The 72,089-nt window shown below is 38.7% G+C and overlaps 2 protein-coding genes across 2 annotated transcripts; both read left to right on the top strand.

The window, feature by feature from the left end:
- The first annotated feature begins 19,631 nt into the window (after positions 1–19,631).
- Positions 19,632–46,867, top strand: LOC125264385 (C-type mannose receptor 2-like). Its single transcript, XM_048183646.1, has 5 exons — positions 19,632–19,758; positions 19,931–19,969; positions 26,167–26,520; positions 44,872–45,210; positions 45,898–46,867. Exons 2-5 carry the CDS (start codon positions 19,933–19,935, stop codon positions 46,254–46,256), a joined length of 1,089 nt encoding a protein of 362 aa, XP_048039603.1. The 5' UTR covers positions 19,632–19,758; positions 19,931–19,932; the 3' UTR covers positions 46,257–46,867.
- A 14,583-nt stretch (positions 46,868–61,450) lies between these two features.
- LOC125264386 (protein translocase subunit SecA) lies at positions 61,451–66,059 on the top strand. Its single transcript, XM_048183647.1, has 2 exons — positions 61,451–61,792; positions 61,986–66,059. The coding sequence occupies exon 2, from the start codon at positions 62,041–62,043 to the stop codon at positions 65,464–65,466; it is 3,426 nt and encodes a 1,141-aa protein (XP_048039604.1). The 5' UTR covers positions 61,451–61,792; positions 61,986–62,040; the 3' UTR covers positions 65,467–66,059.
- The last annotated feature ends 6,030 nt before the right edge of the window (positions 66,060–72,089 follow it).

Consider the following 72,089-nt stretch of genomic DNA (forward strand, 5'->3'; position numbering starts at 1 on the left):
CCAGTGTAGAGATGATAAAATTGGTGATATATGATCATATTTTCTTGACCTGGTAAGAACTCTAGCAGCTGCTTTTTTTTTACTAATTGTAGCTTGTTTATTGAAGAAGCAGGACAACCAGCTAATAATGCATTACAGTAATCTAGTCGAGACGTCATGAAAGCATGAACTAACTGTTCTGCATCAGAAATAGATAACATATTCCGTATCTTAGCAATGTTTCTGAGGTGCAAAAAGGCTGTTTTTGTAACATATGAAATATGATTTTCAAAGGACAAGTTGCTGTCTAATATAACACCCAGGTCAACATGACAATGCCAGACCACATACTGCATCAATTACAGCATCATGGCTGCGTAGAAGAAGGATCCGGGTACTGAAATGGCCAGCCTTGCAGTCCAGATCTTTCACCCATAGAAAACATTTGGCACATCATAAAGAGGAAGATTCGACAAAGAAGACCTAAGACAGTTGAGCATCTAGAAGCCTGTATTAGACAAGAATGGGACAATATTCCTATTCCTAAACTTGAGCAACTTGTCTCCTCAGTCCCCAGACGTTTGCAGACTGTTATAAAAAGAAGAGGGGGTGCCACACAGTGGTAAACATGGCCTTGTCCCAAATTTTTTGAGATGTTGATCCCATGAAATTTAAAATCAACTTATTTTCCCCTTAAAATGATACATTTTCTCAGTTTAAACATTTGATATGTCATCTATGTTGTATTCTGAATAAAATATTGAAATTTGAAACTTCCACATCATTGCATTCTGTTTTTATTCACAATTTGTACAGTGTCCCAACTTTTTTGGAATTGGGTTTGTACATTTACAAGGGAGCATAACATTTCTTCGCAAACCTTCCATCAATTGATCTATTTGATCAATCCCTTCATCATTACACTGACTCCGTTGATTAAGTAAACAATGTTTGATAGCACTAGCTTCATGCGATAAATCTGACATATGCAACCAGTTAAAGGTTATGAAGGTAAACCACTAGAACAATGTTATACACACAAAAGACGCTTTAATAAACTATGTGTTTTATTAGACAGGTGAGCAACTGTTTGGATACATTCTTTGAAAGAAAACTAATCATGTTATATAGCTCAATACAGTCTTATTGTTTAAATTTAGTTTTCTTGATTTACAGCGAGTACCACGTATTTCCATGAATAATATCGATCTGCAGTGTGCAACAAGTGTCTAATAGCAGCCCTTGAGTGAACTCACAGAGTAGCACTATAACAACTTCCAACATTTAAATGTTTCTAATATGATAAACAGTGCTACGTTACCCCACATACACATGACCAGAAGAAGTGGAAGCGGCTGTGGCATAATAAAAGCTCTGCTGCTCTCGAGCCTTGTGTCACACTCGTCTCTCATTATAAATCGCTCCACAGCCTCGTTACTGCTAGCACATCACTCTGCCCTGCTCTGCATCATACTACAGTAACATTAATAATCTTATCCACGAACAAGATTTCTGCCCAAGTCCCATCCTGATTCTTTTCCACTGACTGTAGACGTGAAGACGACACCTCCCTGCCATGATTTTGCGAATTCAAGGCATCATCAAGCTACACCTTTGTTTTGAATAAGCAACCTCTAGTGGCGAAAATTTACATATTGTGGCTTTGACAGATCAAATATTCACATATCCCTGTGATCTCCCAGATGAAGGTTAGTTTTAAAGTAACCAACAGTTTAAAGTTTAACAGTTTGCAATAGGGCTGAAGGATTAATCACGTTTGCAATAATATTGTGATATGACAAAATGCGATTGCGCATGGGCTGTGATGACACACGAGAGTAAAGCAGTCTGCAGGAAGCATCAACTTGGCACACTACGTATATGTCTGGCCTACAGGAAAGCACAGTTTATGTTTAATCTATCTAATATTCTGTTGATCATGCTATACAATAGAGATGGGAGAGAAGATTCTCTGTCTAACCATTCTGGATTGATTCTGAGCTTAGTTTTTTAACCACAGATGCGTGATGGCACTGCATGCGCTTAAGAAACTTATTCTGCTTGGTTCCAATTGCTCACACGGGCTACAAGGACATTCAAGAGCTTCATTGCACAGGATGGGCTGTGAGAAACGCATGCTTTGCTTGAGCTTGCAGAGTGTTGTCTCGCCCACCGGTATTTTCCTTACAAATGCACTACGAACGCTGCCTCAGTTATGTGGTTACGTCAATTTCAAACGTTGACGCATGCCACTCCGTTTATATCAGTTTAAATGTATTTTCATCTCAAAATGCTTTTATGATGCAAAATTAATGTAAACACAGTAAGTTATGTCTTAAGAGATCAAAAAGCCAGGACAAATCCCATCTTCTGTTTCAAAAGAGATCTGAGATCTCATGTCGTCTCATTATTGTGAATGCAGCTTTTTAGATCTCCACCCTCTATGATGTCATCATTATAATCAACAACAGTAAAGCTGAGAAAGAGAAAAATCACTCACAGCTCTTGAAAGTAAAATGTTCAGATCTTAAATGCTGAAAGTACACTATGTTTATTGCCTATATTGTTTTTTCTTTATTATTTACTAGCTTTTTTTAAAGTTGTTTTTAGTTTTTTAATGTGTAATTATTTTAAAAACTACTTATAGTTACAGTCGAATCGTGAGGTGCCTAAAGAGCATAACAATGATTTATTGCTGATCTTTGTTGAATAATACAGAAGATAAAGAGCCTAAAAAATCATTGCATATTAAATTGCAATCGCAATATTGGTGTAACGTTCGGACAAGACAACGGAGTTGGAGATCCACATGCAGGCTTTATTAATAAGAGCGTAGTCGTACAAGCAGTAATACAGGCTGGTCAAGGCAGGCAGCAAACAATCAACAAACAAAGAAACAGTCCAGGGTCAAAAACACAGGCGGAACACGAACAAGGAACAAGGAACACGGAACACGGAACAAGGAACAAGGAACATGGAGACAAGTTTGAAAACATGGCTAAACAATACTCAGCAATGTGTGTGTGTGTGTGTGTGTGTGTGTGTGTGTGTGTGCGCAGCTTATAAAGGTTGTCGTAGATTTTTCCCTACACACCTGACTTAGTTAAACCTGGATGTCCCTGACACCATAAACTTAAACCTGGGTGTCCCTGACACCATAAACCAATAAATTTATACTTTACTAAGCGTACTTCAATACCTGTTCGAGTCGGCTGACGTCTCGGCCTGTTTTGGGGCACTATCACCTGATACTAAGCTCTTTAGTGCTCCTCACCTCCACTAAACACTATCACTATAGTATAGAAAAAGATCTCTAGTGCTTAGGTTTGCTGCAGCCTAAAAACCAGACAGACTCCAGTCTATGCCTCAGAATATGCTTTAATCATGGCCGGGAGAGTTCTCATCATTCCAGAGAATCTCTCTCCTAACAAAGGAATGCAACAGGCTTTATAGGATTTCAGGTTACTTCACAGTCAGCATGGCATGATCTATTACTCATTATCATCAGTCTTAATATGATTGGTTTAGATTTAAGAAAAACATCTCAGTTCCTCTGTCCCGCTTACTGCCGGAGTAAATTTAGATTAGAACAACTGAATCACAGGATCATCAAAAAATATCACTGGGTTAATAGTTCAGATTACTCAATAGGTTAAAACAACCTCTCAAAGACTATTTTTTATCCCCAAAAGGGATACTGTCTAGCCAGCACAGCAGAATGTTTCTGAATCACAACACTCAGTCCTAGTGACTAATTCTCTATTTCAATAGTTAGGTTATTATCATTAGACCTGTAGAAGAAAAGAAATGTTAGTTCATTATAGTTCATTATTAGTTAGTTCAAAAATTCCATCACAAGGTTAACTGATGGAAAACAGGTGTGAATGCAATGATGTTTTTTTTTGTTGTTGTTGTTTGTTAACGCTATTTATTTAACTACACTCCCCATAATGCATGTTGTTACATGTGTTTTTGATCTGGTGTTACCTTTCTGACACGTGAGTAAATGAAACAGTCACGTTAAAGGGTCATGAAACCCCCCTGTTTTACCCTGGTCGTTCACACCTCAAAGCTCAAAAAAGTCTGTTAAAATGGGCATGTAAAGCTCTGGAAAAGTGGGAGTGTAGAGGGGTAGAAGAGGGGTGAGAACAACCAATGAAGCACAGACATAAAACACACTCATTATACAGAATGATGAATATTAATATATGAGCACGGAGAAAATGACAACAAACTCCCAAGCACCAGGGAGAAATGCGAAAGAATATTTAATAGGGCTAATAATAGGCTGCTTTGATTATGTTTATGAGCACTACAGTCTCAAAATCAGTCTTTTGTCTATTAGAATAATCATGTCGTCACATTCAGATACACCAATGTATCAGTGTCCAGTTGGCACATATAATTCATTTGAAGAAGACTTGATGAAATATGTGTGCATATGTACTGGTTCATGTTTGGCACAGGAGAATGTGTGAAATATGCAGAGGGGTAAAATACAAACCCGATTTCAAAAAAAGTTGAGACACTGTACATATTGTGAATAAAAAAGGAATGCAATAATTTACAAGTCTCATAAACTTATATTTTATTCATAATAGAATATAGATAACATATCAAATGTTGAAAGTGAGACATTTTGAAATGTCATGCCAAATATTGGCTCATTTTGGATTTCATGAGAGTTAAGTCGAGTTCAGACTGCATGATTTTAGCCCCGATTTTGGCTCGCCGACAGGTTTTGAGAAATCGCCGACAAATGCCCGAAATCACAGGCAAATCGGTGCTCGTTCACGTGAGTGACAATCACGCAATGTGAATGAGCAAAGACGTGATCTGAGAGAATCGCCGACGAGTCGCTGACGCCCGTGAGATATTTGGCATGCTAAATATCTGGACCTGTCTGCGATTCAACATCCTGCAGTGTGAAAAGTGTTCTGACTGAAAACTACATCAGCAATGACTGACAGCCAATGAGAGAGCAAGATACAGAGCAGCGGGGAGTTCGGGGAGGAGTTATAGACCACAATATTAGCAAGCATGGCTTCGTACACATAAACATTACAATTCTATCAAACAGAACCAAAACACAAACATTTGCTTGACCATCCGCAACAGCAGCACATTGAAAAGTTATTTATTTACCTCCAACTCTCGTTGCAGAACACACAATCCAGTTTGAACACAGCAGCGACTGAATGCTGGCCAAGATAGTCATGCAGTGTGAAAAGAACAGTGACCCGACTACTTTGAAAAATCGTGCAGTCTGAACTCGGCTTTACACATTCCAAAAAAGTTGGGACAGGTAGCAATAAGAGGCCGGAAAAGTTAAATGTACATCTAAGAAACAGCTGGAGGACCAATTTGCAACTTATTAGGTCAATTGGCAACATGATTGGGTATAAAAAGAGCCTCTCAGAGTGGCAGTGTCTCTCAGAAGTCAAGATGGGCAGAGGATCACCGATTCCCCCAATGCTGCGGCGAAAAATAGTGGAGAAATATCAGAAAGGAGTTTCTCAGAGAAAAATTGCAAAGAGTTTGAAGTTATCATCATCTACAGTGCATAATATCATCCAAAGATTCAGAGAATCTGGAACAATCTCTGTGCGTAAGGGTCAAGGCCGGAAAACCATACTGGATGCCCGTGATCTTCGGGCCCTTAGACGGCACTGCATCACATACAGGAATGCTACTGTAATGGAAATCACAACATGGGCTCAGGAATACTTCCAGAAAACATTGTCAGTGAACACAATCCACCGTGCCATTCGCCGTTGCCGGCTAAAACTCTATAGGTCAAAAAAGAAGCCATATCTAAACATGATCCAGAAGCGCAGGCGTTGAATGGGACAACGTTCCTATTCCTAAACTTGAGCAACTTGTCTCCTCAGTCCCCAGACGTTTGCAGACTGTTACACACAGTGGTAAACATGGCCTTGTCCCAACTTTTTTGAGATGTGTTGATCCCATGAAATGTAAAATCAACTTATTTTTCCCTTAAAATGATACATTTTCTCAGTTTAAACATTTGATATGTCATCTATGTTGTATTCTGAATAAAATATAGAAATTTGAAACTTCCACATCATTGCATTCTGTTTTTATTCACAATTTGTACAGTGTCCCAACTTTTTTGGAATCGGGTTTGTAAAAGTTTGCTCTGTTAGATCAACTAATTAGATGAATATTTAGTCATGTATGGATTTAACACAGAACAGATATGAAATGACTTAAGAATTTTGGTCTTTACAAAGTTTATCAGAGTGTAAAGATCTCAAAGTGCTGTCACTGAACAGAGACTTACAGTCATTCATCTGTCCATCTTCTATCGTATAGCGTTATTGAGCCAGTTCTTCTGGTGCCATCTTGTTTCTTTCATATGTTTAGTTACCAACAAGAACTAACTTTTAAATATAACTCATTTATCCAGTAAACTCCATCTTATCTTAGCTTTTTCATCTATGATTGGGAGCACAATCCAGTTCTCCAGTTCTTGTGTAGAAAGTCCATAAGAGCTTTTTCCTTTTCTTTTGTACACTTTTGTATAAGATTGTATGTGTTATGTTTTTGTGATATGTATGTACGTTTATCTAAATTATCCATCAATAAAAAAAGTAATTTAAAAAGAGGTTCAGACCAAGTTCATTATCTGCAACTTAAAGGATGTTTGTTTTAACAAGATGAATCAAAAGAACTACTAGATTCCTTTTTTTGTTTGTAAGAAACCAAGAACTATTGGTGTAACACTGACATGTGTAACGCTGCGTGACAAGACACCAAATAACTGTTCATGCTTTATGTGTGCGCCATCTAGTGTCTGTTATGAGCACTGCACACACAACAAAACCATCCAAAACCTTTTTGTCACAAGTCATTTCACAAATGTAATTAATTAAAATCCAACAGACGAGCTGCTGTAGCTCAAATTGCTGGTTCTGATAGAAAGGTGTCAGAATACACAGTGATCACAGTTTGTTTCATATGGAGCTGCTGCAGACCAGTCAGGGTGTCCATGATGACCCCTGTCCACCGCCGAAAGAGCCAACAGTGACACGTGAGCATCAGAACTGGACCACAGATGATAAGCAGTTATTCCTGGCATTTAGGAAGGGGTTGATAAGATAGTCATGTGACACTTCTAATTCATGTATGTCTGCAGGAAACACACATGACAACTTGACAGTGAACAGAATTCACAGAAGCACATATACTTAGTTTTTCTTAATGTGCATTAAACATCATACTCCATTATACAAAGTATAAACATTATAGATTATTTATAAACATTCAAACTTTAGTCAGATGTACAAGTGTGTGCAGAATACAGAGCTGAAGATTCTAGTGTGTAATTGTGTCTGATGATGGTGACACAAATGATAAATTAATAGCAGTTCAAAGGTATATCTATAGACAACTGATTGTGTAGTTTGTCCAATAATAATAAATAAATAAGCTATATTAGTTATTGCTGGTTTACCAGAAATCATAAACAGAATAAAAACAACAGAAAAGGTTCAAAGATTCATATTGAAAGATATAATATTGCTTCACAACTTTGAATCCTTTCACTTTAATACAGGGTTAAAAGTTAAACCTCATGTCAGAGGCAGTCATGCTGTAAGAAACTGCAACAATAATACAAATTAAACTGTAAGAATAGCCTAAATGTTTGATGTAAGTGATTTAATAAAACTGACACTCATATGCAACATAGAAAATATATAAAGAACTAAATCACAACAGTGCAGTGTAATTCACCCACTATTGACCACAACTAACCGGCTAAACCGATCAATCGGTCGACTCTAAACAGCATCACTGATATGGTCAAAAACCTTCATCAGATGATCAGCAGTGATTTCCAGAACACAATCAACATCTGAGTCAAATTAATGACAGATTAACAGAGATTCAGCAGATGATTTCTGGGATAGTGAGGGAGATGCAGAGTGTTTGTTGGTCTTCAAGATTCAATAGAGGTCTTAAAAAGGAAACAGACCAATAGCTGTTTTGTTTGTATAGTGTAGCACTGTGAAATACACTCTAAGAAAAACACAATGTCATGGCAGAAATTTACCAGATTACCCATATCCACCTCAATAGCAGCAAAAGTGTTTTGCAATTCAATATGAACCCAATAAGTACATTGTACTTATTTTTTGATGTAAGTACATAGTAGTTAAGGACACTTAATATAAAGTGGGGCCAGTATTTTCTCCTTAGGAGCACTCCTTCAATAATCACTAAAAAGTTGTCATATTAGGCAACTTTATCACAATCTCAGAAAGTTCTCTTATATTAAATGAAGCTGTCTGCACAATGAATCTCTTATTTACATAATGTCTAAAATTAGTTTATTATTATGAGAGGATTTGTGAGCGTGCAAACTCATAGTCCACACTCCAAATGCCAGTGTTTTTGTTCAGTATTCAGTTCAGGCGGGTTTTGGTAATTTGTAGAATGAAGGAAAGGTAATTTAGATTTAGAATAACTAATGGGGTGATCGGCTTTTTGATACAAGCGAAATAATTTCAAACAAACGTACAAAAAAAAAAAAAAAAATTAAAACAAAAACTAAATTCTTCTCTTTTTTGCAGCCTTCACTGTGCTGCCGCCTGACTCTACTCCTTAGTGACTGTCTTCAGTAGTTGTACTGGATTTAAAAGTTTGCTGAAATGATGGGCATAATGTGATAAGTGCTTTGGAGTCACTGGTGCGGTGCAGGCTAGGTAACGTTAGCATACAATATATAAATATGCTAACTTTATAAGTGATTTTTGCATGTCTACAGTAAATGAACTAATCAGAAGATGGGCCATTTTCTATGTTCAGTGAGTCTCACCAGATTGCATTTATTCAAGCATTGCAGTAAAACTCACTAATCATTAATTCAAATCAAGTTATTCTAAACTGTAGTGTTTATTTTTGAATTATTTTAATATTTTATTAGGTTCAAGACCTGACCAGGAAGATGCCTAATATGAGCATATCAGCACACAGGTGGGTTAACTACTGAGGAAAAGAAAAATCACCACATGGTGACTTCTTGCATGTGTCTTACTGTGCATTTATCTTACACAGCTATCCCTTCACTGCAGACAAGCTGAAATGGGCTAAATCCTTGATTGACATCTTTACATCTCTGAATCATTTGGAGAGAATTCAAGTGATGTAAGTATTAAAATGTAATCTGGCATAATTTAGTTTACAGTTCAACTGAAATGTGTGAATATGACAAAAGGTTGTTACTTACAAACACATATTCTAAAATATTGGAGATTAAAAACTATTTGACACTCTCCCTTTCCCTCTTATATTTTTATATAGTGTTGGAACAACAATCTTCTCTGAAGTACTGAGCACATTTGTGTTTGTGGGCATGCATGCATCCAGGGAAAAATTCGGATGTCGTCAGTCAAGGTCTGAACAGGAACCAATCTTTGGAGAAGTTCATTTATTCCCAAAGTTGGACAAAAACATTGTGTTGGCTTTTTAAAGACTATTTTTGTTATCACTTTTACTCACATGCTGTGGAGAAGATGGACAGACATTGATGATCATAAATGTTTCTTGAGCAGCAAATCCTAGAATGATTTCTGAAGGATCATGTGACACTGAAGACTGGAGTAATGATGCTGAAAATTCAGCTTTGATCACAGGAATAAATGACATTTTAACATATATTCTCATAGAAAACAGTTATTTAAAATTGTAATTATGTTTTTGTAATAAAAACTACTTTTAAAAACATTAAAATGCTTAGTATTTTCCAAACTACCAATGTACATCAATCCAACAATGTTTGGAAATAAGTAAAACTATTTTGGAGGTAGGGATTTTTTAATTCATAACGATCGCTGAATTTGTTTACGGTGACGGGCGCTGTTGAGGATGTGGATGAAGATCACTGGATAAAGAATTAAATTTGGATCTGTTCCTCGCGTCATATGGATTATAAAGATGTGGATTAAAGCGGATTAAATTGACGTCTTTTGTGAATTTATGTTGTGTTCTTGGTGTATTTTCTAGTCCTGTGTCTGAGAAAATGTCCTTTGTGTCCCACAGCGAACAAAATAGGTATTACATTATAAATAATGGTTAGATGAAATGTTATTCATTTTAAGGTTTTAAAGTGTAGTTTTGTTTAACGTAATTCTTTTAAATGGGTTTGCAGTGAAAGTCACGAACAGACCAAGATGGTTTTACATTTAATCATTTTTAGTGCTGTCAATATTGTATGTTTCAGTGTAAATAAGAACCTGTCTCTAGAATAAGGGATCAAATTGTCATTATTAGTACTGTATTAGAGGCTGTTTAGCCATAATTATTGGCATATTCTGGTCAATAAACTTGAATATCACTGAATAAGTGCCATAATCAATGAGGATTTAGCATTCACTTTAGAATAGGTGGTCTAATTGCCTTTATTAGTACTGTATTAATGGCAGTTTAGCCATAATTATTGGCTTATTCTGGTCAATAAACTTGAATATCACCATAATTAATGAGGATTAGCTTTATCCTCAGAATAGGTGATCAAATGCCTTTATTAGTACTGTATTAATACAAGAAAATCATTAATTACTAGTTTATTTATGCTTAACTAATGCTTAATTGCTTAATTATTAATGCTTAACTAATCCATTATTCTGAACCTTTAAAATATAATTTTACCAAAAAGAATAAATCACCGGAGAGAAGCAGCTCGTGAACAGTTGTCTGTTTACTCACTCACATGCTCAGCGCTGAGAAAAACAACACCAACTTGTAATTCAGCCAATCAGGAAACACAAAGATGAACACTGAAGTAAATCAAGCTTATTGAAGAACACAGATTCCAGACTTTAACCCACTATCTCCCATTTATATTACATATATATATATATATATATATATATATATATATATATATATATATATATATATATATATATTACAGCCTATATCTGGTCTCAAGGCTGGAGAGATTTCACATTTTCTAATCATCAGTGAACGGACAGAAATGAGCCTACACTGTAAAAAAAAATCCCGTTGTTTCTACGGAAAAATACCGGCAGCTGTGGTTACCAGAACAATACTGTAAAAATGACATCAAACCGTAAACATACTTACGGAGTTACATGTGAATTTTACATTTTAAATCTGTTAAATTTACGGTAAAATAACGTATTTCATTAACTGATATAATGTTAATTTACTAACCTAATGAAGTACTAATATCTGTTTTGTACCTTTATAATACACTGACAGTCACCAAACACAGTGGTGATGAGAGTCACATGATGAATCAAAGTTCATCACAAGCAGCTTTTCCACAAGCTGAGAAGCACAATACTAATATATAGAAGGTGCACACAGTGTCATTCACACACACACTAAACACCATCATGGTAACATGCATGAAATTGTAAAAATGCAATAAACATTAATTTAACAACATTAGATGTAACATAAAACCCTAATGTACATAACTGATTAGAAAAAAATGAGAAAAACTAAGAAGAAACAGAGTTATTTCAACAAAAATATATCAAATGTGAAGTATCACGCAGGGAATTGTGGGAATGTCAATATACGGTTTTTCACTGTAAATTTTACAATGAATTGTTATTTTTCACTTCCAAAAACTGTGAATTTAACGGTATTTTACCGTAAAATTACATTAAATGTACCATTAGATCTATTACAGTTATTCACCGTATATAGTACGGAAACTTTCTGTAAACCAATCAACAGTTTTTCACCGCAGCATTTTTACAGTCTTTTACTGTTAAAATCACGGTCATTTTTTACAGTGTAACTCACATTAGAGACCAGCTGAAGACAATTTTCAAGTGCTTGCAATAACTGGATGAGTTTAATGTGTCAAAATCTTTATGGTAACACAGATATGGGGCGCTGTGTCCGCATGTGCTTTTGACGTTGTTGATTCCATATTAATATAGTTGTTAACCATATAAAAAAAACTGGACAAATATAAGTAGCCTACGTGTGAGCAAGTGATTAGGATCTTGATTCTGTTGAATACTACACGTGATTATAAAGAAAACACCTGATTTCTGAAGGCTTTCTGTTGTATTTATTAAAACAAAGTCACAGCTTTTAGACAACATTACTTTATATAAGTTACAAAAGTTCAGTAAACAGAACGATGTGATTACACAATCACTCACAATGTCGAATATCAACTGATAAAATAGACGTGTGTGTGTGTTTTGGTCTCAAAATGCTTTCACTGTCATTCAGGGTCCAAAAATGAGAAATGAGAAATGAGAAATAAAATGCTGTTTCTTTATAAGAAAATGCAGCATGTTTAAAGTGAACTGTGGGAATGATAGTTAGACTCTTATTGATTTAAGTGACATGAGCATCAGCTTAAAACATCATCTCACACATGTAATAAATACTCCCTCAATGAGAAATTGATCTAGGATGCTTTAAATGATGCACATGAATCTATATACTGTATAATAATGAACAATATCATAATAATGCAATACATTAATGTACAGAATGACATTAACCAGTGTGGCAATACATTCATTTTAATTCAGTTGATTTTCATTTTTACCTTTGGCCTCGTACCCAGTCACAAACTGTCCTGACAGAGTCCTGATAGTGTTTGATATTTGTATAGAATATTAACCAACAGTAGCATTGACACAGTCACAATTTTGTGGAGCAGGAACTTGTAGGAAGAGATTTCTTATACATCTCAGGCATATATATATATATATATATATATATATATATATATATATATATATTTTTTTTTTTTTTTTTTTTTTTTTATCTTTTTTAGTGCATTATAAATACTGCTGCATGGATGAGGAGATTTATGTTTCGTTTGAAAAACCTAATTCTAATTGAGTGAGTCTTTGATTTGTGTCTGACACTCGAGAGAATAAAACTATCTATTTGCCACAGATTTAATGATACTTCAGAAAACTTTCTAAGGCAGCTGGAAATCTATGTGATTATAAGATGATTGAGAGATGCAGATTAAACAACTGACCAGAATGGTATATTTTCAAGAACAATATATTTCATGAGCTCTGAGGGCTTCAGTATTCTGACTACATTCAGATGATTACCTGATATTGTATTTTCAGTTAATGTTGTTTTAATAATATTACAGTGTGTGTACATTACTAAAGTTAAGTAAACAGAATGATGTGGTTACTCAATTACTCAAAATGAAGAATATCAACTGATTAAATAGACTAAGTGTGTGTGCGTTTTGGTCTGAAAATCACTAAAGTTCCATTAAAAAATCCATTAACTGTTTAAAAAATGATCAAGAATTTTATTATTAAATTTTGTAATTTATTGTTATTAATATTTATATAATATAATTAATATAATATAATGATATTGTAATTATTGTTCTTTCTAGAAATGTACCACCGTCACAGTGACTCCAGTGACGACAGCAGAGCTTCTGATCACAGTATTGATCATCCTCCTTCATTCAGCAGTGAGTCAGTAAACAGCATTATGAGTTGTGAAACACATTAGTTTTGTTATTATATTTAGTTTAGTTATTTTACATATATTCCTTGAATTAGAATAAAAAACCTTTAATGAAGTGACGGCACTAAAAGTTTAGCTGAGAAATGCAGATATTTATTAAATTATTACAATTTATTTACCCTTTCAGTGTAAAATGTAAATCACTTGGAGTTAACCATTAGCTAGCAAAAGCACACATGAACTAATGTAACTAACATGTTTTGTAGTTATTCTGGAGAAACTTCACAAGATTAACAATGTGCATGGAAAAAATCAAAATAATTTTTGAGGCAATACCAGCAACATTTGCGAAATGGAGCTGAAAAGACAATACCACCAAAGCCTTCCCTAACCTTACCCGTATCCACCTCAATAGCAGCAAAAGTGTTTTGCAATTCAATATGAACCCAATAAGTACATTGTACTTATTTTTTGATGTAAGTACTTAGTAGTTAAGGCCACTTAATATAAAGTGGGACCGAATTTTTTTAATTATTGCATTTTTAAATGCAATAATTTTCATATTGCATTTTTTTCATATGTATTTATTTGATTGAAAATGTGGTAAATACTGGTAAAAATGTACCAATAATCACATTTAAAAATAAACCCTTTTTGGCATACCATAAAAATAACCTGTAGCCTCTAACTGAATTGCATAACAATTAGTCTATCCATCTCATTGTAAAAACATGTAGCCTACCAATATTTCAATAACAGAAGTGAAATCTTACTGTAGTCTTGAAATTTGGAGACCATCTTACATTTTAAAATCACGTAAGGGGAAGTTTTGTCCCGTCAGTGAGAACATGGCATTCATGTTCGGCTCTCAGACAGTTGGCTTGTCTTTGACTGTTAGGGTTTTTAAGAATGTCTTTTGGTGCTTGTGATCTTCTAACATTACACTCTGACACACTGTATTCCTCCTTGGCACACTCGTTTTACGGATGTTTTGGCGCCACCTATTGTTGCAGGTTTTTTATTGCCATATAAAAGTCTAAACCCAGAATATAAGACCAGCCTGTTTTTCAGATGTATTTCCAAGAAAAAAAAATCATTGTCTTATATTCGGAACGATACTGTAATTAACTCTAACACTGCTTCAGTGTTACTTTAACACCCTACTGGTGGTTTCCAAATGACAGGGGCATCACACAATACAGTTCCACAGTAAAATTAGACACCACTGCCAGATGAACACCAGGGATTTTACTGTATGATGGTTGGCATGACTGCAGATGGGTTTGGATAAAAGAGTCTGCTAAATGCATAAATGAAAACTTGTACGTGTACGGGCCATTTCCGAATGAGAAAGTTTCCAATTACCAACAATACCTTTCTCATTATTATTATTAGGCTAATATTCAGCTCCATTAGAAATGGCATAATATGTATATTCCTCTTTATTTCCTCTTGTATTTATTTGTTATGAAATTGAATAGATGATTCTTTGAATGAATCCTATTTATTGTAAAACTTTGAAACAATAATAATGAAAAAATATGTTTCAGTTACACAATTATACATTCCAGTTTATGATTTTTTTTATTTTTTGGAAAGAAAAAAAAAAAGATTTGATTGTTTGCTTTTCATTGATCTAAAAGACATCATTCTCAGGCCAGAGAAGTTCAAAAGTTACAAAACTGTAAGTTAATCTGTAAGACTGTGTGTGTGTGTGTGTGTGTGTGTGTGTGTGTGTGTGTGTGTGTGGATGGGTGAAATTCAGAGCACAAGTTTTAAGTATTGGACACCATACTTGGCTACACTTCATTACACTTTTCTTTTTTTTTCTTTTTTTCTGTTCTTGTTTCTCTTTCCATCAGTGATTCTGCTTATTAACATCAGGTGTCACCACTAATGGTCAATCATCACCTAATTATTCACTTAATTATCTCATTAACTTCAACACTGTTTCAGTGTTATTTTAACACCCTGTAGTGTGGACTAATGTTCCCTCTAAACTGCGCGCAGAAAGAATAATTGCCGCGCAGAGGACAGACTCCGACATGAAATCATGTGTGTGGGAATCCATTTGATTTTAGTTTAAATGAGAAATAACTGCAGTGCTCTGGTCAACCGCTATAGAGTTATTGTCGCTATAGAGTAAGAAGGTTGATAGGTTTCATAGAGAGAACGATGAGAGCGCAGGGCGCGGTAAGAATACTGTCATGTTCGCGTTCCATACAATACGAGAGGCAACGCGAAACGAAAAGAAATGTGAAATAAAACGTCATATTTTAATGAAAAGTGGCGGGAATAACGGATGATGGGCACAGAATGATAACAAAACTCTGAGACATTTACAATCACACACACAATCTCAAAATACATCAGTTATACACCTCAGTTTTAATAGATTATTGTGTGTGGTGGTGTGGGTTTCAGGGATGTTTAGATGACTATAAAAGAGTTAACATGTTCACTTTTCTTAAATATTTAGCTATCAGATCTGTTTAAATGCTTCAGTTTGTTTTAATTTTGTAATATATTAAAACAAATTGAAGCATTTAAACTGATATAATTCTGTATATCAGTTTAAATGCTTCAAGATTATATTATATTTTATTATATTATATTATAATGTAAGCCCAATAAAGAATCTATCTCACAAGAGGATTGTTTAAGGATCCTTGCCGCTAAATATTTTGAAACCTCCCTATATAGAAAATCTGGGAAATTCATAAGCAATAAACATTTAATTTCGATGGTTTAACACTGTCTGTTGCTAATAATTGACTGTACAAAAACACATTGTTGTGCCAAACCATCATTGTAACTGCTCATATTATATTATAAAGAATTGAACTGAATAGACAGAAATGATTTTTTAATAGAATTTCTTGGTAAAGACTGGTACAGTTAAAACAGCAATGTGAAAAGAAAAAAAATCTCAAGTAACCTGAAATGTGCTTAATTTAGTGACTGAACTGCTTGTTTTCAAAAATATGATTTATCTCTAAATTACATCAAGGGTCAAAGAAAATAGAAATGGCACATTAAAGTTAAAAGTTACAATTGCATGATGAGACCACTTTGTGTGTGTGTGTGTGTGTGTGTGTGTGTGTTTACATACACTGTACAGGTCTGATATAAAGAATATTTTTGCTCAGGTGGCCAAATTGTGCGCTCCATAGAGAAAAGCTTTGCTCAGTGAGAAAAAAATAGAGGGAATATTGGTGTGGACACACATGAACATTATTTTTAACACTGGGGATTTTGCTGGGCATCATTTGTTTATTACTCTACATTATTTTCTTCCTCGTTTACATGTGTGTCCACATATGTGTTTCTGTGTTCACCATGGAAATGTTAATTTGAATGTGCTAGATAATGGAGAGTCTGTGTGTATGTTGTATTTCCTTATCATGGAAAAATGCCCGATGTTAAATAACACTGCTCTGTGTCTCCTGGGATCCACTCTACAGAGTGTTAAAAACTAACGCTGAAGCAGTGTTACAGTTCATTAAATCATTAAGTGATGATTTAACATTAGTGAGGAACACAAACATCACGAATCAGCATATGAATCTTCACAATGGTGACAATCAACAAAAAGTTTAATGCTGCAATGCATGCTGGGTGCCACCATAGTACAAAAGTCCCAGCATGCATTGCAGCATGAATAAATTATGCAGCTGAATGGCTACTGTTTTGTTTTGTGATGTTCAGTTTGTCTTTTCTTTTTGTTTAATCGTCATCATTGTTCTTGATGTCTGTTTGTGTCTTAATAATGCTGTAATTTTAAACTTCTTTTGTGTGTGAATGATGAGTTAGAAGATCTTGTTGTAGTTTCCCAGTGCTGCTAATGTGGAGTTCACATCTATTAATACTACAACATACTTTTGATGAAGGATTAAACAATGGATGAGGTCAGTGAATCAGGTCTACATGATGATTATGTCATCATCGATACATAATCATCACCTGATCTGTTTTCCTCTCTGCTTTTTTCCATAACAAATGAGTTTTTTTCACTCTGTTACAGCAGCCAGAAAAAAACTAATGTGAAAAAGTCAAGGGTCAAGAGCCCAGCTAAAGGCCCCGATATATTTCAAATGAAATGGAAGAACGAACTGATGTGACATAATTTCTAAACAAATCAGGCCGAAACGAAGTTTGTTTGGAGTTCATTTTGGAAGTACAAAACAGCTTGGTAACCACCTTCGTACTACCATTGGTCCGTGGCCATTACGTAAGGAAGGTGTGCACTGAGGCTCCGAATGAATTTTTGCAGTTCATTTCTCCTCTCGAGTCTGTAGAAGTCAGACGTCTGCGAGTGAAAACATGAACACTATTTTATAGTGTTATAATATAAACGAAGCATGACTTTACTGGAGTGCTGAATTACAGAGCTCATGCAAACAAACATATCCACGTTAGAAAATCCTTGCTAGTTTCTCAATTTTGTCGTGTTTATTTTGTTACTGAGAGGAAAGCGCACAACATTTTTACATATTCATCTAACCGTCGCTCTCAGCAGTGTGGGCGGCGTCAGATATTCGATTACAGTATATCGCTGCTCACGTATTTCGAACTTTGTTTTACCTCTAAATGAAAAAGACCTTCGCTTGAAGTATATCAGGGCCTGAAGGCTGACCAGACACCTGAAGATTTTAAGTCCTCCCCAACGATCTGGGGTTTTGACCCAATTCAACAAAAAAAATCCTCAATTGTGTGTGTCATTATGATTATTTAACTCTTCCCGATCAATTGAGACCTATATAGACGAGAGATTGTGTGAAGAGGTTAGAAATTACCCTCATTTATACAACTCTAGCATGAAAGAATACAAAGATGTTTACATGGGTTGTAACTCGTGGTGTGAGATTGCTCAAAACTGCTTATGCGTCGATTGTCTGTGTATGCGTACGAGTCGAAAGAAGTATACTTTGCAAGGCTGTGCATTCAGCTGTGTGCATAGTATATCCAGGGCTTAAATGGATAAGTACATGATCAAATTGATAAATATTACATCATTTTAACTTGATTAAATATACTGAGTGACTGAAACAATCTTTTTTTTTTTTCCACTGGTTTGTTCACCTTGATCAACGTCAACAGTTTGAACTTTGTTGTCCTTTATTTTTAAGATCTGAGGTGAAAATAGCTTATCCATGTTGCTGTCTATAAAGGTCATGAAAAATGATACTCAAACTCTAAATAATTTTAATATTAAATAAAGCACATAATCTGCACCTGAGATTATCATTGTCATATTCTGTATGTTGTTTCAGCTGCAACGCCGCAGAAATAGAAACTGTTTGTAAAATAGCATCATCATGAATCACCGTTACAAAAACATGGAAAAGATACATTTTCTCACATGTCGGATCATGTTTGGTTAGGACACGTTGTAGGCTTATAGTACTGTTTCATAGTTTGCATTGATTCATATTGTTAAGTCTGTGCATTACGATTGCATTCTTTTAGTATGGTGGATTTTTGTCCACATTTTGTTTAGATATAATATGATTACTCAGGAATCTCGTTGTATGTCTAGAAGGAATCATGCCATATATCCTAGGATTTTGTGAAACGCTGCCACTGGTAGACCGTCCATTGAATTATGGATGAAATAAAACAAAATAAGAATTTTCTCAATAAGACTCATTCTAAAAAAAAAAAAAAAAAGTCAAGCGCAAGTGTGTGTGACAGTCCCGTACATGAAGATGAGAGAGATGAAACACGAGTTATGCAGTCCAGCAATATCATTAAAGCAGCTGTTTATTTGTGAATGTTAAAATATAAATTTGTCTTCAGGTGATCCTGCATCAGAACTGGAGATCTGGACCAGATGATGGAGACGAGTGTGCTGTGATGAAGAATGGACAATGGCATGATTTGTCATGTAGAGATACTCGTCATTTCATCTGCAACAACAGTGAGTTCAGCTGTTTAAAATTACAACCATTAATTTATAGACGCACCATATACCAAATATAACGACTCCAGAACATTTACTTCTGATTAGAAAAAAACATGCATTATTTGTGAATGTTAAAATATAAATTGTTATAATTTTTTGATTGAGGTCCATTTTAATATAGACTAATACTGACTGACACAGACGTCAACATGCAAATAAAGGGACAGAGGTGGACAAACACACAAATATAGAGGAAGTGAATATGATAAGGGTTTATGAGTAATAAACAAATGATGTGAAATGAGGTGATGAAAGAGGGATGAGAGCAGATATAATGATCACACTGTTTAAAGCTGCAGACAGAAACATCAGACTCAGGACAGAAACACACGACCTCTAAAGTAAGAACAACTCACATGTTCATTCTTCAAACACAACTAGACTTTGAGATGTTATATTGTCTGAATGATTGTGAATTTTGTTTTTCTGCAATTTTTTTTAAATTACATGATCATGTTTTACTCCAAGATGAATATGGGATTATCTGAGTTTTTCAATGTGTTTCTTCCTCAGAAATGGAGCAAACTCTATATTTCATTCTTCTTCTCATTGGTGAGTGTGTTTGTTGTTCCCTTTCAGTCGGTCACGTTCGACGTACGTCAGTAGTGACCGACGAATTGGGATATCGCTTAGAGAGCCCTATCAGCTTCGTGTAAACTAAAACAAGCCAATGGAATTGGCGTGCGATATTTGCATAATGCGCACCGCCCCCGACAGGTGTATATAAATAGGAAGCAGATGCAATCGCACTCTGTCTTTCGCTTCGGAGCCATTCAGTGGTGTCCTGTTTAAGAAGACTGTTTGTGTGAACTAAACTGCCTCGAAGAGGATTCACAGCAAGCCGTGTGTGCCGGTGTAACGGTGCTACAGCGAGGTCGCGAGCTCCCGAGGATCCGAGCTATAGCTCTCAACTGCTGTTTTCACAGCACACGCCTAGAGTGAAAGTGTGTGTGTTGCGATTTGGGCCGGTTCCTCGGTGTGTCCAGGGAGTGGTGTACCTGGCACATCGCGTCACTCCCTGTGTGCTTCGGCACGAGCGAGTTGACTGTTTTCCCCTTCTAAAAGAGCTTTACAGACGAACCCTGACAGTATGTCATTTCGTCTGTGCGTTAATGGGTGCGGTCGTTCCCTGGTCCCTGCTGATGGGCACAATCGTTGCATCTCGTGTTTGGGCATTCAGCACGCTGAAGCAGCTTTTGTGAATGGTTCATGTTCCCATTGCGGGAACATGACTATCGCGGTGCTGAGGTCGAGACTCTCCTTCCTGAAGTCTCAGGAAGCGGGGGCCCCCTCCCCTGTGCCCCGTTCGACCGTTTTTTCCGGCCCGGGCCGGAATGACGGTTCGGCGGTGTATAGGAAGGGTGACCTGAGGCTTACGGTCAGGGCTTCCCCGCCGAGCGGAAACGCTCCTCGGGCCCCTGCCGCCTCATCAGCACCGCAACCCATCGTGCCACCGTTGGTTTCCGCTGGGCCCTCTACGGACTGTCCAGCCGTTACCTTTGGTGTGCCGGCGGCGGATCGGATGTCGACTGCTGCATCGGAAGGTGAGCCTGAGTCCTCGGGGGAGGAAGATCCGGACGCGCTGCCGCCCGGGACGGTAGCGTTGCCCGAGTCGGATCCCGAGCTCACGGCTGTGCTCTCCCGGGCCGCCTTGTGCGTCGGGCTTGAGTGGAACCCTCCACCCTGTCCCGGCCCATCTCGGTTGGACGATTGGTACTTGGGGGGGGGTCGCGCTGGTCAAATCCAGCGTCCCGCCCCAATGCCTTTCTTCCCGGAAGTACACGATGAGGTGACCAGGTCTTGGCAAGCTCCGTATGGGGCTCGTACAGGGCCTGGTCCCTCGTCCGCCTTCACCTCCCTGGACGGCGGGGAAGCCAGGGGATACGCGAAGATCCCGCCAGTCGAGCGGTCTGTTGCGATGCAGTTGTGTCCAACGGCCGCTGGCTGGCGCGGTGAGCCGCGTCTCCCGTCCCAGGCCTGTGAATTCTCAGCCGGTCTGACTGAGAAAGCTTACAGTGCCTGTGGGCAGGCTGCCTCTGCCCTGCACGCGATGGCCCTTTTGCAGGTCTATCAGGCAAAAGCGCTGTCGCAGATGCCCCAGGAAGGTCCTGACCAACAGCTGCTTGGGGAGCTGCGCGCTGCCACTGACCTTGCCCTCCGGGCAACGAAGGTGACAGCGCGTTCTGTTGGCCAGGCGATGTCTACTCTGGTAGTCCAGCAACGCCACCTCTGGCTGACCTTGGCAGACATGAGGGAGACCGACAAACATCGGTTCCTGGATTCCCCCGTGTCTCCGGTCGGCCTTTTCGGCGACGCGGTGGAGAGCTGTGCCCAACAGTTCTCCGCTGCACAGAAGCAGGCTGAGGCTATCAGACATGTCATGCCACGGCGGTCCGCTGCTGCCTCCACCCAGCCGCCCGTGGCTCAGCCTCAGCCCGCTCGTCGCCGAGGGCGCCCGCCTGCGTCTTCCTCCGCCCCTGCTAAGTCGGCAAAGCAGCAGCCTACACCAGCCAAACAGCAGGGTGCTGGTCGCGGACGTGGTGCCCAGCCCGTCTCTGTCAACCCAGGTGGCAAGCGGTCGGGGAAAACTCGGCCCTGAGACGGGCGACCTGGAGCGGAAGGTTCCTGCCCTTTGGGAGAGTATTCCATCTGCTCTCCCACCCCCGGAGGAGGGCCGGGGGGATTTTGTGGCGGCTGTCCATCTACCGCCGCTGGCTCTCCGGAGTCCAGCGGTACCCACTTTGCCACAAAAAGAGCAGTTTCCTCAAACTCCAGGTCACAACTAGGTGTGTCTGCCAGTGTGTCAGGCCCCGCCTCGCCGCTGGCAGCTCCCTCCCCATTCGCCAGCCGGCGGCAGTGTGATGGCGCAGACCGCGTCCCGTGCGCCGTCTCCCATGCACACTGCTGCCTCGCAGAGTCCGACCCCACTCCGGGCCGCTCCCAAGCCGTCCGAGTCGGGTCCCTCTCTGCCTTGCTGCCCCACCCCCGGTGCGTCTGTGGTGCCTTTGGTCCCGCTGGCTCAGTGTCTGGAAGCGTGGATAGCGCTCCCCAGCCTGTCCAGTTGGCTCATTCGTACTATCAGACTCGGCTATGCGATTCAGTTCGCCCGGCGTCCCCCGGTCTTCAGGGCTGTCCACTTCACTCAGGTGTCGTTGGACAGTGCACCTGTTCTCCGGGCGGAGATTGCTGTCCTCCTGGCGAAGGATACAATCGAGCCGGTCCCTCCAGCCGATATGAAGTCGGGGTTCTACTGCCCCTACTTCATTGTACCGAAAAAGGGCGGTGGGCTACGGCCAATCCTGGACCGTCCCCAGGATTGGTTTGCAGCAATAGACCTGAAGGACGCGTACTTTCATGTCTCGATTCTGCCTCGACACAGATCCTTCCTCCGGTCTGCGTTCGAGGGTCGGGCATGTCAGTACAAAGTCCTACCCGACATGGTTTTAGCTCCCAGCCGGTTGGGTCTTCAGGTCAACTGGGACAAGAGCAAACTTGCCCCCGGGCAGAGGATCTCTTGTCTCGGTCTCGAGCTAGACTCGGTCGCACGGACTGCGCGTCTCACCGAGGCGCGCGTCCAGTCGGTGTTGAACTGCCTGAGCTCACTCAAGTGCAGGACAGCGGCTCCACTGAAAGATTTTCAGAGGCTCCTGGGGCATATGGCATCTGCAGCCGCGGTAACGCCGCTCGGATTGCTTCATATGAGACCGCTTCAACACTGGCTCCGCGGCCGGGTCCCGAGATGGGCGTGGCAGTGCGGCACGCTCCGTGTTCCCGTGACACCGAGCTGCCGTCGCACCCTTGTCCGGTGGTCGGACCCTTCGTTCCTGCGGGCCGGAGTACCCCTCGAACGAGTGTCCAGGCACGCTGTGGTCTCCACAGATGCCTCTGCCACGGGATAGGGGGCCACGTACAACGGGCATGCAGTGACAGGTCTTTGGACGGGGCCTCAGCTGCATTGGCATATCAATTGCCTCGAGTTGCTAGCGGTTCGTCTTGCGCTGGCCCGCTTCAAGAAGCTGTTGTCAGGCAAGCACGTTCTAGTCCGCTCACACAGCACTGCGGCCGTTGCGTACATCGACCGTCAAGGTGGTCTACGCTTCCGTCGCATGTCGCAACTCGCCCGCCATCTCTTGTTGTGGAGTCAGAAGGTTCTGAGGTCCCTTCGGGCCACTCGTGTCTCAGGTGTGCTCAACCGTGCAGCCGACGAGCTGTCACGGCAGCATCTACTTGCGGGCGAGTGGCGGCTCCACCCCCAGGCGGTCCAGCTGATTTGGCAGCGTTTCGGCGAGGCCCAGGTAGTCCTGTTTGCCTCCCCGGAAACTGCCCTCTGCCAGTGGTTTTATTCCCTGTCCGGCGGCACGCTCGGCACGGATGCCCTGGCACACAGCTGGCCCCCGGGTCTGCGCAAACATGCGTCTCCCCCAGTGAGCCTTCTCGCACAACTCATGTGCAAGGTCAGGGAGGACGGGGAGCAGGTTCTGTTAGTGGCTCCGTACTGGCCCACCCGGACCTGGTTCTCAGACCTCATTCTCCTCGCGACAGCATCTCCCTGGCCGATTCCTCTGAGGAAGGACCCCCTGACTCAGAGACGGGGCACCCTGTGGCACCCGCATCCCGATCTGTGGAACCTCCACGTGTGGTCCCTGGACGGGATGCGGAGGTTCTGAGTGATCTCCCGCAAGCGGTTGTAGACACCATCACTTCCGCTAGAGCTCCTTCCACTAGGAATCTCTATGCGTTGAAGTGGAACCTGTTCGTCGAATGGTGCGCCTCTCGCCGAGAGGACCCCCGATCATGTTCGGTCGGATCCGTGCTTTCCTTTCTGCAAGATGGGTTGGAGCGAAGGCTGTCTCCCTCCACCCTCAAGGTGTATGTTGCCGCTATCGCCGCACATCACCACGCAGTTGAGGGTAAGTCCCTGGGGAAACACGATCTGATCGTCAGATTCCTGAGGGGAGCGAGGAGATTAAATCCTCCTCGCCCTTCCTCCGTACCCTCTTGGGATTTGACCCTGGTTCTCACAGCTCTCCGGGGTCATCCCTTTGAGCCTTTGCAATCAGTCGACCTGAAACTATTGTCTCTTAAGACGGTTCTTCTGGTTGCATTGGCTTCCCTGAAGAGGGTAGGGGATCTGCATGCATTTTCGGTCGACGAAACGTGCCTAGAATTCGGGCCCGGTGTTTCTCACGTCATCCTGAGACCCCGGCCTGGATACGTGCCCAAGGTTCCTACCACTCCCTTCAGAGATCAGGTAGTGAACCTGCAAGCGCTGCCCTCGGAGGAGGCAGACCCAGCCCTAGCTTTGCTCTGTCTCGTCCGCGCTCTGCGCGTTTACGTGGATAGAACGCGAAGCTTCAGGACCTCAGATCAGCTCTTCATCTGTTACGGAGGCCAGCAGAAGGGAAAGGCTGTCTCCAAGCAGAGGATGGCCCACTGGATAGTGGACGCCATCGCCTTGGCGTATGAATCCCAGGGCGTGCCTTGCCCGCTCGGGTTGAGAGCCCACTCCACCAGAGGGGTGGCCTCTTCCTGGGCGCTGGCTCATGGCGCCTCGCTGACAGATATTTGTAGAGCTGCGGGCTGGGCGACACCTAACACGTTCGCTAGGTTTTATAGCCTACGTGTAGAGCCAGTATCTTCACGTGTACTCGCATCCACTAGTCGGTAGACGTGTTGTACCTGCTCTAAGTGTCGGCTTGCAATGCCATTCCCGCCACTGGCCGGATACGTGCATACTTCACTCCAGTCGAGTTCCCCGCTTGGCGAACCCTGTCAAGTTCCTCCGCCTCCCCCTTCGGCTCGGACATTGCGGAGTGTCTGATGCCAGGCCTACATCCGTCGCTGACGCTGTCTGTTGGCTGGGGCCCATATGTCGTGACCCCTCTACGTGAGCGGTCCCATATGTGTATTTTCCACGGTTTAAAACTCCCTACGGGCCGAGTCCGTGTCTTCCCTTAGCAGAGCCAGCTCTGCTGTCACCTGTCAGATGAGTCTCCCCCTACCAGGTGGAGCCATCCCAGGGACTCCATATGCGTACTGCCCCCCGGGCCAGTCCATGTGTGTATTCCCACGTAAACTCCTCCCCCATTGGGTAGGTAGTGGTCTCCGCAGCGTCCCTTACGGGTTCGCTTCCCCAGTGTAGTCTAGTTTACTTAGTGGGTATTAGTTAGACAGCAGTAGACTCTCTCGGTGTAAGCTCGCCCCCTTCACCGCCAGCCGGTGCTATGGGCGGCTGAGCTTGCGCTGGGCACTGGAAGGGGTTTCGTAACTGTGGCGCTTTAGTTGGGATCCCAATTCGTCGGTCACTACTGACGTACGTCGAACGTGACCGACTGAAAGGGAACGTCTCGGTTACATATGTAACCCTCGTTCCCTGAAGGAGGGAACGGAGACGTACGTCCCGTCGCCACAGTTTCTGTACCCTCGCTGTAGCGCGGACACCAGTTGTCTCCTCAGCGAAAAACAGAGTGCGATTGCATCTGCTTCCTATTTATATACACCTGTCGGGGGCGGTGCGCATTATGCAAATATCGCACGCCAATTCCATTGGCTTGTTTTAGTTTACACGAAGCTGATAGGGCTCTCTAAGCGATATCCCAATTCGTCGGTCACTACTGACGTACGTCTCCGTTCCCTCCTTCAGGGAACGAGGGTTACATATGTAACCGAGACGTTTTATTGATGGTTTATAGTTTCATCAGGTTTGACTCTGTTATGAAAAGCATTAAATCAAACCCTCTCTTTCACAGCTCTCTGCTCCGTATCTGAATGTGTTCAGCGTCAGTATTACTTTATAAATGAGGCGAAGAGCTGGACTGAAGCTCAGAGATACTGCAGAGAGAAATACACAGATCTGGCCACCGTTGACAACATGAACGACATGAACGAGGTGAAGAGAGTGAGTGCTAATCCTAATAACTATGTCTGGATTGGGCTGCAGAAGACGAGTGTTGATGAATGGCACTGGTCTTCAGGTGAACCTGCGCTCTATCAGAACTGGGCTCCTGGACAACCAGATAACGGACACGAGTGTGCTGTGATGAAGAATGGACAATGGCATGATGTGTCATGTACTTATACTCATCATTTCATCTGCAACAACAGTGAGTTCAACTTTTTAAAATTACAACCATTAATTTATAGACGCACCATATACCAAATATAACGACTCCAGAACATTTACTTCTGATTAGAAAAACACGCTTCAACTGATGCCTTAATGTATAATATCTTCATCACAAAGGGTCAGCACCACCAACATCATACCCAGTCAACAGTTTGTCTCTCAGTGATGTAAAAGTGTAACCTCACAGCGCTCTCACTGTGTGCTCATACTGTGGTCACAATGTGAGATCACCCCAGCTAGAAATGTTATTGCTCAAAGCACAGAACATTACAGTAATAATGAACACAAACAACTTACAGAGCTTTACTTGTTCCACCTGACTGCTGCAGATTTATTTTGGTGTGGATTGTGTTGAAATAGAAACGCTCCAGGTAGAGCCTCACGGGTTTCCATCTCATAATTATAGTTACTCATGGAGTGAACGCAGCAGGAGCTCATTGTTTTGGTTCAGGAGGAACTGTTAAAGGCGCTGCTGTTTGTTTTTGGCTCTCGGTGACTGAAGTCTGTCTAACTCTGTATAACCTTATGAAACGCTCTGATGACGAGTGATGCAGGTGCATATGCAATGATTTATCAGAATTAAAACAACACAGGCTAATTATGTTGCCTAAATAATTTAATTCATTTGTACAGTACTATCATGTCATACAATCGCGTCTTTTCTTTCTGTCGCATCCTGTCACCGTAAACTGACCTGTCAATCATCTTAAATCCTCCACATTTCATTTAGCTAATTTCCTACCGTATCAGAGAGAAATGCAGCACGATGATCTGCAGTCGCCGGTCTTTCATGTGGAGAACTCTCCTCATATTAATGCATAATGATGCATTTAAAAGTTAATGGCCAATCAGATCTTTATAAAAGTCCACATTGGTATTTGTAGATGAAAAATAACACAGATAACATTAAATATTTTCTATCAGGTTAAACTTTTTATTAGTCACTCAAACCTCTCATTGTTGGTCGCGCACATATCCGCCATGTTTTGTAGTTTAACACTTTTTACTCGTGTTTGTAGTTCAGAACTGAATCCTTGTCCAATGTGCAATGGATTGTGGGGAATATTAGCCTTTATAGTGTGCACGGATCCACACTTCGAAAATCTACCGGAAATAGTAGACCATCCAGGGACTTTTGGCATACTCTTTTCAACATACTATGCTTTGGGACACACTTATTTTAATCTCACATACTATTTAGGATGGATAGTATGGACATTGGGACGCAGGGCAAGTCTATGTGTGCACATGCCTGGTGTTCAAAAGGTGTACATTTTTGTAGTAACATTTTACAGGTTTTGCACTTAGACATCAATGTATTTACAGTGTGGAGGAAGACTCGTTTTGAGGAAAATTAGGTTGTAGCTCATTGTCTATGATTGTAAAGAGATGTCATTGTGTTTTAACAAAGTTTAGCTCACGAGTTATTGATCCAGGAAATCTGAATCTGTGAATATGTTGCCAACTTTACTGAACTTATCCGTTCAGGTGTCTTTCACTGACATCAAACCGTGTCTTGAACTAAACACTGAACAGATTTCTTTATATTTCAGTCTCAGTTCAGAATCAAATTCTATTAACTGCTCCATTGTTAACGTACAGAGCTGTCTGAACCACTGCCTGAGGGGAATTAAACAGGAAGTGTTTGTCTGAACTCACAACAGGGTTTGTCAGAGAATGCAAAAGATTTGAAATATATTTTTTTCCTCCCATCCCATTTTTTTTTCCACCACCATGTCCCTTTAGGGGCTCTGTACATCTAAAGTTAGAAAAATATAGAAATCCAGTTTTGTAGAAAAATGTTTAAATGATTTAAATATGTCAATTTTTGTGTAAAATAATAATAATAAAAATAATAATAATAAAAGTGTAAATAAAAAAAAGTATTTATAAAGTTTTTGTATTGTTCTAGACTCATACATTCTATTGGCTCAGTCTGAACATGTTAAACAATGATTGTTAAATTAAACAACACTATTTTTGATTATAAATTCAAAGTTTTTTTTTTTTTTCAAAACACTACAAATCCATCCTTTCTTTAAAAAAAAAAAAAAATGTTGGTTTATGTCTTAAAAAAAAAAAAAAAAAGAACACGCAACACACGACATCAGGGACTCATACTATAAATGAATATAAATCAAATAAATGCAAATGCATGAAATAAATAACAGCCAAATAAAATAAATAGTAAACTAAATAGTAAAATAAAGTTTCAATATTATCTACCACATAAAACAAATAATTTAAAAATAATACACATACAAATACCTGTTACGATTGTGCAGGCATGAGACAGAGTGAGAATCCAAATGCAAGCACCAACGTCTAATAACAAAAAGGTAATCCATAACCAGGAGTAATCACTACACAGCAGACGAGAGCAACGACAAGAACGCACACACAAGAGCAACGACCAACAAACAACAATTGAAGTGTAAAGGTTTAAATAGACATTAACAATGGACAGATAAGGGACCAGGGGCGGAGCTACGGGTGGGCCTGCGTGGGCCTGGGCCTTTTTATGTTAAAAAATGGCTAACCCGCTATCTTGCATTTAAAGAAAAACGACTTGACAAAGATGACAGGACGTAACAACTTTTATCGTTTGAACGAGAACTAACAGATAGGCTAAATGAGTTTATGACGATATCAACATCTTCAATTCAAAATCCAGCCGATTCTGACTTGTTTAGAACAGACATCAGCCATACAAGGTAAGCTATAGGTGTTTAGTCTGGCCCGCCGTGGCATGATAATGCAATATTTTTTGCATATAATTTGTGAGCAAGGGGTTTTCTGAAATGTATTAATAATACAATATAATTAGTGCCCAGTAGTGAAGAAATACAAAAATTTGTCACATCAATTCATGTACTGTAATGGTCTCGTGGTAGAAATTTTGGCAAGCGTTTCTGAGGGTCTGGGTTCTAATCCGCCCTCATATCTTTTTTTTTTTCCTCATTAAAACCAAGGTGTTCATCAGTGATCGTACATTAAGTGAAAGGACACGTTGTGTGCATTTTGTTTTGTGCTTTTACCAGAACGAAACGCTCGATTGTCTGTGTGAAGACTGCGCATGTGCACGAGCGCCAAGAGAACTGATAACAGCCGCAACGAGCACTGGCCATGACTTCAGAAACAACACGTTCCAGCGGATAGATCGCCTCTTATTTAACACAGACATACGAATTTCTTATCGAATGGAGATGTTTCTTTCTTTTAGGTACAATTATTCGCTGTGTTTACGTTCATTTGAGACGTTTCAGAAAGATTCTCGCAGAAAAACAGCTGAAAGCGCACCCTGTTTTTTATTTATTTTATTTAACAAAAGTACAAGGTTTTGTTGTTGTTGTGAGCGTACACGAATAAAAGTAGACCATTTGTAGTCTTGACAAAAGACTTGTTGTTTCTGTCATGAGGAAAAAATCCATCGGCCAGAGAGATAAAAATAGCCAATTTAGTTTCATATTTATATTTAAATATTAGGCTATAGAGCCTAATATTATTTTTTAAATTTCACCTATGTTGATTATGAAAAGTGAATAGCATGACGGATGCGCAATCGGGAGACATGCAGCGGGTCAGACATGAGTTTGACCACTTCATTAATTTTGTTTTATAGTAAGCCTTTCTTTAAAGTGAATTTCGTTTTGTAGAAATTGTATCTTAAGTTCAATCAATGTTTCATCAACCAATTGCCTAAATGTAATAAATAGGAACGAAACCAAGAACGTCGGGTGGAATGGATTGAAGTGCGTAACAAACGAACATGTTTCTGCCACCCGAATAAGGCTGAAGCAATATTCTGTTTTTAACCCTTTAAGACCTGAAGGCTTTTTTAGAGTTTTTTTTTCCTGAGCGACACACACAAAAGTAAAGACTCATAACTCCAAAACTCTAGCAAGGAGAGTCAAAAGGTAGGTATCATTTGATAGAAAACATTTTAAATTTTAATAAAATATAAATTACATTTTATAAATTACATTTTCTTGCTGAGAAACAGCTGATAAAAGACAAAAAAATATATATATATTTTTTAAATAATTTTTCTTTTTTTTTATTTGACATGAAATAACTCAGGAACACAATAAGATCGCTAAAAAAATCTTTTTTGGTGATGCTCTCCTATATGTGAGCTGCATCTGGTTAAAATTTCGTGGTGACAGCATAAAGAATAGTTTGAAAAATTGTTGTTCATTTTTTCCGCAACCAGGTGGCGCCAACGGGCGGTAAACTCAGGTTTAGAGGTGCTTCTCAGCACTCGTTAGGAGTTTTTCAAAATGGTTAGATGCATTAAAAAGATGAGATTCTAAGCTTTAAAATGATATCTATTATGTGTTATTCCACGTTGGAAAACGAACATGGATGGGTCCGGGAACACTGGATACACACTGCATCCCGGAGAGATGAGAGACATGTTTTTAGCCAAGTATGTTAAATCATTCCGTGAATAATATCTTGTGATCAACACAATATATTGATTTGGATTCATTTTAATCTTGAGAATCTGCTTTAAATATTGATGTGCAATTTTCTATGATCTGTGCAATTTTCACGAAGTTATGAGCATGTGAAATATACATACTTGTATTCAGTTAGCGGCTGTGCTGTTTTTGTTGTAAACGCATATTACTCAGACTCATTAGAGGGTGAAAACAACGCAACAGAAGCATGTTGGAGGCTTGATATGAAAGTTTAAAGTCTCTGGTTTTGTATGCAAAAAGAATTTTTGTGCTACCTATATGGATTCAATTTTTATTGGCTTTTAAAGAGAGACACGCAAATGGGAGCGCCGACGCTCCATCCGGTCTTAAGGGGTTAATGAATTTCTTAAATAAATGAATTCATTCGATGAATCTGAACGTATGTTTACATGAACGCTAAATAAAGTGATCGGGTTAATGTGTGAGCGTTTGTCACAAGTTTCAAATCAGAATTGATTTTTTTTTTTTTTTAAGAATCCTAAGCTGACTTTTTGTTATTTTTATTTATCCATAGCTGCTGTTACCATATGCCAGGTTATTTCCAAATATGTGATTAGGCCTATTATTATTAGGTTATTTTTTTTAATCGGTTGGTGCTGTTGGTTCTGCAGTTTTGTCTTGTTCGTAGATTTACTTGAATTGATATTGTCAGGTAATATTATATTAAATAACGTAATTTGAACTTGCCATACGTTGACTTTTTGTGAATTGACGCCACTGAGGGACGGTCCATCACTTTTTTCCCCTCCCAATAGAGTGCCTCAGGGATGACGCATTTTTGTAGGCAAAATCCGGAAGCGAGTTAGCATTTTAGGACTTCCGGTTCCAACGCCGTCAAGTCTATGGGTTTTTTGAATGGGTTTTTGCTAAATCGCCTGAAATAAGGTCTGTGGTTAACAAAGCCTCTAAATACTTTCACGTTTTGATCTATGACATAAAACACACCAGTTATAACCCACTTGTGATTTTTGTTTTTAAACTTTTACTGTGTCTTAAAATCGGCGGTTGCTAACAAATTGCTAAAAGGGACTACTTCATTTGGTGGGGACTTTAGACGTCATCATTAAAAACGGGACATTTGGACAGCATTTCTCATGAAAAAGTGGATAAGTATTCATACACAGCGCAGATCATAATCAGCGAGCTTTTTTTTAAATAACATAGTTTTTTAAATAAAGTTTGAGGATGCTTGGTGGTGACGACGTTTATCCGCAACCATGGTGTGCTGTAGTCCGTTTATAGCCTACTGTTAGCCTTTTATATCTGACCATTTTATTTAGACTTCAAAATCTATAAATGTTGTGTTAACTTGTAAAGATTATCTTGATAGACAAAACGTGTAAGTGTCATAACCCTTTGTTAAACACAGAGCTTATTTTCTGCGATTTTCCAAAAGTCTATGGGAAAAATGCATAGGCTTTCAACCGAGGGAACCCGTGCACCGCTAAATTCCGGGTTGGCCTACAAAAACGCGTCATCCCTGGGGCACTCTATTAAGCCAGTTGAAAAACATGGGATGATGCGAATTATTCTGGCCCACCCACACTTTTAGAGGCCCACCCACCATCCACTTTCTGCCTCCGCCACTGTAAGGGACAGGTGTTGGTGATATGATGTCATGGTAACTAATGAGGGTAACTATAACGACACACAAGGTACAATGTAACCCTGACTGAAATTAGTCCATTTGCAGTCCATACATTTTTTTATTTTATTTTTGGCATATTTACCCTTCCAGTAAAACTGTTAGTGTGAAAAAAAACAGTGATAAAAGAAAATTGATAAAATAATAAAATGCTTTATTAATTAAATCAGTAACATGCAAATTACTGCAGTAACATTTATCCAATTAGAGTTAGAATCTGCACTGCGGGTGTAGATCGTCCAATTGAGTACGATCAGCAGTGATGCTGACCCCGCCCACTAAGAGACGCAGACGAGATAGAGAAGAAACAGAAACACATGAAAACGAAGCTTAAGAATTCTGAGTTAAAACTATCTAATTTTGAGAAATAATTAGTGAACAACTACAAAACAAAGTATATAAAAGTTATTTAGAGTTAAATTGCTTACCGAAATTTGAGTAGTTTTGTGAAAGAGCTTGTTGTGGCCTTGTTGATCCGGAGCCTCGAGCCAAAGTTGGTCACCGTCGTCACCGTAGTTCGTGGTGCAATCTGGAAAAGAAAAATTAACAAAACACTTAATTCAAAGGAATCGGTGAGTTGTGGATTTATTTTCATACATGTGATGAATTATAATGGTGTGTTGTATTCCTATGTGTGTTAAAATGAAGTGATATGTTCATTGTATATGAAGTATGGCCTATGTTGTAAATGAACGTTAAATGTTGGTGTGAAGAGGGAATACTGTTGAAACAGAGTTGAAAAATGAGTTTCTAAAAATGTTATCCTGTGTGTACAGGCCAGTTTTTGTTGTATGTGTAGAAGTTTGGATTTTCCGCTGTGATTCACGCGCATGGTGAGGATTCATCAAGCCGCATTGAAAGAAAAGAAAGATGGCGAGCCCCCCAGACTGAATTTGGATCTCTGATTTCCTATCACCTTATCCACTTAGTGGTATCGGTTGTTTTTTTCCTTCTGAACTCTGATGGACTCAGGTATATTTTTTTGAACTGAATTTATCGAATGGACTATTTTTTTTTCTAATATTGAATGGACTGAGGTATATATCTTTCTGAACTGAGGTGAACACTATTTACAATTTGTTTTGTTTATGTATATATTTCTGAAAAGTGTTATTTGGTTATATACACATTGTAAATTTTGAGGTAACCATTCATGTGAATGGATATTGAATCATCTTGGTTAAAGTATTGATTTGAGTTGCATTTGAAGCAAGAGTCAAATTACAGTAAAGGCAGGAGAATTAAAAATCTTAAAATTGAAACTAAACATATTAATCTATAAAAAAATATATATATTTAAATTAGAAAACCAATAATTTTCAAACCTAAGCCAGGAGAAAGAAAAGAGGGAAATTATCAATCAAAGAGTCAACAAAGGAAAGGTTTTGTTGAATTCATTTTATTTGTATGTTTTTTTTTTTTTGTGGTTTATTAATTTCTTTCAAGTAAGAACTTGATTACAGTTGGTCATATTGTATTTATCTTTGTCATTTATCATTTACTGATCATCACATCAACATTTCAATCAGAAAGAAGAAAAAAAAAAGAAAATACATAATAGCAAATAGAACAAAATCTGAAATCCCAAACTTGTGTGCTGTGTATGCTTTGCCTCCTTCGAGCTTTGTATCTTCTGATCGGCCCATTGATCCAGCTCAGTGCATTGAAAAAAAAATTAGCTACTATTGTTGGCATTGAGTCAAACATTCAGCTAACACTGTTGTGTATTACGAGCAGGTGTTACATAAATAGTGGCGAGCCAGCCAGGAGGCAAAGAGAAACGCACACATTAACTTTTATTTTTGATTTTAGAAATTCCCTCTCAAGAAAAATAAGTGTACAAGTAAAACAAAATGGAAGTTATAGAGGAAAAGGGTGTAAAAGTCCCTAACGCAATCATAATTAGCGGCATAACTGAAACTGAAGTGGATGAGGAAATATTGGACTTTGTAAAGCAGTATGGGTCAATTAACAGAATCATCCCAATCAGTGATCCTTGCCTAGAATCGCAGAAGTCCTTGGTGGTTGAGTTCAGCTCTGGACTAGCAGTCCAAACCCTTCAGACAATGTTTCCATATGTCCAGCATGCAAAGAATAATCCTGATGTCTCTTTCCATGTGACAGCTTTATCGAGTGTCTACGTCAAGAAGCTTGGACGAAATACAACCCAAACTTACCTTAACGAGCTGAAAGAATTGGCCAGTCGCAGTGGAGAGAATTTTGAGGATGTCTTAAAGGGCATGTTAGCTCATATTCATGAGACAGTGGTGCCAAAGCCATGTCCTTTACCTGTCCTTGCTGAAGCTGATGACACCTCACCTGCTCGTTCAGCAGACCCATCCTTGACTGAGTCCCCCCTTAAGCAGTCCCAGGTAACTGCAAATGCTGCACAACATCACTCTGTTCCACTAGTGTCAGCCACAAGCCCAGGCTCCCCGTCAATCACCGTCAGTGATTTAAATCCACCTGGAGTGCAGAAAGTTGTGGTGGAGCATCTTGTACGCACCAGTGATTTAGCCATACCTGGAAACTCACCATTACGGCTCCGTGTTTTCTCTGGGCGAACTCCCCATCCACCCAACGAGGTTGATTATGAGACTTGGCGCACTAGCGCTGAACTACTTTTCCAAGACCCAACAGTCTCTGATTTCCACAGAGTGCGCAGAATCTGTGAGAGCCTTCTTTCCCCGGCAGCAGACATAGTAAAATCTGTTGGCCCGGCGGCATCTCCTTCAACTTATATTCAGCTTCTTGATTCTGCTTTCGCGCCAATTGAGGATGGCGATGAGTTTTCGCCAAGTTCCTGAACATATTCCAGAACCCGGGAGAAACCCCATCTGCTTACTTGCAACGATTGCATGTTACGTTACAGACCACCATGCGCTGTGGTGGAGTCCTTGGCTCAGAAGTTGACAAGCATCTGCTGAAGCAGTTTTGCAGAGGATGTTGGGAAAATTCTCTGATTCTAGAGTTGCAGTTAGAGCAGAAAAGGCATGCTCCCCCATCCTTTGCAGAGCTAATGACCTTATTACGAACCGAGGAGAGCAAGCATGCTTCCAAAAGTGCGCGAATGAAGCAACACCTGGGAGGTGTTAAGCAGCGTGCCATAATGCAGTCTCAAACAGCCGCTAGAGATGATATGACTCAATTTAATTCTGTCACTGCTCAGTTGGCCAGTCAGATAGCAGAACTCCAAAATCAGCTTGCATTGTTAACTTCGAAGCAGTCTAAAGACAAACCAAACCCCAAGTTGAACACTTGCAAGTCCTCAAGTAAGCAGAGTGCCATCAGTCCTAAAGGAAAACCCAAAGTCCAAGACAAGTCCCAACCAGTTAGACCAAAACCAGGCTATTGCTTTCGGTGTGGGGAGGATGGGCACATTGCCAGTTCTTGTTCCAATGACCCGAATCCAGCCTTGGTGTCAGAGAAGCGGGATGAGCTTGCAAAGAGACAACATGAATGGGACTTGCGGAATGGCAGTACTAAGCCACATTTAAACTGACAGCAGTTCCTGTTGCGGGACGAATGGGAACTGGGATTGAATCAAAGTGTCCCAAGTCTTTTAGGGCACTGTCAGCCCGCGCACAAGTGAGGTCACGACAATCTGTCTTACCTAAGGGGTTAATTGGAGCGAAATGCACTGCGCAAGTGGATGTTGCAGGAGTAATGTGTGACTGCTTACTTGACACTGGTTCACAGGTCACAACCATCACAAAATCCTTTTACAACGAGAACCTGTTTGATCAGCCAATTCATTCCTTAAATGATCTTTTGGAAGTTGAGGGGGCAAATGGTCAAAACGTCCCTTACCTCGGCTATGTTAAGCTGACCATCACTTTTCCCAAGGACTTTGTGGGAGTTGACACAGAGGTACTTACTTTAGCTTTGATTGTCCCTGATCTTCCTTCTACTTCTCAGCCTTCTGTGTTGATCGGCACGAACACCTTGGACAACCTGTACAAAGACTTTTCACGGCAAGAGACTAGATACTTTTCTCCTATTTATGGATATAAGCAAGTGCTAAAGATTCTGGAATTGCATCAGAGGCAGAATGTAGAAGGAAATGTTGGACTAGTGCGACTATCTGAAAACCATTCGCAGGTGATACCTGCTGGACAAAGTGCAGTTCTTTGTGGAAAGGCCTCTGTTGCTGTATCCCATTTAGATAAATGGGTAGTTGTCGAACATCCATCTTTTTCCCCTCTGCCTTGTGGCCTGATAGTTAAGACATGCATGGCCACGCTTGAAGACAAGAGGCATTGCCACTTACCTGTTGTAATCGCCAACCCTACCACACATGACATCAAAATCCCTCCTAGATGTATTTTGGCTGAATTAAAGGCAGTTCAGTCTGTGTGTTCAGAGGAGCGTAATGACCATGATAGCAAACCAAGCTTCATTCCAAAGTCCACTCTTGAGTTTAATTTTGGTGATTCCCCCATCTCACCAGAATGGAAGAGTAGGCTTACCAAACGGCTTCAAGGAATGCCAGAAGTATTTTCCTTACATTCCCAGGACTTTGGATGCACAGATAAGGTCAAACATCAAATAAATCTTGTGGATGAAACACCCTTTAAACATCGGGCAAGACCCATACATCCAGAAGATCTGGAAGCTGTAAAACAGCACCTTCAGGAGTTACTTGATGCGGGAGTCATACGAGAATCTCAGTCTCCTTTCTCCTCTCCCATTGTTGTGGTCAGAAAAAAGAGTGGTGACATTCGATTATGCATTGACTATCGGAAATTAAATCAAAAGACCATCAAGGATGCGTATGCACTCCCCAAACTTGAAGACACGTTCATGGCCTTAACGGGGTCCAAGTGGTTTTCGGTACTTGACCTAAAATCTGGTTATTACCAAATTGAGGTTGAAGAAACTGCCAAAGCGAAGACGGCTTTTGTATGTCCGTTAGGATTTTATGAATTCAACCGTATGCCACAAGGGGTTACTAACGCCCCAAGCACATTTCAAAGAATAATGGAAAGGTGTATGGCAGACATCAATCTTCGTGAGGTCCTTGTCTTTATAGATGACATAATAGTCTTTTCCAAGGATTTGGAGGAACACGAGGAGAGGCTTGTCAGAGTCCTAAACAGGCTTAAAGAATATGGTCTTAAACTTGCGCCAGAGAAATGCGTTTTTGCACAAACCTCAGTCAAGTACCTTGGCCATATAGTGTCAGACCGAGGAGTGAAAACTGATCCCGATAAAGTAGCCGCTGTCAAAACCTGGCCGATTCCTAAAAATCTGAAAGAACTCCGCTCCTTTCTTGGGTTTGTGGGATATTACAGACGTTTCATCAAAGATTTCTCCAAGAAGGTGAAGCCTTTAAATGAGTTAACTTCAGGGTATCCCCCTACCCGTCGGTACCTTAAGTTAAAGAGCAATGCTCAGTACAGGAACCCCAAAGAGCTTTTCAATGGCAGATGGACGACCTCCTGTACAGACGCATTTGAATTGATCATTAATGAGCTCACATCTGCGCCAGTATTGGCCTTTGCTAACCCCAGGTTACCATACATTCTGCATACTGATGCAAGCACATCAGGTCTGGACGCTGCTTTGTATCAGGAGCAGGATGGACAAGTTAGAGTTATCGCCTATGCAAGCCGGGGGCTTTCGAGTAGCGAGTCCAAGTACCCTGCCCATAAATTAGAATTTCTGGCACTTAAGTGGTTAGCTGCACTCTCGACCTACAATTTCAAATTACAGTACAGGTCGGGGAAGCAGAATGTTGATGCAGATGGGCTATCTCGTCGACCTCACGCAAAGCTCCCAGCTGATGATGTCTCTCTGAAAGAACAAGCCCGCATTCTTGATTTCACTGAACAGCTTACTATGAATTCTGGTGAACCTGAAATTAGTGATGATGTGGTAAAAGCCATCTGTGACAGTCGTCTCATTCAATGGCCGGAGTGTCCAAACGACTTACCTGCTGTACCTGATGCTTATGCACAGGAAGATCAATGCGGAGGACTACCGACCATTTCTCACCTCTCCCCTTCTGAAATTCAAAGTGCACAGTTAGCCGATCCTTGTATCCGAGAGGTTATTGAACAACTTCGAACCGGGGAAACTCCTTCTAGTACCTTACGGGCTGCTCTTCCCAGATTACCTTACCTCCTCAGAGAGAAAGACCGCCTGGTGTTTCGCGATGGAATCCTATACAGAAGAAGGAATTTTGCTGAGAAAACTACATACCAACTGGTCTTACCTGAAAAGTTCCATCTAGATGTTCTCAAGTCCCTGCATGATGACCTCGGACATATGGGTGTTGATCGTACACTAGATCTAGTTCGAAACAGATTCTATTGGCCCAAGATGGCATCAGATGTTGAGCACAAAGTCAAGACTTGTGGACGGTGCATACGAAGAAAGACCTCACCTGAAAAGGCTGCACCTCTTGTGAATGTTTCAACTACTCGTCCCTTGCAACTTGTGTGCATGGATTTTCTATCTCTAGAGCCTGACCGTAGTAACACCAAAGATGTGTTAGTAATTACTGACCACTTTACTAAATATGCACTTGCGATCCCAACCCCTAACCAGAAGGCCAAAACTGTTGCGAAGTGCCTGTGGGAGCATTTCATTTGCCATTATGGTTACCCAGAGCGCCTTCACAGTGACCAAGGCCCTGATTTTGAATCCCATTTAATCAAGGAGTTGTGTGAAGTAGCTGGAGTGCGAAAGGTCAGGACAACCCCATACCATCCAATGGGAAATCCTGTTGAAAGATTCAATAGGATGTTGTTAAGCATGCTTGGGACTCTAGAGAATAAAAAGAAAAGCTGCTGGAAAGAGTATGTAAAGCCTCTTGTACATGCTTACAATTGTACTCGCAATGAGACCACGGGGTTCAGCCCTTATGAGTTGATGTTCGGGCATCAGCCTAGGCTTCCTGTAGATCTGGCTTTTGGATTACCTTTAAAAAATGAGGGAGACATGACACATTCACAGTATGTGAAGAATCTCAAGTCACATCTTGAAGAAAGTTTCCGTATTGCGAGCGAAAATTCAAAGAAGATGGCGGAACGGAACAAAACCCATTATGACAGATGTGTGAAAGCATCAACATTGCACAAGGGAGATCGTGTTTTAGTCAGAAGTGTTCGACTCAGGGGAAAGAAAAAAACTCGCTGACAAATGGGAAGGAGTAGTTTATGTAGTCATTGACCAACATGGTGATTTGCCAGTGTACAAAGTATGCCCTGAAACTGAAACAGGACCCATTCGGACATTACATCGGGATTTGTTACTCCCATGTGGAACTCTTCCATCTGAAATACATGAATGTGAGACCCAGAGTCCAGTTCCCAAGCGCAAAACTCGCAGTGAGACAGCCTGTAGACGTTCTGAGGAGACGGAGGAAATTCCTGACTCCGATGAAGAGGAACGCTATTGTGTAACACCTCAATTTGATATTGTGAAGGAGTCTTTTACAGTTCACACTTCTGAAGTAGCTCACCCAAACAGGAAATGTATTGTTCCTTCACCTGAAGCAAGCTTGGAGATCGACCATGGAGTTCAACATGACATACCTGAAAGGGAATTTCAGGACATTGATGAATTATCTGTGATTGAACCTGAAAACCCCATAAGCAACTTACCTGTGAATCCTGGAGCCAACTTACCTGTGAATCCTGAGGTCCATCCTGAAAAAGAAAAAGATGCTGAAATGAGTCGTCCACCTACCCTGGTGGTGCAGGATCCGAATCATCATGAAAAATTATTCATTCCAGAAGACAGTTCAGCTGAAAAGGAGACAATTGAAGGCAAAGAAGCAAATAATGTAGACAAGGATGAAACTGAATTGAGAAGGTCTGTCCGACATAGAGAGAAACCCAAAATCTTGACTTACCCTGAACTGGGGAATCCTCTGGTGACCATAGTTCAGTCCCTTCTTCAAGGTCTAAATGTTGCTCTCTCGGAGTCCCTGCAGGATTTCTCTCAAGTAGGATCCCCTGTAACTCGGGGTTATATACCTGTTGGTGATATGCAAAGGGACTTGCATACTTCTAGGAGGGGAGGGTGTAACCCTGACTGAAATTAGTCCATTTGCAGTCCATACATTTTTTTTATTTTATTTTTGGCATATTTACCCTTCCAGTAAAACTGTTAGTGTGAAAAAAAACAGTGATAAAATGAAAATTGATAAAATAATAAAATGCTTTATTAATTAAATCAGTAACATGCAAATTACTGCAGTAACATTTATCCAATTAGAGTTAGAATCTGCACTGCAGGTGTAGATCGTCCAATTGAGTACGATCAGCAGTGATGCTGACCCCGCCCACTAAGAGACGCAGACGAGATAGAGAAGAAACAGAAACGCATGAAAACGAAGCTTAAGAATTCTGAGTTAAAACTATCTAATTTTGAGAAATAATTAGTGAACAACTACAAAACAAAGTATATAAAAGTTATTTAGAGTTAAATTGCTTACCGAAATTTGAGTAGTTTTGTGAAAGAGCTTGTTGTGGCCTTGTTGATCCGGAGCCTCGAGCCAAAGTTGGTCACCGTCGTCACCGTAGTTCGTGGTGCAATCTGGAAAAGAAAAATTAACAAAACACTTAATTCAAAGGAATCGGTGAGTTGTGGATTTATTTTCATACATGTGATGAATTATAATGGTGTGTTGTATTCCTATGTGTGTTAAAATGAAGTGATATGTTCATTGTATATGAAGTATGGCCTATGTTGTAAATGAACGTTAAATGTTGGTGTGAAGAGGGAATACTGTTGAAACAGAGTTGAAAAATGAGTTTCTAAAAATGTTATCCTGTGTGTACAGGCCAGTTTTTGTTGTATGTGTAGAAGTTTGGATTTTCCGCTGTGATTCACGCACATGGTGAGGATTCATCAAGCCGCATTGAAAGAAAAGAAAGATGGCGAGCCCCCCAGACTGAATTTGGATCTCTGATTTCCTATCACCTTATCCACTTCGTGGTATCGGTTGTTTTTTTCCTTCTGAACTCTGATGGACTCAGGTATATTTTTTTGAACTGAATTTATCGAATGGACTATTTTTTTTTCTAATATTGAATGGACTGAGGTATATATCTTTCTGAACTGAGGTGAACACTATTTACAATTTGTTTTGTTTATGTATATATTTCTGAAAAGTGTTATTTGGTTATATACACATTGTAAATTTTGAGGTAACCATTCATGTGAATGGATATTGAATCATCTTGGTTAAAGTATTGATTTGAGTTGCATTTGAAGCAAGAGTCAAATTACAGTAAACGCAGGAGAATTAAAAATCTTAAAATTGAAACTAAACATATTAATCTATAAAAAATATATATATATATTTAAATTAGAAAACCAATAATTTTCAAACCTAAGCCAGGAGAAAGAAAAGAGGGAAATTATCAATCAAAGAGTCAACAAAGGAAAGGTTTTGTTGAATTCATTTTATTTGTGTGTTTTTTTTTTTTTTGTGGTTTATTAATTTCTTTCAAGTAAGAACTTGATTACAGTTGGTCATATTGTATTTATCTTTGTCATTTATCATTTACTGATCATCACATCAACATTTCAATCAGAAAAAAAAAAAAAAAGAAAATACATAATAGCAAATAGAACAAAATCTGAAATCCCAAACTTGTGTGCTGTGTATGCTTTGCCTCCTTCGAGCTTTGTATCTTCTGATCGGCCCATTGATCCAGCTCAGTGCATTGAAAAAAAATTTAGCTACTATTGTTGGCATTGAGTCAAACATTCAGCTAACACTGTTGTGTATTACGAGCAGGTGTTACAACAAGGCAAAACAGGACAAAACACAGGAAGTAAAGATTGAAAAAAAAAAAAAAAAAACATAAATTACACTTCAACATAAAAGTCCTACAAAACACAAGACAACACAAGGATCATGACAATACCACTAATTAAATAAAAATACAACAATGTTAACATTACATTCAAATAATTTAGTAACACATTTAGGCTAATAGTCATTCAGTGCCGAACCTCTAAAAAGTAATGACAGTAATGAAAACAATATTCAATAGGCAAGTTATTTAGTAATACATTCAAAGTCTTTTTTTTCGTAAAGTGTCAAACCTGTAACAAGTAGGACAATTTGTCCACTACATATGCATGAAAAAAAAACTAATAATGATAACGATATTCAATAGGCAAGTCATTCAGTAATACATCAGCATTCAGTAAAGTGTCAAACACGTAAACAGTAGGACCACTGTCCGCTATACATAAATCAAATCACATAGTGTGTGAGATGTGCTTTGAGTGTGTGAGAGTGTGAGATGTGCTTTGAGTGTGTGTGAGATGTGCTTTGAGTGTGTGAGAGTGTGAGTGTGAGAGAGAGTGTGTGAGAGCATGGATCACTCTGCATCTTCATCACTATGGCCTGTGTGGCGGGGAGCGGTACAGGTTAACATACACAAGCCCAAGTTTATCTACTTGTAGAAAATTTGACTACACCACCTGGGAGGGTTTCACCCAGGAAATAGAAATAAACCCCAAAGTAGTGTTGCACGATATACCGGTACTAGAAAGGTATCGCGATCCCCTGCTTTTAAAATCGGTCCGGTTCTTCATTTTATTAGTACCGGTACTTTGAGTGCCAGCTGTATTTCCTAATGTGTGACAGCAGGGGGCAGAGTGCGTGCAGCGCGCTGCTTCTAAGGCACACTGAGTGCGCGTTTATTCCTCTCAACTGCACAACGGCTTTTATGGTGACGAAACGAGAGGTATGGTTGCAAATACAGATGCTCTTGCAGACCGTCCACAAATTGTTGAGAAAGCAGATGCACGAAGCGAAATATGGCATTATTTTACTTACATTGCCGACAGCCAGGGCAAGCCCACGGACACCACAAAGAAGTTCTGTCATATGTGTTATTTACTTTTCCTGCTGTTTTAGGTTTTTGCCGTAGTATCGTTTAAGTATCGGTATCGTGATATTTAAGTTGGGTATCGTATCGAAGTCAAAATTTTGGTATCGTGACAACACTACCCCAAAGTTTGTTCTTAGGTCACACAGGTTCGCTTGTCTTATAAAGAAATGTAGGCAGGAAACGTTGGCATCATATAAAAGTGCAAAATTTATTCACAACTTGAATTCAAGATAGAAAAGGTTAAAATGGCCTCAATGATACGGTGCTATTCCTGGAAGCTCTCTCCGTTGACAACTCAAAAATAAACAGATACAGTATACACAAACAAATTACATAAAAGACAAAAACTGCACACAAAAATCACAAACTCAAATTACACCAAGTTACAAAAACAAACTTAACAACAAAAAGAAAACATTATCAGATGACATAACTCAGATCACACACTCATACACTTCAAAAGTGTCACACGGCAAACGCTGAAGCAGCAGCACCACACAAGATCTTTCACCCGTGTGACACAAGATCCTGAAAGAAAAATCAAAAAATAAATAAATCTCATAAACAGAAATAAATGAAAGTTGTCAAAGGGAGTCACAATTCCACCATAAAACGATGGGTAACAGTCACCACAGTACAGCACAATTAACAATATACAAATATTCAAAAGAAAAAGATAAACAAAAACGAAAAAGCTTGGTTCAAACCACGAGGAAAACAGGACTCGTAAGGAGCGGCCACATCGTCCTTAGACCAGCTCCAATAACTGAACGATCCTCCACCCCAAAGTAAACCAGTAAAGATAAACTAGAACAATCACAGAAACCAGACAGCAGCAGCAGAAGTCTGCTTGTTATGGGTGTCCTAAAAAAGGGGGCCCTGCGTCGATTTCACAAGTGCTTCAAGACATAATCACGCAGAGGTGATCCCAATGCGTCTCGACGCAGCGTCTCATTCCCTATTCAGGGAACCAGGGTTACATAAGTAACCTGAGACTTTTTTTGGACAAGTCATTTTTACTCAACTCACTCTCCTTTTATATTTTTTCAGTACTCTTTCCACCCTGATGACAGGTTTAAACTAACACTCATTCTGTTCACCTGTAGGTGTCGCTATTACCAAAATGATTATGCTACTTTTTAAAATCATCATGATGTTCACAAATTGTTACTTCATGTTAAATCTTTAAAATAATCCTGAAGATATTGAGAAGATTCAATATATCATCAGCTGTAGAAACGGTCTTTGAATGACACGTGTTTCTGATGTTTCCACTGCTGCTCCTGTTCACATCAAACCATAAAACTTTTTTTTTATTATTGTTTTTCTTAAAGCGAACACAGGACTCGTCTTTGTCAATGAGCAGAAGAACTGGAGAGGCGCTCAGAGTCACTGCAGACAGAATCACATTGATCTGGTCAGTGTGAGGAACCAGAATGAGAATCAACAGCTTCAGCAGTTCATCAATGATAATCACATATCTGATGATGTCTGGATCGGTCTGTTCAGAGACTCATGGCAGTGGTCAGATCAGAGTAACTCCTCATTCAGATACTGGAAGTCTGGTGAACCTAATGATGTAAATGAAAAATGTGCAGTGATCACTGATAAGGATCTGAGAGATTGGAATGACATCCTTTGCGACAAGCTATTTCCTTTTGTGTGTCATGAAGGTGAGCAGATCCTCACAAACACACACAATCCATCCATCACCTCCAGATATCTTAAAGGGTTAGTTCACCCCAAAATATAATTTCTGTCATTAATTACTCACCCTCATGTCGTTCCAAACCTGTAAGACTTTCATTCATCTTCAGAACACAAATGAAGATATTTTTAATGACAAAATGCTCAAAGATCAAAAAAATGAAAGATCCGCACACGAGAATGAAGTCAAAAAAGTTCTAATGAATGTATTATCCAGAGGCCACAAAAAGTGCAAGACAAGACTGTACACTCTGCACTTGCACTTTTTTTGGCGTCTGGATAATAAATTCGATTGATTCTCTTCAGAAAATTTGGACTAAACTGCTTGATTCATATGGATTAATTTTCTGATCTCTTTATGGAGTTTTTGAAGTGTCAATTAAGTTACAAAAGCAGTCAGTGGAAGGAAATCTGACAGCATTGTGTCATCAAAAATATCTTAATTTGTGTTCTGAAGATGAATTAAAGTATTATGAGTTTGGGATGACATGAGGATGAGTAATTAATGACAGAAATTTCATTTTGGGGTGAACTAACCCTTTAAAGTTCACACTACATGTCTGACATGACAAATTCCTCCACAGTGTTTGTTCTGCATGTTGTTTTTGATCAGTCTCTCTCTAGTTTCTGCTTGTGGTTTGTTTTGTGTCCAGATAAACTGATTCTGATCAAACAGAAGCTGACGTGGTCTGAAGCTCTGAGATACTGCAGACAGAATCATGTGGATCTGGTCTCGGTTCATTCAGAAGAGATTCAGCGTCGTGTGATGAATGTGGTTAAACAGGCGTCTACTGGGGCGGTGTGGTTGGGTTTACATCACTCCTGCACTCTGGGCCTCTGGTTCTGGGTGAGCGGACAGACCGAGTGCTATCAGAACTGGGCTGCAGGGAACGGCACAGGAGAGGACTGTGAGCATACAGTGAGATCTGGAGCAGTTCAGTCTGGAGGAGATCAGCGCTGGATCAGCCGTCCTGAGACTGACAGACTCAACTTCATCTGCAGCAGAAATTAAGAGTGAAGGATTCGTTTGTTTGTTCTTTCACTTTCATTTTGCCTTTTTCTATCTTTTTTAAAAAATTGGCACTTTTTGTTCTGTTTTCATCAGATAATGTGCTTATATCAGTACAATGAAATTAATTTAAGAGTATAAAATACCAGTGTGCACTATATATGTTTTAAAGACCCCATGAAATCAAAATGAGTTTTCATCTGTGGCTTTTAGAAACATTTGGAAATTGCAGTCATTCTCTTCTGGAAAAATGGCTCAATATTTTAACACAGACTGTTCAATCAAACACACTTACAGTCAACTAGACATTAGAAGATCATGATTCAAGGATTTGGCATAAATCATATTGACCATTTAAAAGAAAATCAAAGTAAAGCACAATCACATCAGTTGATTTCATGGGATCTTGGGATTCTGGTGGTGTGGATACTTTCTTCTACTCCTGTTTATAGTCATATCTTTACAAATTACTTGTTTAAAATGATTGTGAGCATCTATATGTCTTAGTGAAATGAAATATGGTTTATTCTTAAAGAAAAACTAAAAGTTGAGTATAAAGTTTCTTGTAACCTGTAATTCAACACCAGCTCAAATAAATTTCTTTACTAACAGCATTCTTGTGTTGTGACGTTTATAAAACACAAATATACATACAATTTTAATAATAGAAAATGTTGAATGACATACAGATTCTTTCAACTTATTTATTATCAACTCTAGACAGTAAAATCCCCAGAGTTAAATCAGCTCAGAGTTCATATGTTCCTCTCTAAATAGTGTTAAAGTAACACTGCAGAAAAATATCACTGTTATTCCAAGTGCCACATGACAGATTTGAAGAGCAACAGGCAACTTTACCAGCTCTAATATTTATTTTTTATTTTCTTAATGTTCAGATTTATTGTGTTTGGTCTTCAATGATTGGCTGTTAATAAACATTTGCTAATATTGCCTTATTATGTAACCCTCTCCAGCCGGGTTCACTCATATAATGTCCTGACAGGAGCCCTGCTGTCCCAGATGTAGTTACAAAGATAATGACTGGTGCGTTCCTGAAAATTAGATACACAAGAACAATTTGTTATATAACGCTGTGCCTCCAATTAATAAACCTTACTATTATGTGTTTGAATAAACAATGTATTAAATAGACAATAACTAAACAAAAATAACAATAAAACAAAAGATGAATATGAATAATAAACAAAAAAAATGTGAACAATGTATATCAGTTTACACAGTGGAAGAAACAAAAATTGTTAAGGGAAAATCACAATGAACTACACACAGTATGATAAAGTCCAATAGTTCAACACTGTACGAGACCCCAAAAATACAATGATACATATAGCTGAACTGAGAGAATGTCAGTTTCCTCAAATACAATGAATCACACTATAGAAGAAATCAATAATGACTTGTTGGAAACAGAGATGACTCTTAAAGGGTTAGTTCACCCAAAAATGAAAATTCTGTCATTTATTACTCACCCTCATGTCGTTCCACACCCGTAAGACCTTCATTCATCTTCAGAACACAAATTAAGATATTTTAGTTGAAATCCGATGGCTCCGTGAGGCCTCCATAGGGAGCAATGAACATTTCCTCTCTCAAGATCTATTAATGTACTAAAAACATATTTGAATCAGTTCATGTGAGTACAGTGGTTCAATATTAATATTATAAAGTGACGAGAATATTTTTGGAGCACCAAAAAAACTAAATAACGACTTATTTAGTGATGGCCGATTTCAAAACACTGCTTCAGGAAGCATCGGAGCACAAATGAATCAGCGTGTCGAATCAGCTGTTCGGAGCACCAAAGTCACGTGATTTCAGCCGTTGGCGGTTTGACACGCGATCTGAATCATGATTCAACACACTGATTCATTTGTGCTCCGATGCTTCCTGAAGCAGTGTTTTGAAATCGGCCATCACTATATAAGTCGTTATTTTGTTTTTTTTTGGCGCACCAAAAATATTCTCATCACTTTATAATATTAACATTGAACCACTGTACTCACATGAACTGATTTAAATATGTTTTAGTACCTTTATGGATCTTGAGAGAGGAAGTGTCCATTTCTCCCTATGGAGGCCTCATGGAGCTACCGGATTTCAACTAAAATATCTTAACCCTCGTATTATCTTTGGGGTCTATGAGACCCCACACAATGTTTAACGCATCTAAAAATATGGTTGACATTTTTTTTTTGCTTCATATTTGATGACTTTTCATCATTTAATGGGAACAACTAGGTACAATAAACAAATTTTTCACGATGAAGAATTTCATAATTCTCATGAAAACATAGATGAGGAGAATCCTAATTTTGAGACATCCTGCTCAGAATGAGATTCTTAGCGTTTTCTCTTATGTTGTCTCTCAACCACAAGGAGGTACATTACCTTTCAAAAATGGCCCCGCCCCCCACTTGAATGATAGGGTAAAGCCATGGCCAAAAGTTTTGGTGGTTCTCTGCAGTGGGTTGTAGTCTCAGAAACCCTCATTAGATGAACTGCTTGTTAAAAGTTTGCTGCTTCAGTTGTGGTGTTGATCAGATGCATTTTACATACAGTATTTACAGTACATACAGTAAATGCTTCATTGGCAAAAAAAAAAAAAAAAAAAAGGACCTGTTTGAGGTCCTGGTAAAAGGTGACCAGCTAGCATAATTTCACTAATCACATCAGCACATGGGAAAGTGCAAACAAGTTCTAGTCAGGAGGAAAAAAGTGCTTCCAGTCATTGTGTTCTTGCGTCTTCAATGGTTACCGCTAAAGAAAGACATGCACCCATCATCGCTTTGCAGCAATTTCTTTGCATGTGAGGCCATTTTGATGCAAAGCATCTGAAAGAACCATTTACTGGATCATCAAGAACTTCAAGTTGAGAAATTCAACTGCAATGAAGGAGCCTTCAGAACATCCCAGTGTCCAGCAAGCGGCAGGACGGTCACCTCCTGAAGAGTCAATCCTGAAGCATGTGCAGAGCTCAATATTGGCAGCAGGTGTGCATCTGTGCACGGTGAGCTCAAGACTTTTGGACAGTGGCTTGGTGAAGAAGGGCAGCAAAGAAGCCACTTTTCTCCAAGAAAAACATCAAGGACAGACTAGAATTCTGCAAGTACAGCAAGAATTGGACAGCAGAAGACTGAAAGAAGTTATTTTTTTCTGATGAAGCCCCCATCCGACTGTTTGAGACATCTGGAAAATGATTAGTCCAGGGAAATAAAAGGTGAACGCTACCATGATGAATCCTGTGTCATGCCAACAGTGAAGGATCCTGAGACCACCCATGAGTGAGACGGTCCCAAGGGAGTGTCAAATTGGCCCCAAACATACTGCATGTTATTACCCTTGATATATTATATTATATTATATTATATTATATTATATTATATTATATTATATTATATTATATTATATGTCATAAGTGAATGTAAACAGTTGAGGAAGAAATCGGATGTGTATCATTATATTTGATCCATGAAGTCGGTCTTGAAAGTGACAGCAACTCGGGCAAGTCATTAATGTTAATCAAACAATAAAACACAGCTTAACCTATATTTAACTTACCCAAACATACTGCATGTTATTGGGGTTGTTTTATTTAAAGAGCTATTTGAGTAGTCAGTGAAGAAACATAAAGTACCCGATACATAAACCTAAATAAATAAAATTATATTCTGGAGGTTTTTAATTGCTGGGGCCAAATTGACCCCACTGGCAAAACCGTGTTACTGGATTTTGAGGGTAATAGGAGGGTCAATTTGTGTTCTGAAGATTAACGAAGGTCTTACGGGTGTGGAACGGCATGAGGGTGAGTAATTAATGACAGAATTTTCATTTTTGGGTGAACTAACCCTTTCACACACTCGTATGAAACAGTGACTCTTAAACTGACTCGTCCAAACGAGTCACCTCACTAGCTGGTGGTCAAAAGTATTTGACAAAAAAAAAAAGTAAACGCTAATATTGTGAAATTTTACATTTTAAAATGACTGTTTTGCATTTTTGAAATATTTTAAAATCTGTGATCAAAGCTGAATTTTCAGCATCATTACTCCAGTCTTCAGTGTCACATGATCCTTCAGAAATCATTCTGATATGATGATTTGCTGATCAATTATTATCAGTAATTTTTTGTGCTCAATTATTAATAATGTTTCTTATTATGAATGCTGAAAACTTTTTGCTTGTTAATATTTTGGTAACACTTTACCTTATGGTTCCCTTTCTAAAGGGTTTATAAAGGTGTTTGTTAATGAGTAATAAGTCATTTACAAATGCATTATAAATCATTAATAATGCCGTTATAACTGCATGAATAAAAAGGGCGACTTTAATGCAATACCTGCCAAATAGTGAGCCGTTTTTAACTCACATGTTATAAATGCTTAATAAATGTATTTATTCACACTTATTTAACTCAAAACCAGATTCCTGGTTTATTTCATGATGCAGCAAACATTTACTATCATAATTAGACTGATCGTAATTTGTGGTTTTCTTATTAATATCTCATGACTGCCACTTACTATGTTGCTTACCAAAAGTTTCTGTCTTACCCATGATACTCTCCAAAAAGGTCATGATGCCTATCCACAGCTTGTTTATCAAGATGAAATTGAACCTTTTTTTTAACAATATATTTATTATATTCACATGAACAATTTACAGAATCAGTTCAGTATACAAGTAAACTATTCTTTCTAAACACCCTCTCACCCCTGTCCCACCCCTCAAGAGACAGAACACTTGCATAGACATTATTACAGGCCCTTGAGCTGATGTGTAAGATAAAAAATATAATAACAATAAAATATATAAATGCATTAAAAAATGTTAAAGTAGGGTTACATTATCACATCAGCATTTTCAATGCAAATTATTCAAATATTCAATAAATTTGCCCCAAATCTTTTCGAACATGGATGATTATTTTTTTCAAATTATACATTATTTTTTCCACAGGCACATAGGAGAAAAGTTCTCTAAGCCATACAGCATGACTGTGCGGTTCTTCTGATATCCAATGTATAGCTATACATTTCTTTGCTGCTATCAGGGCCATCTTAAAAAAACGTAAAATCTTCCTTTGATCAAATTGGAGGGCCGATTCATTGACCGAAAGTGAACCTAAATGTAAAGTGAAAACCTGTGAACCATTTATTAATGAGTTATAAACATTAATAACTTGTGAAAGTGAACCTGAATGTAAAGTGGAAACTTTATATCACACAATTTCGACTTTATATCTTGCAATTCTGACTTTATATCTCAGAATTCTGACTTTATTTATAACTCACAATTGCTAGTTAAAAAGTCAGAATTCCTATTCTGATTCTTATTAATCTTTTTTTTTTTAGTGGTTTTTTTTAGTGGTTTTTTTTTTTTTTTTTTTTTGTGGCAGAAAAGGGCTTCCATAATAATGAATAAATAAATAAATCTTTAACAAATAAATAAATATTGTCCGATTACATGTGGCAGTGGTTTTTATGAGTTCACATTTACAAATGATTGAATAGAGTAAAAAAAAAAATGTAATAAGTGTATTTGTTGTGCTGTCCAATGGGATCGAGGGCTCTGTTGCCATATTCAAACCTTTATTTGAATATGGCAACATTTTTATTAAAAATCGCTGACTCCTCCCCCATCAGCCAATCAGTGTGTGTATACTCCACGGCCATAACCCCGCCCTTACTCTTAGCTTAAGACTTCAGTCTATTCCTTAGTAAAAGTTGGTCTCAGCAGCTTTGTGAATAGGTTTTAAGAGAAAACTTGTATCTAAGAACTTTTACTGCTGTTTAAGAGAACTATTAGTGGTAAGATAAAATGTTTTGTGAATATGGCCCCTGGAGTCAGAGATAAAAAATATAAATTAAATAAAATTTTACTAAAGAATAGTTTGCCGTTTCATCAGCAGAAGCCAGCTTCAAGTCTCACAAGGAGTTCGTAGGCCTCTCTGCGTATATTCACACTTCCACAGCAATTATACTCTAACAGAGTCAACTAACTACGTCATTACTTAGGTTAAACAAAAATAGACAAAATTAGTAATTTTTCTACACATTGGACTGATAGACAGAAGCATATCTCCATCCATTACGATTCTGACGTTCGGTCCCTGGTACATGACTCATGGTCAAGCTTTAACTATAAACAGGAAAGATTCCCAAAACATATTTATAAGTTGCACTTTTCTTTCAGTGAGGAGTACAGACAATATTCATGATTATTCTCTAGTGTCTGAAGGTGAAAAGGAAAATAAATGCTTTAACATAAGCTGAAGAAGTCATTCAAATATTTAGATATGATAAATGTTGATTAATAACTTCACTCAAAAGATATTGAAGTGGCAGTGGATTCCAGAATCCACCCCCTCGACATATGCAGCAATGTTTAACATGAGAGAGAAAGGCATATTATTGAAAAATAAAAGACATTGTATGGTAGAGTAACCTCAGTTGAAGGATTTTGGTTTGTACATTTTTAATACATGCTTTATAGATGGGAACAAATTCTGTGAAATAAATGAAAAGTGAAAACTTGAATATCTGCATCAACAATTCCACAATATAAAGTTCCTCTAGCAAAAAAAAAAAAAAAAAATCCACCCAAGCGACATCCTATATGGAGTAGCTATCTATTTGTTTTTGTTTTATGCTAACATGAATCATTGGGACAATGGGATGTTCAAATCATCCAATATAATGTCATATTGGTCTCTAGCCGGGCTGTTGTCCTCAGGTGGCTTGAGTAACATGCACTCTCAGCCTTCATATTATTTCGTTTTGTTGGGTTTATCCCAATATGTTGCTAGTAGGTCTTTTGTTTTCTTAAGTTCATCCATGATGTTTTGTAAGTGAAGAATTACTTTCCTCATATCAAGAATGAATTTCCCAGCTTTTGACTTGATCTGATTTTCACTTATTTGTTGATGTATGGGTGTATTTACAAGCTTTTTCATGTCACTGAATGCCCTCTTATCTTCAGTAACTGAGAAAAAGTAAGGCACCATGTCAATTCCGGCAAAGACTCCTGAAAGCGTTGCAGTCAAATGTGCAGTTTTAGACATCTGCTCAGCCACGTCAGCAATGTCATCTATGTTCATGACACATGCAAATTCAAAAGTGACAAATGGTTTACTGAAGAAACTGGGAACATGCAGTGGTTTATTAAGCTCTCTCAACATTTCCATAGTATACTGATCAATGTTTTTCAGTACGTCAGTTATAGGGGCGATTCTGTCCTGAAATTCCTTCAGTTCGGCTTCAGTGGCTTCTCTTAATTTCTTCTGCTGGTGCATTTTCTTGAAGTTGTAGACTCCACAACAAATGCCATCATATGCAGTAAAACAGGCTCCTAATCCAATGAAAGTAGTAGAATACACCAGACTAAATGGAGCTAAAGCTAATCCCATAATCATAGTGATTCCTCCAGCTAATGCAGACACAAATGCATTCAAAGCGCTATCAGTAGCATCTTTGAAACCTTTTTCAAATGTTTTGATGATACGACACAGATTCTCTATGCACCGTTGAAGTTTAAGACAGTCTTTCTCGTGGAATTGAATGAAAAGTTTAATCAAATCAGGTCTAGAAAAAAAAAAAATAAGAAGAAGAAGAAATCAAACATTTGTATTAGATGAAACTACTTTCCTTTTACAATTTTGATATTTTGCGATAGATTTTGCTATGATTCCCCTGCATAAGATGACTAATTCTTTTTCATTTCCAAAGTTAACCAATTTACCTTCTTCTTCTTACCATGTTTTCCTGTTAAAGTTACTCACAGTGTTCTGGGAGGTTCCTCCATGCTGTTCCAGATGCCTGTGTGACTTGCTTCTTTACTGCTGGGATAAAGGTAACAAACAAGAATACACTGTCTCATTGCATTTCGAAATATCACAAAATACAAGGGACAGTGGGGCTTTATTCACCTGTTAACCACTAGATGGCACTAAAACTTACCTCATCACTTTCCCGAACATTCTGCATTAGTTTGATCTGATAATCACTTTGTTTTATGAAATATAATTCAACCACGTAACAAATCAGAATTGATACGATTAAAGAATATATTTTGAAACAGTCTTATTAATGATTTTCAATTTTGTTCAAGGCTAATAAATCAACAGCAGTTTTTTCATAACTGAAGAATATGTAAAAGTATGGTGTTTGTTGTGGCAAAAGGCACAATAATTAACATGGTAATAAATGACTGACTGAACTTTCCTCTCTCTATATTTTTTTTTAACATGATTAGATTCAGATGCCTTTTTTTTATTAAGGATCTCTATCAAGCAATGAAAGAAACTTCCAGAATCTTTACTTTTTAAATACTCTGTGCTCCCACAAGCTAAACTGTTTACATACTTTATTTTATGCATCATTTCCAACCCATATTTGGATTAGCTCTTCTGCATCAATACTGAGATATGTGCACTAAACTCACATTTGAGCTCAGATTAAAACAGTGTTACTGTAACCACAATCTATGATAATGACATTTGTCTTTATTTTATTCATTTTACATATCTGGGGGAAAAGACTGAAAACTTCTCTTACCTTGGAGAGCTTCTTTGCATTAAGTTCTTGTGTTATAGTTATATGTTCTCGTATCGCTTATTTATCAAACTGTCATTGCAGGGGTGGAGAAAGTGAAGAACATACTTGAATAGTCACATATTTTGGAATGAAAAGTTGCACTTTCAGTTGTAATTTAATTGTGTACACCAAAGCAATTGATTTGAGTAACTGAGTATGAGTGCAATGAGTAAAAAATATTTAAATATATGCATACGCTATATAAAATTGACTGTGACAGTGACAAAGCAAACATAAAGAGTGATAAATAAATGATCACTTTCTGTTTGAAATGGGCCTTTAAAAGACAAAGGTCACATATGGAGCACTTTTGGCTCAGTTTGAGCCAATCACAACATGTTTTTGTTAAAGTGTTGAAAATAAAGACAGTATACGTTTTTGTATTTAGTGGATTGTGTTTATAGTTCATGTAATAAACTAGATTTATGTACCTGTGGATTCTCTGCAAGGACAAGCTTGAGGAGAACAGAATTCATAGAGTTTAACAACTGAAAATCACCAAAACAAATTGTGCAATTAAAAAAAACAAAACAAAAAAACAAACAATCAAATATCTTAAAAGGCTTTACATCTGCCCAGATACAAATGACCTTTCTGTGAATGTTAAAACAACAACAACAACAACGAGTTACTGGTAAAACAGGAATTGGGAACTGTATGAGAAGTCAATCTCCAGGGTATTTATGTGCAGCACGGCATACAATCCATTACATTACATGCACAAACCTCAGAGCAGAGATGGGCACTCGAGTTAGAGACTCGGACTCGAGTCGCACTCGAGTCGCATTTTAACAGACTTCAGACTCGGACTCGGACTCGATCTGAAATGACTTCAGACTTGACTCGGCACAAAAGACTCGGACAATTTTATAAACGACTCAAGTCTTTTACCCTTAACTACTGATATAATAAAGAATTTGTGTTGTGTTTAAATGGTTTTATAATATCTGCGTCAGATATATTTCCTTACGTGTCGTGGTAGATCCATAGACTGTAAAAAGGGGTAGATCGGACTCTTGTCATACACTTTGATTACGTATGTCCGTGCGCATACTCAGAAATGTCATAATAAGAGTCCCATGCAACATGACGGGAACCACCGTGCCATATGTTCTTTCGTTTGGGTTATTATCACGTCAGATCACCTAGACGCACAGAATGTGGGAAAACAATTAAAGACACCGGAACAACATCATCAATTTTTTTGAGACATCACATCCACAAAGGTTAGTCACATTAACTCATACAGCTAGCTATTATACTGTGGTGAAGCTGCATTTCTCTTTTTAATTGCCAGCCTGTTAAAATATGAACAAAAAAAATCTAGACTTTAAACCTAGCACTACATTATCAATCTTTTCGTATTATTTGCAGCTTTTCTCTTTCTTAATGTGTGTCCATAAGAGAGAGAGATAGAAAGAGATGTTAATCCATTTATTACTTAAAGCTCATATTTTAACATATCACAATCAGCATGTGTAGAGTTTTAAATTGACATTCTTAAACATTCCGAAGTTTAATATTTTCTGATAATGACTGTCGTCAATAACAACGAAGCTGTATAACAAACTGCTGTACAACAAACCGTGACTCACTGGCGCCATCTTGTGACCGTTTAGCGACTGTATTGAAAATGACTACTTGTGTTGCCAGGACGACTGTTTTGTACATTGTAATGGATTATAAAGTAACAAACTGGATGTACATTATCCCTTACATCATAGGACCTTAATTTCAAATAAAACAGATTACAGAAAGAATTATTTTGTCTATATAATACAACTAGGATAAAAAATAGGATTTGATTATGAGAATTTTTTTTTTTTTTTTTTTTTTTAATGACTCGAGACTCGACTCGGACTCGTGACAAAAAACTCCAGACTTGACTCAGACTCCAGTGATAAAGACTTCAGACTTGACTCGGACTCCAGATAAAGACTTGTGAACATCTCTGCCTCAGAGACAGTGAAACTACAGATGATAAATACGTATGTAACCATGGTTCCCTGAGAGGGAACGAGACGCTGCATCGAAGACGCTGTGGGAATGCCTCAGCGTGATTGCGTTGTTAAACACATTTGAAATCAGTCAACGGTGTGATGGAACGTCATGACCAGGGGCGGACTGGCCATCTGTGTGATCTGGAGAATCACAGAACGGCCGGTACTCCAGTACGGCCGGCGGGCCGGCCCACCACCCGCCACGCACGCAGTCATCATCTGTTTTTTTCCCCCCACTAATCTGTTTCACACTCCAGTACTGTAGGTGGCAGCAATGCACCTTTAAGTTGGTTGGATGTCAGCTGCACTGGCCGTGGCCGCCAGGTAAGGAGAAGAAGAAGTGGAAGAGTAGGAAGAAACCAACAGCAAAGGTGTTAGATAGAAGAAGCATAGAAACAAACAAACAATATGCATAACGCGGCCGTGGGTAAAAAACGGAAAGAAAAGGGTGGGGCTGAGAAGGCGAGAGAAAAAAAATGCGGAATTTAGATACTGAAGCCGCTAAATGTCCCAAAATACATGCAGTAGCTAATATTAAGAAATATAGAAAATTTTGAATACAGAAGCTACATTTGTAATGGTGTATTTTCATTTAGATGTGGTATTATTATTTGTGCAGTAAGATTAATTACTGCATAAATTAATTAAGATTATTAAGTAATAAATTCATTTTAAAACAGCATGGAATAGATTGTATAATATATATACATATTGTATAATATATATAAACATATTATATAATCTATTCCATGCTATCTTGGAATAAAACCTGTTTTTTTTTTTTTTAAATCCATTCCATCATTTTGTTTATTAAGGTTGAGCTTCCGCGCACCGACTGCTTTGGGCCGGGCCTAGTCAAAGTCCAGGGCCGTTTTTTAGTCCTAGTCCATCCCTGGTCATGACCAGAAAACTATAAAACATACTTGAACCAAACAGTGTCAGCTTCTGATAGGTTGAAGCAAGTTGGTCACAGGCATGCTGGGAGTATAACAAAACGACGCAGCGTCTTGTTCCCTCTCAGGGAACCATGGTTACATATGTAACCAAAGATGTTCCCTTTCAAGGGAACTCATGCTGTGTCCAAAGCGCTGTTGGATTGCAATACCCACGTCGCTGTAATACGGAGTGCCTGTCTGTATGAAATCGTCAGCGTACACTAAAACAAGAAGGGTCGACCATCCCCAAAGCTTTAGAAGCGGCCATACTCCGAGTTGAGTGGGCCCGGAACATAAGAGGTGAAGGCTGGCCGGCCGGCTGTCTCGTAAGGAAGTGATATAGCCTTGACTATCCACTTGCTCATGGTCAGCTTAGATGCAGGGTACCCTTTCTTAGGTGACCCGAAACAAACAAAGATTTTATCTGATTTACTCCACAGGGCAGCAGGGCCGTGCATGGTGGGGTGGCCCGGTGGCTAGAGCAACTGCCCCTTTGCCCTCATTGCCTGAGGTGCCCCTCTCACCACCCCACCCCCCACCCCCCTCCTCTCCCTTCAATAGGATTCCCATAACAGCATTCTGTTATCGCTCCACTAAAGAACTAATTCCACTTATCCGCTCCATGTTTTCCCGCTCGCTCCTAGAATCACTCCCAGTTTGTGTCCATGAGGCAAGTGTGTGGAGATGACAGTTAGATGCTTTATAATGCACATTATGTCAGTGGTTGGGCCGTGAAATTAGTAATTTGGTATTTGTTTTTGTATTTCTGTTTTGCTCCTGGTCCTCTAATAGTGCTAACAACTTGTACGGAACATCCACATTTTTGGAAGAGAATTGTATATATATATATATATATATATATATATATATATATATATATATATATATATATATATGATCACATTTTTTGATGTTGGCACACAAAAAATGTCTTCACAAAAGAGAAGACCAAGACATAGTAAAAGGAGGCTGCTAAAGGCCGTTCATCATTGCAAACATCGATTCAAAACTCCAGCACGCCAACAGCCCTTGCGAAAAATAACCATGGCTTTACTACGAAAAAAAAAAAAAGATTGTATTGTACAATATTTATTGTAGTTATTCCATGGTAACCACAAATTTGTTAGTTAGTTAGTTACAGTAGATACTTTATTTATCCCAGTGGGAAATAGAAAAGGACACTCGCCACCACAGTCTGATAGAACATCTTCAGCAGCTTTTTACAGATGTTGAAGGATGCCAGCCTTCTGAGGAAGATCTGTTTACCGTGTCGCACGCTGGGCGCTCACTACTGCTTCAGCCATCGTATGAATATCCAAATAAATCTATGTGATCAACACACTGAGAAAAGTCGATTAATTTATTTGTTGGAAACGTTTAAATGATGCTTAAACGAGCATACTGAGTAGGCCTACAACTGTTGTCATTGTAATTCCCCTTTTCCATGACAAATGAGGAAGAGAATCAAAGATTATGGGTCAAATTCAGCGGACAGACGGACACGAACACACTATATTTTTATATTTATTTTAACAAATGACAACCAAAATCAAAACCCTAGGAGCTTGTGAAGAGTTTAGTAGTGGCTCCCTGCAAGTGGACATTTTTAAAAACACTGGCTTACTTATATTAAAATGTGCAGATGAGCCCTGAATATGAACGCAGCACATTTAATTACACACTAAGCAATTTCTTACCTTTATAAAACCGTTATGACAAAATGTATAAAATGCTTGCATTTTAAGTGATACTGAAAGCTTATATTTTGGTCTCATCCATTTTTCTGCACATATGTGCTTTATTTGTAAACAGAATTTGGTCTCTTTAATATCAGTCTAAGTGCATTTTGTGTTTTGTGTCCAGATAAACTGATTCTGAAGATCATGATTCAAGGATTTGGCATAAATCATATTGACTATTTAAAAGAAAATCAAAGTAAAGCACAAAACACATCAGTTGATGTCATGGGATCTTGGGATTCTGGTGGTGTGGATACTTTCTTCTGCTCCTGTTTCTAGTCATATCTTTACAAATTACTTGTTTAAAATGATTGTGAGAATCTGTATGTCTTAGTGAAATGAAATATAGTTTATTATTAAAGAAAAACTAAAAGTTAAGTATAAAGTGTCTTGTAACCTGTAACACCACCAGCTCAAATAAACTTATTTACAAACAGCATTCTTGTGTTGTGATGTTTATAAAACACAAACATATATACAATTTTAATAACAGAAATGTTGAATAACATAAACATTCTTTCAACTTATTTTTATTATCAACTCTACACAGTAAATCCCCAGAGTTAAATCAGCTCAGAGTTCATATTGTTCCTCTCTAAATAGTGTTAAAGTAACACTGCAGAAAAATATCACTGTTATTCCAAGTGCCACATGACAGATTTGAAGAGCAACAGGCAACTTTAGCAGCTCAAATATTTATTTTTTATTGTCTTAATGTTCAGATTTATTGTGTTTGGTCTTCAATGTTTGGCCATCAATAAACATTCCCCAGTATTGCCTTATTATGTAACCCTCTCCAGCCGGGTTCACTCATATAATGTCCTGACAGGAGCCCTGCTGTCCCAGATGTAACAAAGATAACGACTGGGGCTTTCCCTGAAAATTAGATACTACAAGATATATATAATATAGTAAATCTATTCTCCCAGTTAATAAACAAGGCTGCAGAACTGTGCTACGGCCTTCACTTCTAAATGTTGCTGTTTCTTTTCTGCACAGCAAACAGTGGTAAATTAACACTTCCAGTGTCACCTGATGTTTATATAATCCGGTGTGGATTATATAAACATTGGCAATGTTAATTTAACACTAAAAGAGTTCATTTAACACTGGAGGTTTTACTGTGTGAGAAATACAGTTTTTCCATTGGTTTGGTGTGTCAAATCTAACAGTGAATAGCCTACTACAGTATGCATGAGCCTCGCTTTAATGGGGTCAATGGTCTACACAACAGCACATAATATTTGTTAGTTAAACATAACGATGGCTCCAGATGGACAGTCAACTTGATCTAAAGTGTTTACGGACCTGCATCATGACCATTTTAATATGGCGAACATGGCCGATAGAATGTGTGTTTTGGGAGTGAGTACTTGACAAAAATGCACTAGAGAATGTGTGTATGTGCACAGATGCATACTGACTCTTTACAAAGTGACATTATCTACTTGTCTGGCATGCTTAATTTGGTTGATTTAGTTGTTTTCATGGATCCATGTACACGGAGATCATTTTGACATAGTTGTACATGAATCTTCCGTATTTAGTACACTGTCATATAAAAGTACCCTAAAACTCCTTTAACACTTGTAAACAGTTTCAGCAAGAGACCAACACTTCCATTTAATAAAAATGTATTATTATTTAATAAAATCATGCAGGCTGATAAAGGAAGAATGTCTGAAAAAGAAAACATGTGGAAATGAAACCAGTAAGGTGTTCGTGGCAGCCAAACCAGTCGGTGAAGGAACACGTCACACTTGAAAAAAAAAAAAACCTGTATACACATGCATTCTATTGAACCAACACCATTTGGTCGTTTCGGTACTTACCAACACTGAAAGTGAAAGAACACACTAAGATAACATCATCGGGATACGACACACAGTCTGTATTTGAATAAACTGAGAAGGTTAATATATAATAAGTAGAAAGCTAATGAAACACATTACTGCATGTAATATACAATAAGTTTTGCAACTCATAATAATTTTTTTTAGTTGACTAAAAGTCAGCTGTGCATGATTCTACAGATTTGCATAAAGCGTGCCTTCTAAACACAAATAAAGGCATGCACCTCATGTTCCTTTAAATCATGTGACAAACCAGAGACAATTAATATTCCTGGAAATTCCACAACAGGAGAGACATCCTCTTCTTATCAATATATATAATGCAACTCACTTCAGTCTTTTCACAAATGACTCAAGACATTTACTGTGACAGCTCCACAACAATATGCTCTCGAATGGTGTAAGTATTAAAAATTAATGCTTTCTTAGAGGAAAGAGTCTGTATAAAACTCTTGACAGCACTTTTAAAACAAGCAAAACATTACACATTATGTTTATGTAATTTTTGTAATTATGTTTATCCTAATGTTGTTTTGCATATGAATGTTAGATTAGCAGACGTTTATTTAACTTCTGTGTGAATTTCTTTAAAGTACAGACAGTGATGCTTCATGAAAAATATTCCTCTGAATTCTCTGAGTTTTAAAAATGGAAGCATCAGGAAAACTGCTGTCATCACGACTAATTTCCCTGCTTAAGAATGGGAAATGGGAAAAAGATGATGTTGTTAAGTTGTTTAAAGCCCTTGTGGAGCAGTATAATAGCAGAAATGAAGATTTTCGCACATGGGTGATGAAACTCCTTCATCAAGTGGAGATTCACAAAATAAGTGTGTCGGATTTGACGCTGCATGACAATAAGATTGTGAATCATGTTGAGGTCAAAATTAATGAGATCAAAAACACTGATGAGAAAATAGAGAAAACACTGAAAGATGTTGTGGAGGAAATTCAAAAACAAGGAAAAGTCAATGAAAAAATAATGGCAGAAGTTACAGATATTGTGTCCTCTGTGTCCAAATGTCTATCAGCTTCTACAGCTCCACATCTAAAAGGAATAAAGCAAGATATGTTCAAGATCTGCAAAGCAGTGCAAAAGAAGAGCAAGAATAAAATAACACCTCGAGTGACTCAGATGGTGAGCTGGTGCATTCTTGTTCTTTCTAAATCTAGTCGGCTCATTCAGGTTTTAACAGGAGAAGGAAAGTCGTGTATCGTGGCAATGTTTGCTGCATATCAGGTCATGATGGGAAAAACCCCAGATATCATCTCCAGTTCTCCTGTACTCGCTGAAAGAGATGCTGAAGAATGGTCTCCATTTTATAAGGAACTAGGTATCACTGTCAATGTCAACACTAATAAATCAGAAGAAAAAGAGCTGAAGAATTGCTATGAACATCAGGTGGTCTACGGTACGACTCAGGATTTTGCAGGTGATTTTCTGAGACAGCGCTTCCACAGACAAGATGTGAGACCTAAGAGAGAGTTTCAGTGTGTGATAGTGGATGAGGTGGACTCGCTGATGTTGGATAAAGGTCTTGAAGTGGTATATTTGAATACTAATATACCTCTCATGGAAAGTTTGAATGGAATTCTGGCTGATATTTGGTTGATCATCAACCAGCTCAAGCGTTTAGACACTGGAGAGATTTTAGGTCCCATTCAGCTCTTCTCTCAGGTTCTGTCTGAAATCATACATGAAAATAAAAACATTGATCAACTCAGTATTGTGCAGATTGCTGTGGATGCAGGAATTATGCCAATAAGCTCTTCAATGCAAATGCAAGAAAACACAACACGTGTTCTAAAACAACTAGACAATGCAAGTGTTGTGCAAATGGTGGAATTTTTAACAATGTTTGTGAGAAACGTCCCTGAGTATTTCTTCAAACTATACCAGGGAGGGCCTGATGGGAATTTACAGAAACTAAATGATATTGGTTCCACAGGTATAAATAATAAACCAGAAATATCCATTCTTCTCCTGGGAAATGGAAAATGTCGTTTAGTGTATTATGAGGAGGACTCACTAGTTAAATCATTGGGTAAAATAATTAAAAAGTGTTTGAAGTTTGAATCAAAGGAACAAACTGAATCTTGTATCCCAGGCCTTGAAGACCTCATCACTGGCAAAGTGCAAACCTGGATTGAAAATGCTCTGCAAGCCACAAAAATGACTCTGGGTCACGAATACGTCCTTCATGGAGATGGAGTCGCTCCTGTCGATTACAAATGCACTGGTGTTGTGCAGAACAACATGAGATGGGGGGAAGGACTTCAGCAGTTCCTGGAGATGAAACACCAAACTAAACTGTCCAACATGAGTCTAATAACAAACTTCATGTCTAATGTGGGATTATTCAAGAAATACTCAAACCAGATCTATGGGATCACAGGAACTTTAGGAGACCAAACAGAGCTTGACATGCTGAAGAAGCTCTACGATGGCATTGAGTGCTGTGAGATTCCCTCATTTAGACGAAGGAAACTTTATGAGCTGGAAGGCATGGTGGTATCAGAAGAGGACGAGTGGATCAGGACCGTCTGTAATGTCGTTCAGCATCAAGTGATTTCTACAGTCTATCGAGGTCCACGAGCAGCTCTCGTCATCTGTGAAACAATCAAACGTGCAGAAATGTTTCATAAGGCCCTTGCAGACACCATCTCAAAACACAAACTAAAGCTCTATGTGAATAATAACATGAATAACTCTACAATAACAGATAAAACTGTCCAAGCAGGAGATGTCATCATTGCAACTAATCTAGCAGGTCGAGGTACAGATCTAAAGGTCTGTGAGAGTGTAAATGAGGCAGGAGGACTGTTTGTGGTGCAAACCTTCTTACCTCTGAACGTCCGTGTTGAACAGCAAGCCTTTGGACGAACGGCTCGCCAAGGGAGTCCAGGATCTGCTCAACTCATCATGTGCGCTAGTCATTTCTCTGACTCTGTTAAACTAGTGATGAGTCTGAACTCATCTCTAACGAGCTTACTCAGCCGTCTGAACCAGCTTACAGCTACACTGATGTTATGTGGTTCCACTGAGAGTGAATTTGAAGAAGCAGTTAATCACTACCTGACAAATCACAGCTCTCAAAATCAAGAGGCAATGGTCTCTGCTCTGACAAGCCTTTTAACCACAAATTCATTCTCATTCATGGAAAGCAATCTGGACAAGGCAAAAGATGCCAGAAACACTTTGGTGAAGATCAGACTGTCAGGATTTCTTGAAAAAGACATTCCAAAAATTATAAGTAAGGAAGAGCTTTTTTCTGAATACCTTGATGTTTTGGACAATGTTTATGAAGATAAGGTTTTTTCAGACCAGCGTGATGTAATTGTGTCCTGTCTCCATGAGTGCTGGGGTCTGTGGCTCCTGATGAACTTCAGTGAGGAAAATTTCAGTAAGAAAAGTCCATCCTTGTTAAAGGAAAAGCTGAAGGTGGACTTGTCGATTGCAAATCAAAAATTTTTAAGTAATTTGTCTCCATCCTCCATGGTCTATTATTACATCAGGTCTGGAAACAATCTGCGTGAGAAGGGACGCCTTGTGGAGAGCATTGAGATGTACACCAAAGCTCTGGAGGACGTAGCATCTGGAGAGATTATTCCACTCTATAATCGTGCACTGGCCACTATTATGAAGAAAGACACTGGTTACATCACTCAAGCACTGGCCGATTTGGAAAAGGCTGACAAAGAAATAGATTCATACAAGTCATATCTGGATCAGATTCATACTATTGTGAAATTATCGAGGCAAGAGCAGACAGCAGAAGGTGAAACTTTGTTTACCACACAGTTTCGAGTAAAGTTCCTAGTTGTAGACCTACTGCAGATGAACATTCGAGACGCTGTACCGAAGTTGAAGAGAGCTGAAAGCAGAGGAGGAAATGTGAGACTGACTGAAAAGCTCACAGTTTTTCTTGCAGAAGACTATTTTGTCTGGTCTCCAAGAGTTCGGAAAGAGCTGCTAGTGGAATTAATGCACATCAGATCACTAGGTCTTGACACCATTTTCTCTTTGAACACATTTTTCTCTTTAAGTGGCCTTTTGTCAAAGATGTTAAAATAGTCTTGATTGCCATCTCTGGGGGCTTTCACAGAGGAACATTTTCATAGTTTCTAGAAGTACCCTCTTTTTGGCATGTTTGCACCACAGGTATAATTTTAGTAACTAAGGATGAAATCCAGTGTGACAAATGAAACATAGTTATGCATTTCTGCTCAGATATAGCGCCATTTGGCATCAATCACACAACAAACACTATACTACGTTTTCATATACCATTTTCTTCCTTTAATAACACATATGCCTATAGAAGTTAACACAGTTCTTTTTCAAAGAAGCAAATTAAGTAAACAAAATAGATTGTTTTTGGTAATGAAAAGGTTAAAGAGATTGCCTTTTTTGTGATGAAAATCATGAAAAAAAAACTCATGTTATTCTAATATATTTGATGTGTATGATATTGTTGTTAATGTTTATATATTCATGGTAATAAAGGAAGTAAGTGAACAATGTTGTCTTTGAATTGACTCCTGTACTCTCATTGAAGTAGAATGTAAATACTGTGAGTGCATAAAGTGCAACAGAAAACTCATAAACTAAATAAATGTAGTGTCTTATCTCTAATAATTCTCATATTAACCATTAAGATTAGATAAGTAAATTTAAGACAACGAAAGCAAAGCGAGTTGTAATTTACATTTGGATTTTGCAGTTGTTGTTAATTGTTGGCCTACTATATTTCTGCAGTTACTAGTACCAAAGACTAAATGAGACAAAAAGTATACTTTGTCATTTATTTATTGATAAAAAGGATCCAGTATTACATAGCTTATGTGTGAGTGGTAAAAGTATCTGGGGTCCTTCTTGTGCAGCAATAACTGCAACTAAACGTTTCTGCTAACTGCTAACAAGGAATGCTGCTTTTGAGGAATTTTATTCCATTCCTCAGTACAGAACAGTTTCAACTCTGGGATGTTGGTGGGTTTCCTCAAATTAGCTGCTTCAAGTCCTTCCACAACATTTCATTTGGATTAAGGTCTGGAATTTGACTAGGCAATTCCAAAACATTAACTTTGTTCTTTAACCATTCTTTGGTAGAATGACTTGTGCACTTGGGCTCATTGTCTTGCTGGATGGCCCACTTTCTCTAGAGATTCAGTTCACGGACAGATGTCCTGATTTTTTCCTTTAGAATTCGCTGGTATAATTCAGAATTTATTGTTCCATTAATGATGGCAATTCGTCCTGGCTCAGTTGCTGCAACACAGACCCAAACCATCATGTTTAAGGTTCTTATGCTGGAACGCAGTGCCTTTCTATCTTATTTTCTTTTTTCAAACATAATGCTTCTCATTTAAACCAAAAAGATTCTATTTTGGTTTATCTGTCCACAAAATATTTTTCCAACAGCCCCTGCAGACAGGGGCCATGCAACTCTGCCATGCACACATGGTTGCTCATGCTTTTGACACTCACAAATATGCGCTATTGGATAATTTTCCTGAATAAATAAATGACCAAGTATAATATTTTGGCTCATTTGTTTGAATGGGTTCACGTTGTCTAGTTTTAGGACTTGTGTAAAAATCTGATGATGTTTTTGGGTCATATATTTATGCAGAATAGAAAACTCTTAAATTCTTCAATCAATTCATTGCTCTCTCGTTTCACCCTCTAGTGGACATTGAACCACATTACAAATACAGGCAACAGAAGTTAAAGCAACAATACAGTAAAGGCATCTTTCAGGAGACAGAATGTGTTTTTCATGTTAAAATTGGTTTAATTTATTGTTTAAAGTTTTTTTTTCCATAATCTAGACAATATGTAAGTTATAAAGGCTCCCACTGCTATATTGTGTGTCTCCTCTAAATCTATTAAATACAGAAATGAATCCATTAAATAAGGATAAGAAAAATTAAGCTTTCTGAATCTTTTAATAAGCTGGAATAACCGTGGAGTTGCAGGAGAACAGCTCAATAAAACATCCAGTTTTCCAATTAATCTTAATTATTCTTCCTTTAAACAATTTGGATATTGAGATCAGATATACAACCAGTGTAGACAGATTTATGAACAAATAATGCATCCAGTTTAGTCCCATTCAAGGGAAAATTAAGTTTCTATCACTTTAAAATTCCAACAACAAATACATTCAAAGTTACACAACATTTTACTAGTTGTTTTAGTGGGCTAGAATCAGAAAGTCACAGATACACCCCTGCATAAAAATGTAATGTTATTTAGTTAATATGATTATAATTACACTTTGTGCAAGTTTCAATTTTATCTGAAGCCAGCTTTATAAAAAATATCTAGAAATATGAATCTATCATCTGATTTTACCACAATGCAAAATGAAAGTGACACTAAACACAGCAGAAAATACCCAACCAAAGAAAGCATGTTTAAAGTAAACACATCATGCATGATCGTGATCACAGATGATAGGACTGTCTTTATTCACCTTCAAATGAAGCAATTGTTGTAATCAAACTCAGTTAGCTTTAACTTGCTAATAAACAATGCTTGTGATTAAAATGATCATAACTGTTTACAGACAAGCCTAAAATAATTAGACAGCACAGTCTTTCTGCTCTTTCCGGAGATAACAGTAATTACTAATAGGCACACATCAAAATCATAAAAGCCCTCCTTCCCCCCTCCCCTGCCCAAAACACAAATCACCAAAAACCATGCTAGAGATTATTTATTAAAACTTCAACATCTAACAGAAAAATATTCTTAAGCAGACGGCATACATGGTGTGTCCTACAAAACAACCTTTACCACACAGCAAGTGTACAGTACATTATCAGTCAATCATCTTCCTGTACATAACAATACTCCTGTATGTTTTATAAAAAATGCAGATTGATAAATGAAGAATGTCTGAAAAACAGAATGAGAGTAAAAGAAACCAGCAGCAGTCATGCATGCCAGACAGTCATTACACACCATAAATAACCAGTCGGTGAAGAAACGCACCATCACACCACACCTAAAACACAAAGAATCCTGTTTACACAACTAATCAACTGTATCACATCATTGTATCACACCATCGGTACTTACCAACACAAGTGAAAGTGAAAGAATGAGCTGACAGGTAACATTGCATTACACGCAGTGTGCAAACTAACAAGGTGAAATCAAAAGAAATTTGCAGATGGCCGATTTTCCTACAATTACCACAGGATACACTTTTGAATTAGGGCATAATTGATTTTTTAGTCATAATTTAAAATCAGTAGTTGATAGTTTCAGCTCTCTTTATGTAAATAAATAATAGCGCTCTTCTTTCTAATCACGTGACAAATTGAAGTCAAATGATATTCTGCCCACTGGAAATTCCAGAGCGTGAGAGACGTCCTCTTCTCATGCTGATATAATGAGACTCTCATGAGACTTTATCACAGATGACTCTAGAAGAGGTTTATGACAACTACAACAATATAGTCTCGAAAGAGGTACGTATTATAAATACATGCCTTCTCAGAGAAAATTCTGAAGAAAAAAACTTTGAGTATACTATTTTATAACAAGCAAAACATATTTTTCTTTATGTAAAATAAAGTCTATTGTTCTTTATCTTGTTTATAAATCAGTTAATATGTTTGTTAGTTTAGCAGAAGTTTAATTCCATGTAATTCTTTTAAACTACAGACAGAGATACGGCATTGTGAAAAACATTAAGAGTGAATTTTGAAAATGGAAGCACCAGGAAAACTGCTGTCATCACGACTGCTTTCCCTGCTTAAGAACGGACAATGGGAAAAAGATGATGTTGTTAAGTTGTTCGAAGCCCTCGTGAAAGAATTTAATGGCAGAAATGAAGATTTTCACACATGGATGATGAAACTCCTTCATCAAGTGGAGATTCATAAAATCATGGCAGAACTGATATTCAAAAATGACAATATGATTGTGGATAATATTGAAGCCAAAATTAATAAAATAGCCCAAAACACTGAGGCGAAATCACTGGATGAAATTTTGGAGGAAATCTGTAAACAGGCAGTTATTGATAAACAAACATTGGCAGAAGTGAGAGATATTGTGTCATCTGTGTCTGATTGTCTGTCAGCTTCTACAGCTCCACATCTAGAAGGAATAAAGCAAAGTTTGTTTAAGCTCTGTAAAGCTGTAGAAAAGACAATGAAAATAACACCTCGAGTGACTCAGATGGTGAGCTGGTGCATTCTTGTTCTTTCTAAATCAAGTCGGCTCATTCAGGTTTTAACAGGAGAAGGAAAGTCGTGTATCGTGGCAATGTTTGCTGCATATCAGGCAATGAATGGAAAAACCCCTGATATCATCTCCAGTTCTCCTGTACTCGCTAAAAGAGATGCTGAAGAATGGTCTGCATTTTATAATGAATTGTATATAACAGTTGACGCGAACACCAATAAATCAAAAGACACTGAGCTGAAGAAGTACTATGAATGTCAGGTGGTCTACGGTACGACTCAGGATTTTGCAGGTGATTTTCTGAGACAGCGCTTCCACAGACAAGATGTGAGACCTAAGAGAGACTTTCAGTGTGTGATAGTGGATGAGGTGGACTCGCTGATGTTGGATAAAGGTCTTGAAGTGGTATATTTGAATAGCAACATGCCTCTCATGGAAAGTTTGAATGGAATTCTGGCTGAAATTTGGTTGATCATCAACCAGCTCAAGCGTTTAGACACTGGAGAGATTTTAGGTCCCATTCAGCTCTTCTCTAAGGTTCTGTCTGAAATCATACATGAAAATAAAAACATTGATCCACACAGTATTGTACAGATTTCTGTGGATGCAGCAAAACAACTAGATAATGCAAGTGTTGGTCAAACAGAATCATTTTTAACCATGTTTGTGAGAAACTTTCCTGAATATTTCTTTAAAATTTATGAGGAAGGGCCTGATGGCACTTTAGGAAAACTGAATGAGATCAATCCTGCAGATACAAATAAGAGACAAGAAATATCCGTTCTTCTCCTGGGAAATGGAAAATGTCGTTTAGTGCACTATGAGGAGGACTCACTAGTTAAATCATTAGGTAAAATGATTAAAAAGAGTTTTCAGTCTGAATCAAATAGGGAACAAAATGAATCTCGTATCCCAGGACATCAAGACCTCATCGCTGGAAAGATGCAAACCTGGATTGAAAATGCTCTGCAAGCCACTAAAATGACTCTGGGTCACGAATACATCCTTCATGGAGATGGAGTCGCTCCTGTCGATTACAAATGCACTGGTGTTGTGCAGAACAACATGAGATGGGGGGAAGGACTTCAGCAGTTCCTGGAGATGAAACACCAAACTAAACTGTCCAACATGGGGCTAATCACAAACTTCATGTCTAATGTGGGATTATTCAAGAAATACAAAAACAATGTCTATGGGATCACAGGAACTTTAGGAGACCCGACAGAGCTTGACATGCTGAAGAAGCTCTACAATGGTATTGAGTGCTGTGAGATTCCCTCATTTAGACGAAGGAAACTTTATGAGCTGGAAGGCATGGTGATACCTGAAGAGGACGAGTGGATCAGGACCGTCTGTGATGTTGTTCAGCATCAAGTGACTTCTACAGTCTATCGAGGTCCACGAGCAGCTCTCGTCATCTGTGAAACCATCAATCGTGCAGAAAGGTTTCACAGGACCCTTGCAGACACCATCTCAAAACACAAACTAAAGCTCTATGTGAATAATAACATGGATAACTCTACAATAATAAAGTCAACTGTCCAAGCAGGAGATGTCATCATTGCAACTAATCTAGCAGGTCGAGGTACAGATCTAAAGGTCTGTGATAGTGTAAATGAGGCAGGAGGATTGTTTGTGGTGCAAACCTTCTTACCTCTGAACGTCCGTGTTGAACAGCAAGCATTTGGACGAACGGCTCGCCAAGGGAGTCCAGGATCTGCTCAGCTCATCATGTGTGCCAGTCATTTCTCTGACTCTGTTAAACTAGTGATAGGTCTGAACTCATCTCTAACCAGCTTACTCAGCCGTCTGAGCCAGTTTACAGCTACACTGATGTTATGTGGTTCCACAGATAAATTGTTTGAAGAGGCACTAAATCATTACCTGAAAAATCGCAGCTCTCAAACTCATGGAGCGATGGTCTCTGCACAAAATCATTCCCATCACAAAGCTGGAATCTGGAAATGGCAAAAAATGCCAGGAACATAATGGTGAAAAGCAGACTCTCAGGCTTTCTTGAAAAAGACATTCCAAAAATCACAAAAAAGGAAGAGATTTTTTCTGTTTATCTTGATGTTTTGGACAAAGTATATGAAGATGATGTTTTCTCTGACCAGCGTGATGTAATTGTGTCCTGTCTTCATGAGTGCTGGGGTCTGTGGCTTCTGATGAACTTCAGTGAGGAAAAGCCCATTGAGACATTAAAGGATCAGCTAAAGGTGGACTTGTCGATTGCAAAGCAGAAACTTTTGAGCAAACAGTCCCCATCCTCCATGGTCTACTATTACATCAGGTCTGGAAACCATCTCAGTGAAAAGGGACGCCTTAATGAGAGCATTGAGATGTATACAAAAGCTCTGGAAAAAGATGCATCTGGGGAAATTATTCCTCTCTATAATCGTGCACTGGCCACTATTATGAAGAAAGACACTGGCTATATTGCTAAAGCATTGGCTGACCTGAAAAAGGCTGACATGGCAATAGATTCATACAAG

This window comes from Megalobrama amblycephala, linkage group LG3 (genome assembly GCF_018812025.1).
Source record: "Megalobrama amblycephala isolate DHTTF-2021 linkage group LG3, ASM1881202v1, whole genome shotgun sequence".
Taxonomy (NCBI): Eukaryota; Metazoa; Chordata; class Actinopteri; order Cypriniformes; family Xenocyprididae; genus Megalobrama; species Megalobrama amblycephala.

Coding starts and splice junctions, on each gene's coding strand:
- LOC125264385 (XM_048183646.1), top strand. CDS start 19,933: ATGGAGCAAACTCTATATTTCATTCTTCTTCTCATTG. Junction 19,970..26,166: donor TTTCATTCTTCTTCTCATTG/GTGAGTGTGTTT, acceptor TCTCTTTCACAG/CTCTCTGCTCCGTATCTGAA. Junction 45,211..45,897: donor TCCTTTTGTGTGTCATGAAG/GTGAGCAGATCC, acceptor TTTTGTGTCCAG/ATAAACTGATTCTGATCAAA.
- LOC125264386 (XM_048183647.1), top strand. CDS start 62,041: ATGGAAGCATCAGGAAAACTGCTGTCATCACGACTAATTTCCCTGCTT.